The sequence below is a fragment of the Corvus hawaiiensis genome, chromosome 3 (assembly GCF_020740725.1).
Source record: "Corvus hawaiiensis isolate bCorHaw1 chromosome 3, bCorHaw1.pri.cur, whole genome shotgun sequence".
Lineage (NCBI taxonomy): Eukaryota > Metazoa > Chordata > Aves > Passeriformes > Corvidae > Corvus > Corvus hawaiiensis.
Genome location: NC_063215.1, coordinates 64,917,608 through 64,989,696, shown reverse-complemented (window position 1 = coordinate 64,989,696; position 72,089 = coordinate 64,917,608). Strand labels below are relative to the sequence as shown.

The 72,089-nt window shown below is 37.1% G+C and overlaps 1 long non-coding RNA gene across 1 annotated transcript; it reads left to right on the top strand.

The window, feature by feature from the left end:
• Positions 1 to 24,277: 24,277 nt before the first annotated feature.
• Positions 24,278 to 49,873, top strand: LOC125324104. The gene is made up of 4 exons (XR_007202811.1): positions 24,278 to 24,368; positions 30,493 to 34,495; positions 43,765 to 43,932; positions 46,725 to 49,873. It is a non-coding gene; the product is annotated as an uncharacterized LOC125324104 (long non-coding RNA).
• Positions 49,874 to 72,089: the final 22,216 nt, after the last annotated feature.

Here is a 72,089-nt window from a genome sequence, read left to right as displayed (position 1 = left end):
ATCTTTCTGAGTAGTGACAGGGGCATAGAAGGAGGGGCTGTTCTTTGTTTGTAGCCTTTAGATGTCTTTATTAGTAGGGCATTTTCTAAACATCTGCATACAGCAAAATTTCACTGTGTGATCAGGAGTCAAAGGCAACTTGCTAGAGTAAGCCCTGTCAGACTGCTGTTTCATGCCAGCAGATGTGAGACACTTCCATGGACTAATGGAGGCCATGGTTCTAACTCAAGATTCCACAATATCCAGAAGGAAAGAGGAGAAGGAAACTACTGCATCACTCGGCAAAAGGTCCTGTCTTTTAGCTGGTGAAACATCACTGACAGCCCTACAGGGATCTGTTTGTTACTTTTGCATGTGAAGGTGAGGTACCAGGAAGGTTGTTAATGATGGGAATGGGGCAGGGCAGGATTCTTCTTGTAGGTAAGACTAGTTGCAAAGGCTATCCTTGATATCTAGGGGGAGTTAAATTTAGCAGAGCTCAGTCCAGCCAATAAAACTGCAGAAAAAAAAAACAACAAACAAAAAAACCAGACTTTTGGATTCATACTGAATTATTTGAAAAAGGGGAAATCTAAGAATAAAAAGTTCATTTAAAAACCAGAAAACTGAAAAAAACTCCCAACCACTTTATTAGCCCATCTATTGGACCATCATACTATTTAATTTCTATACTTTCTGGCCTATGCACTAGTCTTTACAAAGCATGGAGAAAAGGGATCATAGCCCTGCTAGAGATGCATGGGGTCTTCTGGCAACAGAAGATCTAACATGATTTCAGTTGCAAGGGGGAAATTTACTTATAACTTGCCTCCATTCCCCCTTAGTCAGATAACACCAGCAAGTATTGAATATTAAAATAAATTTTCTAGATCTTTTGCAGTGTTCTGCTGACAGTTTTATTTTAGGATTTTTATCAAATGATAGTGTTTTGAAATCTTATTGAATTAAAGGGGACTTGCAGTGTTTCACACATGAAACAATAGTGAGAATTTTCAGTAACATGACAATTTCTGAAGGCAGTATTTTACAGTGTGTGTTACAGCTGTTCACTTCACTTATGAAGGCAGTAGCTTTCTGTTGCTCTGTCCTACATAAAATGAGGAAATACTTAATTAGATTTGCCACAGTGACTGGCTACAGTAGGAAGGTGATGAAATTATTCAGACCAGAAACCATATGCAGACTTCAGCACTAGAGAAAGAGAGAGACAGTTTTTGTTGCTATCAAAGCAACAAAAGACAACTGAGTATCTTAATTTAGACCTCCAGTATATCTCATTGACATTTTTCTTTCCTTCCTCTTCTGAAAATGAGATTCTTATGAAATGGAAACAAGCCACACCTGCAAAAGGAAATACCGAGTAAAGAACATGAAAACTTTAAAAAATTATGTTCAATCTATTTCCTGCCCATTTCTTCTTCCTAGTTTATTTTCATGAATAAAGATGGCACTGCTGGAATTCTCAGGTTTTGTCAGTTTTCAACATCTATTTACAGGTTTAGGAAAATAGTTTTTATAATATCTACTAATCAAGCAGTATAAATGCTAGAACCAAGCAAATATTGTTCATCAACAGATCCAATTTTGGTTGGAATCATTTAAGATCAGATAGTTCAACTGTAAATCTAGCACTGCCAAGTCCACCACTAAATTATGCCCCTAAGTGCCATATCTACACATCTTTTAAATACCTCCAGGGGTGGTTATTTCACCACTTCCTGGGGCAGCCTGTTCCAGTCCTTGACAACCTTTTAAATGAAGAAATTTTTCCTGATATCCAATCTAAATCTCCTCTGGCACAACTTGAAGCTGTTTTCTCTTGTCCTATCACTTGTTACTTGAGAAAAGAACTTGGAAGTTAGAGCTTGAAACTTAAACCATCTTTTGTATTTCCCTGCTCTTCACTATTTAAGCAGTTTCTGCACTGCACAGTCGTCAAGTACAAAGCTGGACAGAGCAGTCTGGAGAACAGTGAAAGGAGAAAATCCATTCTGTATAAAAAATGACCAGTCCCTGTTATGACATTTATTGTGTCTTCACTTATGAGATATTGGATAGTGCATATGTGTCATAACAGAAGGATTATCTATTACATATACTCCTCCATAAATAGCTGTGAAGTATTTAGGTGTGCATTTGCATATCCACATCCATGTAAAGACTCATGGAAGACTTGGCTCACAATGGATGTCTAAAGCTAAAAATTCTGTTCCCTACAAGGTAGCAAGACTACACTATCCCAAAACCTTGAGGACCAATATTGTCTATTTAACCTTGAAAACCTCCTGCAAAGGTGATCAAGCATCCTCTCTGTGACATATTCCCTAAAGCCTAGACCTTTCTTATAAAGATTTTATGTTTATCTAAAGCATAGTTTCCTTGTTGTGGCTTCCCAATAGACCTACTATTTGTCAGTCAAAGAAGACTATGCAAGAATTATTGCTCACTGTCCCTTTTGTTACATCCCCTAGCATATTTTCTCAGTTGCCATGTCTCCCCTCAGCATTTTTCTTTCCTAGATGGTGTCTTGTGGGACCTGTTTTCTAAATGTTTCATCATTTTTTATTTCTTCTCTGAACTCCCTAATTTGCCTGTCATTTTTCAAATGTGATGCTTAAAATTGAATCTAGGACTCCAACTGATGCTTAATAAACACCAAGTAGAACAGGGTAATTAACTTATTTGGGTTTAAATTTATTACTCTTAATACAACTTAATACCCTATAGCATTTGCTTCCCTTTCACCTTTTTTTTTGGTTGTGAAAGTGCTGTATGTTTGACTCATAAGTACTTTGTCACCCAGCACAAACTCCTGTCCTTCTCTCGTATCTGTCTCACTACTCTCCTTGCCTTCTCTGTTTGAACACATTGTTAATCTTTCATGTTTACTCCTCAGTTACTTGTTTCTGTTAGTGGAGAGGATTTTTTGTTCATGTTAGTCAAGTAATTAAGATTTTATTAATACTTGCTACAACCTATGATGATGTCTCTTTATGTACCTTCCAAAGAATTTATTGTCTTCCAGCTTCAAATTAAAAATTGGTTTAGTGTGTGTTCTGCCACATCCCACACAGGGACCAATCCAAATGTTGTGTGGGTGGACTCCATACAGACACTCACTTGGTATTCATGTCAATATGACATCAGATAGGTTAATAATTACTTTCAATATTTGACTTGCTTTGATCAACTGAGGAACATTTAATTCCTTCTACATTCCTGTTGACTTCAACTGAACTACTTGTAGAACACAGTTTAGTGCTACTAACTAGTGAGTTCCTTCTCTGCTGCTGCTAATCAGCTAAATAAATTAAACTATTTGGGCCTTAAGGTGGCTATTCTATCAAAGCATCCCTACTATTCATAGGAGTACATCTAAGTAGAATCAAAAGTCTGGGGGATTCTCTGGCTTGTCGAAGCAAGGCATGAGAGGGATTTCTGATTCCTTTGTCCATGTGTGTGACAGGGAGAAAGAGTGGCTGGGGGAAATGGAAATTTGGAGGAATGTGGAAAAAAAGCACATGCTGGCAAGTTTCCAACAGTCTGTGTTAAAACATGGCAGGTGTGTTATTTGGGAATTTCCATGTGGCCCAAAGGTAAACTCTGAACTGATTTCACTCCTTTGTGCTCACTTTCTTTTTATCAGAGTGCTTAAAAACTTTAATCCTTCTGAGTGATAGGTCATTTATCCCTTAGACAGACTTTTTTATTTCTTTTGCAAGAATGTTAGGAGGACAGTGGTTTTTTTCCTTGGCCAGCCAATAAGATAAATCATATTCTGCAATTGATAGTAAATATTTTAACTTCAAAAATAAAGTGAAGAAGAAAATATTTGACAGGCACTTTTAGAACTCGTCTAATCTTCAGCTGCCTCTGAAGTCTCCATGCTGTGATATCTAAAATTTTAGGCATATTATAAAGGCATTACAGACAAACTTTTGGGATTCCAATCTTCAATTCTCTCACTGTATGTAAGTCCTATCAGATAAAAATCTACAAAATGCAAGGAAAAGCATAGGCATAAAAAGGAACCAAGGGAACTTTACCCTATTCCTCTGACATATGTTTATATTAGATTATGTCAACTGCTGGAATCCATGAAAACTTAAAGTCATATTTGCAAACAGTAGAATGCTGTTTATACTTCCAGTGGCCATAGAAGACATTACTAGTGACCAGTGTACACTTTTGTTTGCATATAAAAATATTATTTCATGTTCATGTTTCAAACATATTTACCAAAGAAAAAAAATGCTCCCAGCATCTTTCATGAAAGAATTGTGAGAGAATTATTAGATTGTGAATTTAATCTTTCATTTCTTCAAGACCATAATTTAATGATTCTGGAGACAATTGATGTATGATGCCATTCTTTCAAGTATGAATAGGTACTTGCCACTTTCCTACTGCTAGTCTGCATTGTATTGACCTTCTGTACAAGTCTTAAGCAGTAAACAAGCTATAAAACATTCTTATAAAACTGATGGACTATATGCTGCCTTCTGTTGGAGGAAAAAACCCAACAAAAAACCAAAGGCTATTTTTTTAATCTTATTTTTCAATGAGGTTGTTTTCAAGGCACAGTATTTTAAGAGGCAGTAGGCTTATGTGTGCATTAATGCAACCAGAATCTTACACCGGTTTTTTATTTGTTTTGTTGTTGTTTTTAAAATAGATACTATATGATGTCAAAAGGTCAGAAGAGAAATGCTAACTTGTTCTCTCCCATTGTAGTATGTCTGATGTCAAACAGACTGTATTTTTCGATCTGCTTTGCATGTGGTATCTTATCCCCTGTCCTGCTGAGCCGAAGTTACTGATATTATACTGAAAAATGCAAGGGCAAGAGTATTTCTGTTGAAATTTAATGACCGGTTTCAAATTAGGGACTGGCATGGAGAATGAAGAAATGTCATAGAAAGGCAAGCATTTAACCATACCCAAAGATCTGGTCTTCCTTCTTCTAAGTCTTAGAAGTCTTAGTCAAAGAATTACTTCAATCCAGGCTCATTCTGCCACGTTTATTTAAGCTGTAAACTCAGACTCTGAAGCCTCACCTAACACTGAGAGCTATCTATCAGCTTTTTCTTATGACCTTTCAATGTGCTACTGTAATGTAAACAGCCACAGTATCTTATACTGCCACTATCAGTACTTTCAGATTTTAAGGAAGATAAAGGAAACTGTCACTGTTACAATAATTGTTTTTGTATTATAAAATTTTACCCCACTAAAATTAAAATTGATATCTGGTTCCTCCAAGATAACTTGAATTTCCAAGCTAGATCTTTGGACACTTTTGATGAACTCTTGACAACTTACCGAAGATATGCCTGGTTGCCTTATGCTGAGAATAATTATGTCATGAGTTGCATAAGGTTATCTGGTATTATGAGTGTCAATAACAAATGACAAAAAAAGTTAGCTTACCAAGAAAGGTCTAAATCAGCCTTTAGAAGAACAGAGCACTGGTGCTCACCATAAAAAACGAGAAGACAGGTGTTGAGGTCAGCAGACTCTAATCAGGCAAGCACTATTTCCCGAGTATGAAGACAGCTCAGAGGCACCAGGTTCACTTAAACAACAAAAAACCTCAGAAGAAATTTTGCTAAAGTTTTCATACCACATTTAGACATTTCAAAATTGAATTTTAGCTTGTAAATAAAAAATAAATTGCAAATAATACTCCTAGTTCTTAAAGTATTGAACCTAGCCATGATTTTAACTGTATACTAGATACACCCCAAAAGAAGTATCTAAGTGTTTTATTATACAAAGGGATCTTGGAAGTGTATTGCAGAGGCAATAGATGGACTTAGATATCCTTTAACTCATATTTTTTAACATAAACTGGCCTCCACTTTGCTAACCAGTTTTTTTTTTTTTTAAATTATAAAACACATATGTATACGAAACGTGGTTTTTGTTCTGTACTATTGACAGGATATTTGTGTTTCTAGTAAAAAGTCAAGGGCTCTAACCACAAAACCCTTATAGGCAGATATTTTTTAATGCTCAAACTGGATTATGTCACTTTTTACATAGTTTATAATGGTCTACAGTCTAGTTCCTAAGAATTCTTGAAGCTTGCAGCACAGTTTCCAAAGACTGAAGTATCATTAAAAAAAAATCAAGTACAAAAGTATCTGAAAGTTTTCTCTGAATAGAAAAAAAAATGCAAATGCCATTTCTTCCAAATGCTGTGAAGATCAACTTTTCTTTGAGCAACAGTTTCAAATTATTTACTAGTTTATCTATAATTTATGTAAAATACTGCCAATCATTCCTTCAGTGTCTTCTGGGTATGTCCAGGCAGACTTTGCTGTGACTAAGCAGTCTTTTTCCTGTCCTAAAAAGCCACTTCTTAAAATGTTAACAGTAAAACTAAAATAATTTTAAATTTTTTTTTACTTAAATGAAAGCTTTCCAAGTACTTCTTTTCACAACTTTTTTAGTAAGCTGCCATGTTATTTTTGTGGATATAATAGCTATATTCAGTGCTGAACATCACTGTTGTCAAATGTACTGATAATTCCTCTGATGCCAGTGACAGACTGTGTCTTGTCAGTAAGAAAAGCAGATGCCTTGGGCATGTTGAAACTGAGAAATTAAATTCCTCTAGGAGAGCAACCACGTGAGAGCTCTAAGCAGTTACCTCCCAAGAAGAAACTGGTGAACTGATTTATAAAAAATGAGAACTGACACCTTTGCTTTAAACTGGAGTCAAGCATGCAGTATAGTTTGCAGAAGTGTAGTTGCAGGTTTTTTCCAGTTGTGTTCTTCTGTTTATGTTCTGTTTTTCTCTAGACAGGTTTAGCATGGATGTGTATCAAGGAAGAGGGTATCAGTATGCAGCTCCAGATATAGATAGCCTTTAATAAAGGTGTAAGTGACCTTAAGTTCACTCCTGTGTTTCTCTACCAGGACATTTAACTAAACATGCTAGGGTTTACTGCTTTACCAACCCACCTAGCTTTCTTAGACATCTTTCAAACATTTTGCATTGTACACTTAATGTTTCAGCAGTTGCTTGAAGATGCTGGATATTCTACTTCTGACCCAGGAAAGTCCAGGAGGAGGATATACCTTTCAGCTGCCCTCTAGGATTATTTGTAAACCAGAGCTGAGTGTATGCCAGGGACCTTGACTGAAGCAGATGATGTCTTGGTAGAATGAGGCTGCCAGGCTTGTTCCATTTGTGCAAGAGGTAAAGGGCTCCTAGGGGTTGTGAGTCCTTCTTCACCTATTATTTTACCCAAAATCTGATTAAGGACACATTTCTCCTCTGTTGTCTACCCTTTGGACTTACACTTTTCCTGTTAAGCCTATCCTTCTCCAGCACTGCACAGATCTATTTGAATTTATTTAATTCAAACTTATTGACATACCTTATTTTCATAGTAGAGTGACTTAGCAGCATAAAAGATATGGGCATGTAGACTCTTTTCTGTAATTTCAGGATATGGTAGGCAGGACTGAGCCTTACAGATAGCAAACAAGGAATGGTTTTAATTAAAATAGAAACATTTTAATAAAAAGCACGGCTGTATTTACGGTGTATTAACTGCAGTGGATCAACCTTTTAAACACTTTCAGAAAAGTGAGGAGTCTTTGTTTAAAGGTAAAAGCCAAAAGAAGAAATAACAGTATATGCCAGATGTAGAGTGACGTTCCACAATTAGGTACAGATTAGGAAATATGTAAAGAATTAAGAAAGAAAAGTAAAAAAACCTGTAGAGAATGCAGAGGTTATCCTATAAGTACAATATCTTGTATATATGAGCAACAGGAAGCCTATTCAAAGAAGGAGAATGTAAGAAAGAATTTTCCCAAGAAAATAGTATATTTAGGAAATAGCACTGTGCTGGGAAAAGCATTGGCTAGAAATGCATCTGTTCTACTGATGAATATTAATTTACTCTTATTGAATGTTTTTTCTTGCATTCTGTTTTCAGATTTTGAAAATGAACACCAGAATAGTTTTTTGTGGCTTGATGTGTTTCAGTGTACCTGCATGGTACTCAATCCAAAGAACATCTATTTTATCAGCTTTAAAGCGGGATTATATGTTCTTGTGAAAAATGTGGCTTCCGAGGTGGCCCCATAATGTGGCTGAATTCAACTATGGATAGTATCTCTGTCATGGTTCAACTCTGGGAGGAATCTAAACCTTACCCAGCTGCTCACTCACATTCAGTGGGATGGGGAAGAGAATCTGAAGGGTGAAAGTGAGAAAACTCATGGGTTTAGATAAAGACAGTTTAATAGGTAAAGGAAAAGCTGCTTGTGCAAGGAAATCAAGGAAAGCAAAACAAGGAATTAATTCACCACTTCCCATGGGCAGGCAGGTGTTCAGCCATCTTCAGGAAACCAGGGCTCCATCATGCTTAACAGTTACATGGGAAGATAAATGTTATAACTCTGAATGCTTTTTCTTCCTTCTTCTTCCCCCAGCTTTATATGCTGAGGATGATGCCATATGGTCTGTGACAACTCTTTGGTCTATTGGGGTCAGCTGTCCCAGCTGTGTGCCCTCTCAGCTCCTTGTGCACCTCCAGCCTCCTCGCGGGTGGGAGAGCGAGAAGCAAAAAAGGACACAGTGCTGTGTAAACACTGTTCAGCAGTAATTAAAACATCTGTTACCAAAACTGTTTTCATTACAAATCCAAAGCATAGCCCCATGGAAGCTCTTAGATTTCAGTGGAAAGGAAACCATTTTGGTGAGGAACCATAATTTAACAATAGAAGGATGTTTAATTTCAGACATGAATAAAAATGATGATGAAAGAATCTCAAGCACTGAGCTTGGAAAAGGGAGGAATTAAAAGATTAATGCAGTATGAATCTCTTCTATCTTGACAAGCCTGGGATTCCTTCACATATTGTTGGGTACAGTCTCTGAGAGAAAGTATAATGTGAAGAGAAATATCATGTGCAATAAGGGCTAACTAATGTGGAAAAAAAAAAATAGCACTACAGCCATATCTGTAACTCATAGAAATAGATGGGATTATTTTATTGATCTGCAAAGGATACAGGATTTAGTCCTGTATCTACAAAGGGGAATGTTTTCAAATGTAGCCTGGGAAGGTACAGCTGGGAACATACAAGCTCACTGGCTCTTACCTCAGAAAGCAGAAACTCTGTTTAGAAAAAGCTTTAAAAATCTAAGACTTTAATCTTCATAAATCTAGTTATTTTTTGAAAAAATTTCTGGAAAAAATATTCTACTGCTTGTACAGAGTTTAGTTTCATATCTCTATAGCTTAGTTTCTTCACATTCTTTCCTTTCAATGCTTTACTTTTTCAGAGCAACTATTTTTCTTTTACATCTTGCATACTTTTACTACTCATACAGTGGCTAAAAATTATGCTATCTAGTCAAAGACCTTATTTGAGCAAGAATATTTAACATGTTTATGCCTTCCTTTAGGTTTTTAAAATATATAAAAAACCTGAAGATTGACTTAAAGAATGAAATATCAAAATATGATATATGGATCTGTGAGAAAATTTCAGATAGTACTGTTGAATTCTGAATGTAAGTGTCCATGTTTTAATGACTCAAGATATTTGTATTTTTTAGAAGTAATTCATACCATAAGAAGGTGAACCTTCAGGGTTGTTTGCATTTTGACATCAGAAAGGTTATTGTTCTAGGTAGATATTTGCATTTATCATTGTTTATGTTTGTGAAGGCTCAGAAAATGTGTCACAATAAAGTACAGTGGGTGTGTGTGGGTAAGTTTGTAGCTCTCTTCCTTAGATGTGCCTGGAATCCAGATGGATTTGTGATGGATACTGCTAAGCCGTGTTTGGTGCAATGGTTTTACAATGCAGGAATCTGGTTCATAAGAGATTCATAAGTTCATAAGAAGGCCAACCTTGTTACAGCAGCAGTGGCTCTTGGTCCTCTCTACGGAGCTCAGTCAGACTTTGCAAGTTTCCCCTTCCCAGGGCAGGCATGGCTCAGCTGCTCTGTTTGTGCAGGAGTACCTGGAGACCAGAAATTTATAATCACATTTATGAAGGCAAACCTGGCACCAAATTAATCTTTTCTTGTCTGCCAGGCTGTAGACCCCTGAGGTTAAGTGCCTACATCTTACTTAAGTGAGGAACAGACATATCTGAGGTGGGAATGGGGCAAGCACCTGCAGCATAAACCACAACCACACATGATTCAAAAATCTTCATTTTTTTCTCATTATGAAGTGTACATTCCTTGGTTTGATCCCGTTTTGGTTTTTGAAAGGTTTTTTTTATTATTTCTCTTTTCTTTGTTCTTTTTTCTTTTTTAAATGAATGACAAGAGGAGCATAAAATTCCATGAAACAGTGTGAGTGAGAGGTGAAATCAGAAGAAAGTGCGAACTGTAAAATGCATTTTAAAGAATTTAAGGATTGGCTTCAACTTGCATCGGCATTTCAAAAACCACAAAAATATGCATGTTCCTACCTATGATACCTACAAAACCCAGAGCTCTAGAGGAATAGGTAGAAACAGGCAATTAAACCAGCTGTTGGAAAGTCTGTAACAAACCATAAAAACTTCTGGTTGACACAAAGACAGCTTCATTGAAAACAAATATCTAAGCTTACCCAAATTCTTGCTTTGGAGTGGGAGTGTCATTTGGACTTTGCCTCCCAATGGATAAGAGAGCTGTAAAAAAAGGAATCACTACCAGTTCCAGCAAGATCTCACAGGACCACTCATGTCTGTGTAGCATTGAAGTATTAATAAAGGCAGCAATTATTTTATGATTTTTTAATCCCCCTTTCTATGTACTGAACTCCTGCATATATCTATGGAAAGCATAAGGTGTCTTAGCTACTTTGGCCCTCTCCAACTCCTTTTTATCTAGAATATATCTTTCCCTGAATGTTTTTCTGTTCTGTTTTTCCCATTCAGTAGAGCCTCTGGAGAAAAAAACCCTGAAGCCTTCAGCTTCTTGAAATTTGAAAGACATAATGGAATGATGTAAAAAGTGGTATAACATTGCCTGTAAAGAGTTGTCACACATCAGTTGGCTGAGGTTCTTGACTGGTGTAGTATGGAAATTTGTTCATAGGATAGAGCAGTTATTGCCTTTGTTGCTGCAGGAAATGAGTGCCCCTCTTGTGGTTTAACCTCTGCCAGCAACTAAGCACTACCCACTTGCTTGCTCAGTACCCATCCCCAACGCCTCCCAGTGTGATGGGGAGAGAATACAAAAGGTAAAAGGAATAAAACTTGGGGGTTGAGATGAGAACAGTTTAATAACTAAAATAAAATAAAATATAATATAATAATGACAATGATAAAATATCATACAGAAAACGAGAGTAACAAAATGAAAGAGAACTTGAAACCAAGAAAAACAAGTGATGCAAATGAAAAACAATTGCTCATCACCAACAAACCCATGCTCAGCCTCTTCCTGAGCAGCAGTGCCCAGCCAGCTTTCCCCCTACTTTATATGCTGATCATGATACTATACAGTATGGAATATCTCTTTGGCCAGTTAGGGTCAGCTGCCCTGACTGTGTGCCCTCCATGTTCTTGTGCACTCCCAGCCCCCTGGCTGGAAGGACACCATGAGGCAGGAGCTAAAGAGTCCTTTACTTAGTGTAAGCACTGCTCAGCAACACCTAAAACATCAGTGTGTTGTCAATATTCTTCTCATCTTAAATCCAAAGCACAGCACTGTACCAGCTACTAGGAAGAAAATTAACTCTATCCCAGCTGAAACCAGGACACTCCCTAAACTAATAATGGTTCCTGTGAACAGGACCAACAGTTTTTTCTCTGGATTTATGCTAATTTAGACTGGCTGTAAGAAGAAATCAATTTTCAGCAGCTCATTGTTCTACTGAGCCCTGCCAGCCTAAGTTGTGAATGAAAATAGGCAACTTCCCATATGTGACTTCAGTTGTTAATGAGAAGGCAAAATCCATCCTTGTTCCTTTCTTTCTTCAAGCCCTACTGGCTGAGAGATACAGGAGTTTTGGTTGAACCTCCTTTATATACCTCTCTGCAGTTCAACCCTTCCCTAATATATGGCCCATCCTCAAGCCTATTCCCTCTCTGCTGGGTCTTTTAACCAGGATTTCAGGATCTTATATGTGCTATGAAGCGGATGCTATTCTATTTTTCTTCACAGTCTCAGTAGTCCCCACTGAAGACAGACATGCTCAATTTCTGTTAGCTGCTGTAATTGGTCATCTAATGGTCAAAGCTAATATCACTGGGAAAACCCCCAGGCAAACAGAGCAACAGCCTGCCTCTGTTAACTCACTGCTTTTACTTTTACTTGCCATATTTGCCTCAGCCAGTTGGTCTGTGACAACCTGCTCCAGGAACAACATTGCTATCTGGCAACCCCATTATTAGCCCTGGAGATGTCAGAAGCCTACTCCAAGTGCACAGCAGCAGATATACACAGAAGCAAACTGAAGCGCAGAAAGGAATTAAACTTTCATATTTAGTAGCGTAGGAGAGCTGATTTTCACAGCCCCTCTTATAAAGCTTTCATCTTTTTCCTTTCTCCTGTTTTCAAGAGAAAAAACCCAACACTCCAAATCAAGTTGCTAAACTGGACACAGAGATGTTCAAAATGATCTAGTCATATTTTTTCTCCAAAGCAGCAGCTGAAGTATTTGTGTTTCATGAAAATTTTAAGGAATCTGTTTTGTACTGAAGATATAAGCCATTGCTTAGTAATGAATGCAATCAGTAAGGTATGTATTGACAGAAATACAAAGATGGATGTACCTGTGGTTCAGTTTGGAATGGATGTTTACAAGCTGGAGAGCTTTCCTTTCAAAGTTTCCTAGGGTCTTCCTCATAATAAATTAGGGCATGTGGATGAGAACAAAATATTTTTGAATTATTATCAGTTGGTATTTTTGGTTTTGTTTTTAAGTGCAGGTAATCATGTGTAGGAGCCTCTTAGCCATATAGATCCTCACAGATTTCACCGCTGGCTCAGCAATATTAAACTTTGCCAAATCACAAAAGACCTAACTATGACAGAATAAGGCAGGAGAATATTGATTTGCTTTAGGCATTTCATTTAAACTCCTGCAGAAGGCAGTACTTAGAGCATTTGAGGATTTCAAGCATTGTAATTCAAAATACAGTGTATTTTGCCTTTATCGTGAGAAAGAATTATTTTTTTGTGGGGTTTTTGGTTTTTTTGTTTGTTTGTTTGTTTTGTTTTTTGGTTTGGTTTGATTTGGTTTTTTGTTGTTGTTGGGTTTTTTTTGTGGGAGGGAAGGTATAGAGATGAGAGATCTGTATGCTGTACATTTTTTATTTTTTTTCAAAATTACTTTTGCAAGGAAATCTTGTTATGACCATAGTTTCTGTTTAACGATGATATACTCTCTGTGTCATTGGTCACCATTATTTTTCTGTTATTTAATATTGAGATCTTCTTTCCTGTCCTTCTTTTTTTCCCTAGCTCAGCAGACTAGAACTGGGAGCATTTTTTTTCTAATTATAGAAAACCACAAATCTTTCTCGTAAAGTGTTTCATCTGAGGATCACTTCTACAATCACTGCTCTCAAAAGTGACTAGCCCATCAAACATTTTAACAGGATATTTCCTAGCCTACTTTTTCTCTTAGTGTTAACAAAGCTTTTGAATCTACTAATTTTTGTTAATTGTGTCACTGTTTCTGAGTTAAATTTAACAAGATGTTTGAAATATTTAATATTTTTTCTTAACATTCAACATTTTTTACATAGTTTAGGGTATTTTTAAAAAAATATTTAAAGGTTATTTGGAATTGCATTGAAAGTGGAATCCTAGATTGTTTTTAGGAAGGAGGAAGGAAGCACTGAATTATTTCAGAATCTGAATGGCATCTTGAAATTATTAGCCTCCTAGATCTACATGCCAAAGTCATGTTCAGGTGTTAGTTTCCCTGCCAAAGTTTACCTTACAATTGGAAACGGTTATTATTTGTTGTATTTGATGCAGTGCCTGTTTTAAAGATGAGATCATGATCACTGTCTTTTGACTATTCAAGAAAATATAGGGGCATAGTGAATCAGTAGCTCTCTATGAAGAAATGTGCAGTAACTTCTTCACTATGTGTTGTAGAAGATGAGATTAAAACAAAGCTTTAACTGGAAGAAATCACAAAGTCTGTATACAGACAGAAAACCTGAGCCAAGATTTAAGCATCTACAGTTGTCATTTTTCAAAACACTGCCTTCTTTGCAATTACTGTTGCCTTTTTCGGCACTAATTTCAGACAATAATTGCTATTTCCTTTTTTGCTTTTGTGTGACGTAAAATTTAGATAAAAAAAAAAAAGAGCAGATATGTGCAAAGGTCAGAGCAAAATAGAGTACTTGGGAGAATAGGCTGAGTCCAACATGTATTATCATGACAGCATCAAGAAATATAAACCAGTTATTGATGAATAGGCATGCTGAACCAAATTCAAGGGTGACCAGTAGGAGCTTAAATATCAGAACCCTTTCTCTGTTGTAAATATTATTATTATTGTTATTATTATTACAGGAAAGTCAAGCACACTATTATTGTGCTATAGCCAAAATCTAAACCAAATTTATTAGGCAACTAATTTTTATAATTTTTAATACCATTTATTTTCTCTTTCAGTTGTACTAGGTATCAAACTTGTGTTTATTGACTATTTTGCAAAGACCTGGCAGTAAATGTACTGGTCAGTGGTGCCAGTGGTCAGACTGAAATTATTTTTTATTAAAAAGCGAAAAAAAAGAAAAAAATTATTGAAGTAAGCAAAAATTCATATGGAAGTGAAATCTAAAATTCCTAGGACTATTCACAGGAGTAAATATTTTATTTGGTAGAAAATGCAGGATCAAGTAGAAAAATATTGTTCTTGTTTCTATCTCTCTCAAAATACTTTAAAGAAGCACTTTAACTTCCCTGTGGAAATAAAATGTTATAGCCTCAATAGTGAGAAGTTTCTTAAAGACATGCTGCACTAGACACAGAAAAATAAGCTTGTTTCTTTTAAGAAAATGTAGAGGCTTTTCTCTTTAAGAGAAGTGGCTTCTTTCTATAGAAAACACGTTTCAGTTTAGACTATACTAACAGTATTTGAACTGGCCTTCAGGCATTTTAGACTTCAGTAGTGCCACAAAGGTTTGTCTAATTTAACAAACATGTTAACCATAATTTACCACTGCTTCTGATAATAAAGTGGAATTTTCTATTTACACTGGTTTGAGATTTACCTAAATTAGATGACATACTGGGGGGGGGAAGCAGGGAAGAGAGGATAAAATACCCAGTTCCTCTTTACAATATTGTTTCTTTGTCCTGCAGAACTTCAGTAGTGTCTGCCTCCTGAGCTTCTGTATGTGCTCCAACCTGAGCAATGCTGCAACAGTCTGCACTAGGAAATTAGGTAGGCTGGAAGTGCAGTGGGATCAATATTGGAGAATATGTATGTTCATGTTATTTCTAAACTACCGATTAAGCTCTAATAGGAGGAGCAAATGATATCTTGCTGCTGTTGCAAGTAGGTGGGGTGAGAAATATCTGTATTTATGAACTCTGAGTATATTTGTATTTGGTTCTTGCACAGCACCATGAAGACAGCTCATGCTTACATGAGTTTTCATGCTTTTATAACTTTCCTCCTGTCATGAATTAGAAGCAAATACGTGGTCACTCCACAGACTCAGCTGCTGGGGTTTCAATAGGACACAATGGCTCCGTCCTGTCTTTTCCCAAGCTGCAGACCTGGCAGACAAGGCAAATAAAGAGAGCACACAGCAAGACAGTGGCAAATTTAATATCATACCAGAGCTTCCTAACTCCTAAGAGATATTTCTAGATTATTTAAAACTGGAAATACTAGAATAGGCTGAGTCCTACATGTATTGTCATGACAGCATCAAGAAATATAAAACAGTTATTGATGAATAGACATGCTGAACCAAATTCGAGGGTGACCAGTAGGAACTTAAATATCAGAACCCTTTCCCTGTTGTAAATATTATTATTATTGGTAGTAGTAGTAGTAGTAGTAGTAGTAGTAGTAGTAGCACAGGAAAGTCAAGCACACTATTATTGTGCTATAGCCAAAATCTAAATCCTTTCCTTATGATTTAGATGGGGAGGGAGAGAGAGAGAGAACAAGAGAGAGCAAGCAAGCCAGTTGTAGCAGTTCTGGAAAGGCTCTCTGGCAAATTATGGATTTAGTGTTTGAGTAGAATAGAATGGGAAGTGGCCATTAGAAAATATGCTGAAATACATGGAATAAACAAGTGTACACAGTAAGTAATTATGTATTGAAATGCTGCTGACACAGGAAAGGGAAAAAGGGAAAGGGGATTAGGTGGGAATTACATTAATAAGAACCTGTAGAAGCTAATTGAGATGATACAGGAATAATAACTGAGGAGAAGCCAAGACAGAAGCACCACAGTGCCATGGTAGTTTATTAACATATGGGAGAGAATTTGCCTGAGCTATTAACTTCCACTTGTAGTAAATTCCAAGGGCAGTGAATCCTCAATTAATTTTTCCATAAAGCCTTAGAGATGCTTCAGGGCTTGTCCAGATCATTAGGATTGCTTTACAGGCCCATAACAAAAAGATTATGAAGACGACAATTTTCCAAGTAATCCAAGACAAATTCAGTGCCGGATCAGGTGAGAGCTGAATATTAATTGTTTCTAAGTACCAAAAGAATTTATTATTTTCCTTTTCTCAACTCAAAAGCAGGTCCAATATAATAAATGCTTTAAAAACCTCACTTTTCTGCTTTTCTGACCATTCAGTTTTCTGACCAGTAATTTCAACAGTGAGCCCTGAAGTGGACAGTGATCTTAATGGATGCTCAAATGGAAGCAAAGGATGCTTTCTCTCTCCATGTAGAATTTCACTTTGCACAGGCTAACAGACAACTGAATGTTTAAGTATCTTGTTATATGTGTAATAAGTCAAGCAAATGTTCACCACTGACTGTTCCTAGGCTGTATATGCCCCTGTTTTGTCTGCTATGTTGCAAAGTGACAGAACAATTATTGCTTAGAGTAGCCCTGGGACACCTAATGTGCCACAGCTAATGACAGAAACACATGATTGAGAGTTGTAGGAATACTTTGCTTAGGTTATGGTCTAGAGGAAAGGCTTCAGAAGAATTTAAGGCTTGTGTGAGATGACCTTTTAAAAGCAGCAACCTTTGATACATATGGAGAGTATTCTCAGTTTTATAATACCTTCTCTTCTATTTAAGGCAAAAGCATGACTTTCACACAGTTCTAGGGTACCCTACAAATCCTCCAGGCTCAATGGTTTCAATAGTTCTCTTGTCTATGGATAATCTTATTAGTTATAAATAACGTCCATATCATCTTGATCACTGTCTTGAGTGATCTCCTCACATTTTACAAGACTGTATTGTGAATGGATTTTCCCTTCCTCAACCCTTAGACAAGACTTAGTGAACTCTGTTGGTATTTTTCTGGTGAAGAAGATGGAAATGGACGCTGGTGTTAGCACAGTAAGATCTTGTATCGTATTCCTTTAACACAAGGAAACAGGCTTCTTTAAATTCAGGAAACTTTCCAAGCATTAACTGCTCACGGTATTTATGCAAATCTCTACGGACTGCAAAGTTCAAGTAGCCTACACCCAGCTTCTGGTTTCAAAGGCTGCTGAAATTTAGGACAATCTGCATCAGTCCCACACCTCCACTCCTTGTTCACTAGAGCTCTCTCCTATTTCAACAGCAGAGAAGCAGAGAAAAAAAAGTATATAACTTCTTTTAGCAGATATTGCTCCTAATAAGTGACATTGCTGCTTGCCTTGGGTTTTTTTGTACAATGGAGTAAAGCTGCTTTTGTTTTCTATCTACAGCATAAGTAAAGCAACCTCCCCAGAGCTGGGGTTCTCCTTCCCACTGGGCACTGGACCAGTGGTTATACAGGGCCTCCTACCCCTGCCTTCTCTCCTTCCCTTGGTATGCCTGGGGAAAAGTGGTCTGCAGCTCATATCAAAGTTACAACTGCAGCCTGGCTTGGGAAGATCTTCCCGTACCTCAGTCAGAAAATGCTAATAAGAGTTAAAGCTTGAGTAGATAAGGTAAGGTAATTCACCATATGATGGGCAGATGAGAAGTTAGAATTTTCCAAGAGAACAGACTTTCAGTTTTGGAAAGTTATAAGCTGATATAAAATCATCAGTGCCTTGTAATTTGTAGAATGAAGTTTCCAGTATCATATTCCAGTTGTATCTCACAGTTTGGTTTCCATACGGAATGATTATCTAAAAAAATCTCTTTAAATGAATGGTACTGTCAACAAATATTGCTCTTGGATATTCAAGAAAAAACCTTGAAGGCAAATATATATATATATATACACACACATAATTAATGATGGAAGTTGCTGGGGATTTTCCACTCATATTTACCAAAATGTTCATAACTACACTCCCTTTAACTTCTCTGTCATTGCAATATTTCATTACCAGCTGAACTTGGGCAAGGCTAAGTGATCCACTGGAGAAAACTGAAAAATTATTTTTAGGCTTTTTAAGCCAACAGAAAACAGATTGAAGGTCTGCATATTAATTTTTATTCTGAAAGTTGAGGGTTTTTTTGAAACTTAGTAAAATGTCAGAAAAAGCTCTTATTGAGTTGTTTTTTCCTAGCTTTTTTGTTGTTCAATCAAAATTAAAAGCACAATACTTATTGAAGTTGAAGCTTATTATGTTGTTTTATGGTAAACAGTTCCTGATATGGCAGAAAAAAATTAAATAATACATGTACTAAATTTTAATATATTTTCACTGTTTTTACTACTAATAAAAATTTTATTCACACATTTCTAATTGTGGTGTACCTAAATGAAATGTAATCTGCCTTTTTCTTCTCCACTGTACTTCTTAGAAAAAGGTAATTTTGAACTTCAAACTGTTTTCTGCAACCCAATGTAAGTATGTAGGGAATTAATTAATGAAAGCATCATTTTTGTTTTATGCATGAAAATAATCTATTATTTTCTTTTGTGCTCTACATCAATTCAAAGAGTCCTAGTTTTCTTTTTGATAGCTATGAAGCATGGATTTTATCACAATAATTTTTAATGCTACTCAATACTGGGTTTAGGTCCTGCTATCCTTATTTGCACCCAAGCTTTTATACAAATTTTTAGACTATGTGATTATACAATCTATGGAGAAAGCCACATGAGTTGGGAAGAAAAACATCGTTCCTTCTGCGATCCAGTTGCATGCAGCCCCTGCAGCTGCCATAGAAAATAGGCATTTATTCAGTGAAAATGTGGACTTTTCAGTCATGGTACTACTCTAAAAACAGGCTAACTTGTCTACTGGCTCTGCAGATCATAGGTTTAGAGGCCTCTTTAGTTTTGAAAGCAGAAGAGATTTTGACCAAAACCTCTCAGTAAGAAGAGTCAATATTTTGAGTGGAAAATGAGATGAATCACTTCTGTTTTATTGCTGGCAAAAGCAGCTCACGTAACTCTCTTCTTGGTGTCCCCTGTAAAAGAGAGGATACTGAATTGTCAGTGAGTCGTGACTTGTTCTGTGGCTTTGTAAACAACAGAGATTATAAACTCATGAATACAGTACTAGGGAAAAACAGAAACCCAAACTGTTGTCAGGCACTTAAGTTACAGTAAGTTTTATGGGTGGCCCTTTACAGATTGAAGGTTTTTTTGGTATATACTAACATACATCTTTGCCTGCCTTTGTTTATGTGTATTTATGCATATATAAACATACAGACGAGCATACCTACATCTGCAGTATTCAGCAAGCTGACCCACAAAATGCTATAAATAATAACAGCACTGTGTTGGACATGGACTACTGAAATTTTTATAGTCCTATTTTGCCCACACAGTTGAAGAACACTGAGAGAGTACATGTGATCTTAAGAAATGTTATTTATTATAACCACACTTTCATAGATACAATGTATCTATGTACATAGTACAATGCACTGTGGGTTGTTAAATGGTGGGCATTTTTGAGAAAGAGAAAAAAAATGAATGAAGAGAAAATACTGAATAAACGAAGTTGTACTTTGATTTCAAATCTCAGTTTACACTTAGGATATACTCTAATAGTCTAAACTTGTCATGCAGCCATGGAAGTGCTAAAAGCTTTCAAAAATAAACATATCCAGATGACAGAAGCCACTTTATCCTCAGGGTAATGGATCTCTGTATTAAATACAGTAACATATGTATAATAAAGCATATGGAATATGATATTTGCAAAACCATTTACAGAACACTGTGTACAGGTGTGCAAGGAAGATATAAATACCTCAGTCATGACAGATAAACTGTTACAGAATCAGGGCCACAGTTCTTGCCTCTGCTGTGTGTCTGTGACTGTAAACACACTGGGGAAGAAGGATATTCACATCAGAACTAATTGTAAGCTTGCCAAGATTGTTCTTTGGGAATTCAGATTTAATTGCTTTCTTGAACTCTCGTATAAGGAGTTGTTCTCACCTTGTTCCCTGTGTATTGTTGCCGTTAACTATTAATGGGAGTCCTGCACCTAGAGTGCAGGGAGAGTGTCAGTTCACCTGACTTTGGGCACCCTTTGCTCCTGCTGCCAGCACCATTCCACCGGATACAGATTCTTGGCTTGTTGCTGGATATGTGCTCACTTCTTACCCACACAAAATCCTCCTCAAAGAGTTCTGAGAGATTTTAATTGTTCACTCTTTGCATTGCTATGACCTCATCGTCTTTATATTTGAACTTCTATTCTTCTGTATAAAGTGGCTCTACAAAAATAGCACTGCCTAACTCAGCTGCGCTCCCTCTAGGTATTTGGAGCTGCTGACCAATATAAAGGTATTTTTAGTGTTACTCCTTTTAGCTCTGCAGAATCAACACAGGTATGACTGTGATCTTTCTGTAGATTCACTGAAAATGTTTCAGATGTTTTTCACTTAAGTATTTCCATCACAACTAAAACCAAAAAAAGTAAGTCTTCTTTGGTCAAGAATGGGTGATGGAACTAAGAGCGAGTGTGAGCAATATGCTGTACCAATGCTAAAATTGTACTTAGCTTCTCCTTGCTCCCCACTGCATGATTACTTACAGCTTGATGACTCAAATAATTTTTTATTACTTCTGGGTTTATTATTGGGTCTATTATTCTTTGGGGTGAGATCCTTGTTTCTACTGTCTGCAAATCAAAAGACCCACAAAAGAGTCTTCCAAATCTGCCAGTAATCCTGGCTGAATTACAAATGAGAGCCTTTGTCAGTCTTTTGGGCAACCTCTGTTTGGAAAGCATTCCCCTCTGAGCAGCTGGACACTCTCCATTTGGCATATCCATTTTGCAGTAATAATAATACTTTAGGATACTTGGTTATGTCATCAAAGTAAATTGAGAGTGCTGTCTTTATTTCACTGAAGAATCTGACCCAGAGATGCTGCACTTTGATACAGTTGTCATCGTGTCACTCAGATAATACTAAATAGTGTCTGGAGAGAAGCAACTTGCTAAGAGAAGTAAGTAGCAATGATCTGACTTGCTCAAATCAAGGGAAACTTCAGAAGTAGTTGATGGACAATGCGAAGTTTTCAGTTGCGGAATCCGCATTTATTCAGATTGTCTTAACTCTCACTGACCTTGGCAGTACTACAGGGGGTATATTTTTCTGTGATCTATTTTTGAATATCCAATCCAGTGAATTGAGGGCATGATTTTTAGTAGCAGACTTACTGCTATACTTGTCATTTCTCTTTTTTCAAAGGAGTCTTTTGAAAAAAACCAACCAGAGTTATCGTGGAAAATAGTATATGTAAGACCCAGGACACTCCTTTTTTCTTCTTTGCTTTGAGAGTAAACAAAATACATTTCAATTTTTCTTCGTATGCTGAAGCGCTGTGGTCATGGAGGCTGCAGCAATGTCAAGTTATCAAATATGGTGGAGGACCATGAACAAACTCAGTTAGCAATTTTCTGAACATTTGAGACTCCATTTCCTCTAGTATAATTAAAACAAAGGCTTTTTTTTTTTTTTGGAAAATAATGAAAAAATATTTTCCTCCCCATAGATCCGGATGAGGATCTTTTTCTTGTGTTTTGTAGTTGGATGGTTCACAGAACAACCTCCCAAGGCATATACTAAAAACCTTTTTGCACTGGAACCTTTAAAAGTGCCTACATGTTTCTAGGCATGTGCAGGATGTATGCTAAGAAAATCTACTGCAAAGGCAATGATTAGACGTATATTTACATACTAGTGTGAATTTTTAATTAATATCTTAGCACTTCTGTCAGATGCTTTATAGGATCCTCTCTGGAAATCCTTACTATTCAAGAACACTGCGTACCTTGAGATTTAAAGAGGAAGTGCACACAAAATCATACATTTGACATTGCCTTGGATCCTAACATTGCTGAAAATAACTCAAGTGTTGACAATCACAGTTGATAATACAGTAGAGCAGAAAAAATTATATATAGTATGAAAAGTAAGAGAAGTAGAGGAGCTAGAATAAATAGAATCAAGCTTTGAAAGAAGATGAAGAGTGCAAAAAACGTGAAAGAGATAAATTTAGAAACCTGACAGGCCATCAGCACAACAGTATGGGAAGGAAGAGTGAAAAATGACACTTCGAAGATATGACCGCAAAAGCCATAATAAAATGCACAAATGGGCATTCTTCCCATACAGTCTTTTTGCTTCCTATACTTTAGCTCTATATGTCAAGGCCATGTAATTATTGCAGTTAAAAAAAAAAACAACAAACCAAAGAAAGGCTAGTTAAACTAAAGCCTATTCAAAAATATGATATATCACTCTCAAATGGAGAATTAGACTGTGTAGCAATTTCATCTGAGTGAGTGAGAGTCAAAAGGGAAAAAATGAAACAAGAAGGAAATGAAGCTAAGTAATTGGAGGAAAAAGAGATGTCATGAATTGGAAATGAGTTTTGCTTTGAGGTGCTGACTCAGATGCATAGCTCTCTATAAAAGCTACAGTAAGAATAAAAATAGACCAGAATTTTAGTTATGAATAATAATAAAAGAGACTTTTATTTGCTTCATGTGCTTCAGAAATATCCAATTCTTCTGCTTATGAATAGCAAAATAGAAAATCTGCTCTATCCTTCTTTCAGACTTTGAGCCTTAGCCTCAAATCTGAAACCTGTAAATAGAAAATAAAATGTATAATACCAAACTTGTTTTATTTCATCTTTATTTACAACCATTCAGATGGATGACAAAAGAAATGAAATTCAGGTGGAAAAAGAGAGATCACTTATATGCATTTTTTATAGAGATGATCAAATAGATAAGCAACAGACCCTTTCTTCAGGCTTCATTTAATAAATTTGTCAAAAAGAAGCAGTTCAGATGGATGGTAAACAAAATAACCAAATGCAATGTCAAGGGAAACAGTTGGGCATGAATACTTAATACCTTTTGCTATTTTCTTCACTATATCAGGATTTTTAATATTGCCTTTAAATCTGAATCATGTTTTCAGACTTTGGTTTCTTTGTTTCTGGTTTCCAAATCTTCTCTTCTGAAAGTGCATTATTAGTCTTTCATTGTGTGATAATATTGTGTCTCCAGCTTTTTTTCCATTATTGTTCAAAATTCTTTCTAGTATCTTTCATCTACCATATTATATCTCTGCCACTTTTACAATCCTAATCACAGGTCTGATTGCACAAAAGATGTCAGGACAGATTTACCTGCAGACGGTTATATTACCAGGGCTAATAGCTGATGGCACACATGGATTGTTAATGGAGGAAGTTATAAAGGCAGGAGAGAGAGAGCTAGAGATGGAGGGGATGAGGGAAAAAGAAGAGGAGGGGAGAGGAGAGGAGAGGAGAGGAGAGGAGAGGAGAGGAGAGGAGAGGAGAGGAGAGGAGAGGAGAGGAGAGGAGAGGAGAGGAGAGGAGAGGAGAGGAGAGGAGAGGAGAGGAGAGGAGAGGAGAGGAGAGGAGAGGAGAGGAGAGGAGAGGAAGGAAGGAAGGAAGGAAGGAAGGAAGGAAGGAAGGAAGGAAGGAAGGAAGGAAGGAAGGAAGGAAGGAAGGAAGGAAGGAAGTCCTCTGGCACAGCAGAGATGAACAGTCTCATCTGAGGATCCTTTTCCAACAAAGCAGGTGATGATGGCTAAGGAAGCCAGGTACCTGAGGACCTGTGCAACAGTCCTTTACCACTCTTACAAAAATATCTAAGCCACTTCTTGTCAGGGACTTTGTTCTTCCTCACAACTGCTCAGCCAAAGAGCTAATTTTCCAAAAAATTATTCTTTCCTCTAGTTACCAGGAAGTCTTGACTTCAAGAGGCAGCAAAGCTCTATAACAGTCCTACTCATGAAGACCTCTAATGTCTGGTGGAGTGGAATATCTCCCAGGTATTGTTGTTGTTCCTTACTTTCTGATGCTTTCAGTTTCAAAGTCGCCTTTTTTCCCCATCAGATCCCATTGCATATTTTCCTTGTCCCAGAGATTATAGAATGAGGTCCACTGTAGCAACATGTCTCTCTTGCATGCACACAAATGCAATTTCCTTAACTTGTGTAGAATTATATTTGACATTAGTCAAAGTGCCAAAATATACACATCTTGGGCATTTACTTAAAACTATGTTTTTCAAACACTGCCTCAGACCTCTACAGAGAGCTTCAGAACAATTTCTTCCTTTGAAACAGAGTCAGCGTTGGATGTGATTAGAAGGACTTACTCTTTTATTCTACATGACGATTATTTAAAATACCATATAAAGGAGGAAAAAAAAAGAAAAAAGAAAACTGGAGTACTAATTGTTTAGACTGAGAAAAATTTTAGTATTATCAAGTTTTTATGATATTTGATAAGTAAGAATAACTTCTTCATTGGCTGATGCCTTTTCTTTTCAGTATATACGTTTTATTAAAGATACCCAGTATAGCTGGATATTACAATGTCAATAAATCAGTCCCTCACTGAGAAACACAGCTCAGAGACAAATTTTTATTGTCCCAAATAAGAGTGACGGAGCATTCTGAAATGTGAAGACAGCTTATAAGCATTTGGCATAAAATCCAGTTACACAAAGCCTCTTTTCCCCAAAAAATGAGGTGCTGGAACCCTTCAAATTCGCAGTTCTATTTTTGGATGACTCAGAGCAGGGATTTGAATTAATGTATCCTGCCCAGAAGAACACCTGAAAAAGCAGGCCATGAAGTCATTTTTATGCTATCCTCTTGTTCCATGAATATTTAAATAGTCTGTGCAGAATATCATGGCTCTGACAGAAAAGACTGAGCGAGAGCTACATCTACCAAAATATTTGAGACTGCTTTATGTACTGTGAATGGTCAGATCCTTACATCAAGAAAGGTCTTGACCCTGTGCATTTCATAACTTTATATTAATCCCCTGAGAACTGGGTTATTAGACAAAAATGAAAAATTAGGATACATTTTCTGTGTCTAAAATGTTGCTTCTTTTGTCTTTTATTTCAAATATGCCAAAATGAAATATTCTGTTTCAGACCGAACAAAATATTTTGCATGAGCCCCAAGTGATTAGGTTTTCTTTTCAACAAAAAGGAAAAAGAATTATACAAACCAGAACGAAAAAATGACCCAAAATGAAATATTTATATTTCAATCCAGCTTTCAGATAAAAGCATACATTTCTTGAATGGTTCTAATACTTAGGTCTGATTTGAAGACCTGCTGAATATCTCCTCTTTAATTGACTTTAACCCAGGTGCCTTGCTAAAAGCTGAAACACACTGCAGCTCTGAGAGTCACCTCTGGAACATTAACAAGCTGGGGACGCAAATGTCAGCAAGTTTAAGTAAACAAAGAGTTATGCTGATTTACGATAAAAGAAGCTCAGCATAGTGCTTGTTGCCAGGCTCAAGAAAGTATTCCAAGGTTTTGTTATCTCTTGGTTTAACTTTATACACTAAATGAGGAAGGTTAATAATTCCCAAGTGAATCCATGGCTGGTATCCCTATAGTAAAAGTGAAAAAGGCACTGTGGCTTTTGCATTTCTGAGTAATTACTCAATATTAATTCCACAGGTATCTGAGACAGGTGCTTTGCACAGAAAAAATGTGCCATAGTTATGACAGAGGAATTTGAATGTTAAATACATCTGTAAGATTAACTATACCTTCAGTTATACCTAAGTAAAAGTTTGATCCTACTGCTTTTATCCTATAATTGCACAGAAAGAGAAAATAAATTACTGTGAGCATGTCAATGAAGTTTATTACATATTTCTATATCTGCTTAGGGGGACAAAATTATCTACCCACGCGTAACTTACTGGACACCCTAAATTCACAACAATGTATAGATGGCACTGAAGAATCTGCTTAAAATTAGTAATTAATTGTGGGTAAATTAATGTAGCGGGAAAATTAATAACACTGACAGGAGGAGTTGCAAAGGTGATAAGGGAGCAGGCATAACTGCTGGGCATGATTTTAAAGTTTAGGCTGTATAAAGTAGATCTTTTACGTTTTAGGCAGGCTTATATACTTTACTGATAGAACATGCGTGTCTCTCTGTGTGACACTTTGGTTACCCACTGTAACAAAGGAAGAGTTACCTACTTAAGAGGCGATAAGTACCTAAGAGATATCTATCTATCTATTTAAATATGAAGAAGGGACTGAAGAGATGATAATGCTTAGGATCTAGTCCTGAATGTATGTGGGGGTCCCTCCCCTGCTGTGTAGCCCTGGGAGAGGGGCCCTGAGGGCACAGACACGGGGCTTCCCTGCCCCTGCTCAGCCTCGTTCCCATTGGTTGGTTTGTGTTCCCTGAGCGGGCAGAAGGACCCTTGGTCCCGTGACTGGAACAGTTCCTGGGCAGAGCCCCGGCCATGCGGCTGGAGAAATAAACATCTCTGAAACAGCTATCAGGAATCTGTCTGTCCGTATATATTTCCTTTCCACGGGACTCCTGGTTTGATATATGCGTGTTGCAGGATCCCCACTGCAACAAATGGTGGAGAATTGAGAGCAGAACGATCCCCGATCCCTAAGCGACTGATTTGTGTGAGTAAACCCTGGAAACTTTGGATTCCTCTTCTTGGTTTTGCTTTGCTATTCCATATCTAAACTATGGAGGAACCGTGGGAAGACTCTTGGCTCTCAGAGCCGCATATGGACATTTATCTTAAACTTAAAATGATTCTTGAACAACGATTTGTAAATTTTAGCTTGATTCAAGCTCAAAAAGAACTGAAACACTTCCTGGCATGGTTGTTTAAGAACTTTTTATATGTTTTTTGGGATTTAATTCTTACCAAGGGCTTTTGGAAAACCGTTTGGACACAGTTAATACTGGAGTCAAAATATATGCCGATGGAAGAATATTTTCGTGACTATTATTTAGTTACTGAGACTGTTGAGCAATGTCAGCTGTGTCCTGGCGAAGGGAAGCCTGGCGCAGGGACCGTGCGGCCCAGGCCACGTGCACCGAGTGCTCTGCGAGCAGCAGCGAGGCAGTTCCCGCGCGCGGGCGGAGCCACGCGAGCCGCAGTGTCGGTGGCGGAGCGAGGCGCGGCGGGAGCAGCGGGACCCGACGGTACTCGCACGGCGCAGCACAGCGCGTGGTGGAGCGAGCCCCGGGAACGCCCGACCGAGAGGGGCGGCGCGCGGGCAGCGGCTGGCGGCGATGGCGGTGGAACTGAGCCGCGCCCAGCCGAGACGCGCGCTGGAGCAGGGCGCAGGGGAGTCATCGCTCGGGGGCCCGGCCGAGACGTGGGTGCAGCGCCCGACAGCGGCAGCGAAGCTGCGACCAGAGGAGGCGACGCACGGAGAACTGAGCGGCACGGCCCGGCCCGGCCCGCACAGCCCCGAACGCGACCCCGGGAAGAGCGCGTAGGCACCAGCAGCCCCGACAATTCCAACACGGGAGCGACCGAAAGAGACAGCAAAGACGCAGCGAGACAGAAAACAGCAGCCACTCGGAAAAAGGAAAAGATCATAGCAACTAAGACCTTAGGGATAGTAAAATGGTATAATGTTAAGCAAAATTATGGTTTTATAACAAGGTGTGACAACCAGCAAGACATATTCGTGCATAGAACTGCTATTAAAAAGAATAACCCTGAAAAATGCATCCCAAGCTTGGGAGATGGAGAGGTGGTGGAATTTAATATTGTACTAGGGAGAAAAGGGTTACAAGCATCGCAGGTCACTGGGCCTGATGGTGTTCCTGTAAAAGGCAGTATATATGCAAAAAATCGTAGTCATGTTAGACAGTATCTCCATTGTAAGCCCCCCCTACAGTTTCCCTTTCCTAATCCCACCTTTCCCTTTTACCCTATGTCCTATTACCCCCAGTGTATTCCCAATCCATTTTTTCACCCATGGTTTCCCTCACAAAACCATGCTTTTGCCAATTGTTTCCCCAAAAATCCCTTTCCAATGCCGAGTGGGGGATGAAAAGGGGGAGGGAAGAAGTTAAACCCTCTCCTGCCTCAGTTTCCCCACAAAGCATGCTCAGAGTTCTGTCTCCCTTCTGTCAGCCCTAAGATGTTCCACAGAATCTGTTTGGACATTTAAAGACTCAGGAGGGTGGCTTGTTTTGTCTTGAAACTGTTCTTGTTATGTTTATCCAGTTGTTTTCATTCTCCTTTTATTAAAATAAAACGGGTGAGGTGTTGGGGTCCCTCCCCTGCCGTGTAGCCCTGGGAGAGGGGCCCTGAGGGCACAGACACGGGGCTTCCCTGCCCCTGCTCAGCCTCGTTCCCATTGGTTGGTTTGTGTTCCCTGCGCGGGCAGAAGGACCCTTGGTCCCGTGACTGGAACAGTTCCTGGGCAGAGCCCCGGCCATGCGGCTGGAGAAATAAACATCTCTGAAACAGCTATCAAGAATCTGTCTGTCCATATATATTTCCTTTCCACGGGACTCCTGGTTTGATATATGCGTGTTGCAGTATCCCCACTGCAACAAATGTACTAGTCTCTTTATCTAGTGAAAATTTACTCATCTGTGGAGAGCACTTGGAGGTGCAGATACTGCAGAGAAAGATTTTGGGATTCAGGAACACAAGAGAATTGATGCTAATGAAGATGACAGCTTGAATGTCTGGCTGCTGCATAAAAGCAAAGCACAACTGCTTAAATGTTCCAGGTTAAAGCCTTGTCTTATAAACTATGTTGGACAAATATGAGACAGACTCTGCATGTGATGTGATGTTAGCATCTCCAGAAAAAAAGTCTGAATAATTGAATCTAAAAGATCAGAAGAGAACTACTTTAAAGCACTCATGACTTTGCGGATGACTTTGAAATGCAATCTGTTAGGACATAAAGTTGCATAAATACTTCTAATCAAATAGAGCTTGTGTATCTCTTCCTTGATTTTTCTTAATTAACAAAGGAAAATTGAATGAGGATTTTAATAAACCCCAGACTGTCTCAGCTCTTTCCTTTATCCTAAAAAGGCAATCAAGATAGATGGAGAAAGTGAAGATACCCTCAGTTCCTTTGCTTTCCCAATAATATTTCCTTCATTGTACCTTATTTTGTTCCAAATGTTTGCATATGGATAATTTTTCTGGTGTCCTGTGTTAGAGTTTTGATTCTTTCTACCCTGCTACGTCTCTTATTACTATTCTTTCTAATTTTTCCCTTCATTTTACATTTTCCACTCCAAAGATATTTGTTGGCATTCCTGAATACAAGAGCTATTTGGTTGCTACCTGCAGTTTGCCATAGTGGTACCAGATAAGTTTGTCAGAATCTCTCTCCTGAAGCATAACATTACAGATGAGAGGCATTACCTGAGGCATTACTGGTCCTCAGACTCACTTGCTGGGAAACAAGCAAAGAAAACATGGCCTGAATCCTGAGACTGTCATGTGACATTTTGGGTGGAGAGGCCACTGGGAAGACTACATTGCTCCCTTTTGTTGCTTCTCAGTTAGGAGCAAAATACTTCCTGTCAGATCTCCCCTGATGTTCTCATTACATGGCCAAGGCAATGATGAAAATGATGTGCAGCTATTCTAGAAAAACAAAAGATGATATTCTTGATTACTAAATAGTAGATCTACTTTGAAAAAAACCCCCAAGCTAATCTTAAAATAAACCCCACAATCTTGGATACTGCTTCTGTGGGTGATCATATGAATCTCCTATAAGCTATGTTCCCTCATCTTTTTCAAGGGTAGGTAAGCCTTAGTGGGTTAATTTAAATTCTATTTTCTTGTCTATAATGAATATCTTTTTCCTTATCTCTTATGCCTTCTGTTGCCTACATATGCACAACTGAAGCATCATTTGACCTGGGGAGTCTTCTAACTGTCCATCTGCTTTTATTAAAGCTGCACCCTCTTGGGGTTCTCTTTCTTCTGGACCAAGGTGCAAATGGAATATCTCCTGGTTTCCCTCATATTTCTCATCACACCCCTTATTGCCATCTGTCTCTCTTCCTCTCTCTCCCTCTTATTTTAGGATTTTAATTTTAGTTTTTCATCCAAGAATGATTGTCATAATTCTTCCTTTCTCCCTTCACTTCTAGTAGCTGGATTGCCAATTCGAAGGAAGGAAGGAAGGAAGGAAGGAAGGAAGGAAGAGAGGGAGGAAAGAAGGAAATCAATCTCTGGAATTTACGTTCCTGTGACTGTTTTCACTTATCGCATTTTTTTTCTAGATCCATATTACTTAATATCACCATATTTTCAAGACTCTAGAAGAAGGAATCAATACCCTATTCTTTAGGAGTATTCATTTTACAGATACGTTTGAATATCCTGGAAAATCTGTATTTCTGTGTACTTCTCAAGGCTAACTCTAAAACTATAGAACTTGAAAATGTCTTTTAAAAATTGGAAATAATTTTGTGATCTAGGTTCACAGTCCAGATACATCTTGATTATACATAAGAATGATAGGTCAAGTTATAGAGCACCCTAATATGTTTTTTTCCTTTTCCACTCCACGTGTAATTTCTTCTGCAGCCCAAGTTTACTCATCTTACAGAGAGTTACAGCATTCTCTGCTGGGGATTTTTGAGAACATTTAGGCATAACCAGAGAAACCACATTCAATTTATTCATAGCAAAGATGACACTGTTACTGCTTTGTGCACTTTTTCTAGAATTCCTATCCTTATTTTCAGTTTTGGAGATCTATGTAAAATGGTTGTTTTAGTCCAGTGGTTCTTTTGCATTCCCACTAGCCTTACCCCTTCTCTTTTAGGGTCTCTAAAATAACCTGCTTTTTAACAATAAAATCACTGCACTGGTTTGTAGGACATGAGTTTTCAGCTGCCAACCAGGCATAACACTACTTTTGAGTATGTTGCTATTGCAGTACTGTTTATTTTGGATTTATGGCTGTTTCTTCACTGAAAACTTGAAAAGGTCAGCTTTGTCTCAGTAAGAAAAAGGGAAACTTTTGAAATTTGTCTGGAAAAAAATTTTCTTGCCCATTTCTATTTTTACATAAAATTTCTTCCACTCTTAAGGTTTTGGAGTCAACTAATCTGAAATCAAAAACTTAAATGGCCCATTGACACAGCTGCCTCTTCTTCTAAACCTACCAGATGTGAACCTGAAACCAGTAAGTGAAAACTCAAATTAAGCTCTAGATCCTAAATTAATATTAAGAAGCAAAAAATCCTATTGACAAATCTGCATTATCCACTTTTCACCTTGACTTTCTCTTCCTCAGAGGTCAGGTGATTAATCACAATCAATCCAGGAGCCCACCAGAACAAATGGAAAACCCCCACATCTTCGTTATAGTGGCTGAAAAAATTATACTTGAACAGCCAAAAGAAGAAATGTGAATGCAAAAGTGCATACACGGCAAATCATTTGGTATGACAACATATGTGTAACAAAATCATTTATGTTTTTGTGTAGATTACAAAGGTACAGAAAGAAATAAATTATTTTCTGTAGGATGTGTATATGTAACACCAAAAGTAAAATTCAAAGAAGCACTTAACAAGGACATTTCTCTTTAGGTTGAGAACTTATTTTACAGAAGTTCAGCAGTGACATTTTAAAAACAATTCAGAAATATTTATGTGGGAACCTGTGCTTCACCTTAATCCAGGTATAATTATGATTGTAACATTTTGTCATCATCTGAATATCTGAATAAGGGGAAAGCATATTGGCTACTTGGAACATTTCCTCTAATCTTTTGCCCTTGGAAGTCCCTGACTCCTCTAATTTCTGCTTAGGCTAACTAAAGCTAATATATCAAAGATACTTATATTGGTGACTCATAGACTAAACTGCTGCTCATATTCATTACTTATTCTATCTCTAATAGCTATCTTTTGTTATAGTAAGTGCTATACCCAGGCATATGGAGACTGCTGACCAAGAAAAACAAATATAGTCATCCATACAAAATGTGTGTCTGGACTTCTGAGGTATGAATTCACTACAGAATTAACTTACCCATAATTTCAGAGAAGAAAATCATCCCTTTCACTTGGGGGTGAGGAAGGGAGGATCAGATGGAAATTAGCAGTAGAAAAGTGGAACCTGTCTAGGTTCTGCATAAGAACTTCATATTTGTTCTAAAAGCACATGGAGAAGAGTGAATACCTTCACTCACTGTTCTTTACTGGTAAAACTTGCCTTGAACAGTTTCAGCCCCTTGAGTCAAGTGAGGAATCCCATTGCAAGAAAGACTTACCCTCAGTGGAGGAGGATCATGTCAGGGAACATTCAAACAAACTAAGCACACGTGAGGAGTGTGCTCATCCATAGGAGCTAATGGGATGCAATCATGAGACCTGAGGAAGGTGGTCACTGTCATTGCAAGATTATACTCAATCTTTAAAAGGTCTGCAGACTGGTCAGCATCAGCTGAGACTAGCACAGTTGGCCAGAGCATAGTGCTGATAACACCAAGGTTGTGGATTCAATCCCTATATGGGCCATTCACTTCGGAGTTGGACTTGATCTTTGTTGGTCCCTTCCAACTCAGAACATTTTGTGATTCTGTGATCTTAGTCCCTGGGAAGGTGAGAGAGGAAATCTTCCTGGAAGCCATTCCCAAACATATAAAAGTCAAAAAGGAAATTGGGATTAGTCTTCATGAATTTATTAAGTTATATGCTTAACCAATCCAACAGCTTCCTATGGTATACTGACCAGCTCTGTAGGCAAGGGCTGACAAGTAGCTGGCATTGTTTATCTTGATTTCATCAAGCCTTTCAGAATTGTCTCCCATAATATTCTTACAAACAAAATGACAAAGTACAGAAAGTCTAGAAAAGCTAGACAAAGTCTAGAAAAAATGGACAGAGATGGACTGAATCAGACAAGAAAAACAGAGCCAGATACCAAAGTACGTAAGACAGCAAACCAGGCCTTGAAACAAAGAAGCTATTACTAAACTGTCAGGCTCAAGGCTTTCAGTCAGCAAAACAAAGTCCAGTTGGAGACCAGTCACTAGAGATATAGCCCAGGGGGTAGTGCAGAAATTCTGTCTGAATGGACACTGCGCTGACCAAGAGACACCAATGTACCCTTGCATCAAAGGTCAACAGCCTCTGGCTTCATTAAGAGAAATCTTTCCAGTAGGATGAAGGAAATGATCATTCCCCTCCACTTAGCCCTGGTGAGATACATCTGCAGTGCTAGGCCCAGTTTTGAGCTCCCCAGAGACATAAAGAAAGACATGGTGTGAGTCTCGAAAAGGGTCACAAAAATTTAGATACTGGAGCTTCTCTCACAAAGCAAAACAGAAAGATGTCTCTGTTCAGCCTGAAGTTTAAAACACTCAGGGGGATTATGTCAATGTGTAAAAATACCAGACCAGAGGAGGTAAAGACGACAGAGCAAGATTCTTAGTGGTGTCCAGTGCCAAGACAAGGGGCAATAGGCTCAAATGGAAGTAAAGTTACTTCCCTTTAAACGTTAGAAAAAATATATTCTGTAAATCAAATTAGAATGTGTTTACTGAAAGCAAGGTCATATACAGGTCTCCCAGAGAGGTTTTAAAGCCTGCATCCTTAGAAATATTAAAACCTCAACTAAACATGGTCTTGATGAACATTTGAGAAGAGGATTGGCCTAGATAATCTCCAGAGATTCCTTCCTGTCACAGCTATTCTGTGATACAGCAATAATATCAATTTTAAACAGGACCCTGACTCTTGTTAAGTCTTGTATGGGCACATATATAAGGCTTTGATCCCAGCTAGAAAAACAATTAAAATCTATATTTTATTCAGTCTTAATCTAAAAAGGATATTTTCTCAGGAGATTTTTAGAATACAGTACAAATAGTTAGTAATATCTGGGAGCAGATTAGCAAAATCGTGCAGGAATTCCTTAAAAAAAATTGCAGCAGATAGTGGCCTAGGGTGTTTTTTCTGCTTCCTAACTTGGTGTTAGACACTGCCTTAGAACTTTATCACATGTTAAGAGACCTTTATCTTCTGTCTTCTTTAAGCCAACAATACCAGCTTTCAGAACTGTTGAAGCTAAGACGATCTTAATTTTCTAGTGTCCTTCACCACCTCCCAGATTTCAGTAAGCTCTACTTAACAAGTAAGTTCCACAGCATAGAAAGGTTTTTACCACTCATTTATGTGCCAAGAGTATTTCTCCCTGCCTTTTTTTCTGCTTTGCCTGTATGATTATATTTCCTTTATATATAAAGCATAATATATAATCCAGTCTGTTTCCCCTTTCCTTTCCTTTCCTTCACACACACAGACTCTTCCTTCCTTTTTTGTGTGTTTGAAAACCAAAAGTAATGTATTCATCCGAACAGCTGGGTAACTTTCATGCTACATGCAAATCAGTTTAAAAAGTAACAAACCTCGGGAAAATGTGGCAAAAACGTACAATAGCTCAAATTGTAATTCCGATACAAATCTCTCACTGTTCAGAAAATTGTGTTCATTGTGTTTTATTTTTAGAAAATTCATTACAAGAACTTAAAAAGGAGATGTATTCTTCTGCATTGTGGCATATTCAGGAATTCCATTTTTATCTTGTAACTCTATTCATTTGGGAACATGCAGTGAAACAGCAGGACAAGGCTCATTTCAGAAACAGGGCAAAGTAGGACAGTGTCCTACCAATGACAAAGAAAAAAATAAAAAATAAATAAACTTAAAGAGGCATGCTTCCAGTTTTCTATTGATTTATGTTCTTGTTTCTATAATACTGTAAAAGATATAATTTTGAAATGAACCCTGGCTAGCAAAATAAAACTGAACATACAGACGCTGCATTTGAATGTGGAAACTTTGTTTCTCATGTGGAAATACACATAGAGTATGGACTTTCTCCTTGCTGGAAAACAAACGATAGGGAATAAATATTACATATACAGCAGTTTGGAATGATGGATTTAAATTTTTTCTCATTACAGCATTGAAACTATTGCAATTTCCCTGAATTAATTCTGGTGTAATTTGAATATGGATTACAATCATGACAGGTCAAAAAACTGAAGCTAATCTGCCAGCGAGTCATTGTTACTGAGTAAAGATTTTACTGGGCCCAAGAAACAATTAATTACTCTCAAAAATATTTGTATTTTCTAAAAAAATCCAGACACTAAGGAATTCTAATCTTTCCATTTATTTGTTTCAAAAAAGACATGTTTGCCTCCTCCTCTGTTCTCAGAAAGTAGCATAAGAATTCTGAATGGGAAATCAAGATAATCTGGCCTAAGAGTTCACAGTCCAAACATATACCCAGGAGTGTAAATTACTTGGTGAGGTTTTTCTAGTTACTAACCCTTGCAAGTGTGACACTGCTCATAAGTGTAGCTCTTTTCTTCTAGCCAGACTTTAAAAAATCAGCACCTATTTTGGTCATTTCTGTAGCAGTCAGTTAATAGTGGTGACTTTCTAGTCAAGTCAAGGAATTGAACACCTTCAGAACTTTTGAAACATGGATAGTACTTGTTTAAATAAATGTGTGTCTTAATGTTTGATAAAGAAATGCATTTATCAATGTCATTAGGTTCTGCAGGGAGAGATTCTGCAGGCGTATAGAAATGAAGCAACCAGGTTCTTCCATCTAATTTAACTTGTTAAAGTGATCAGCTGTCACTTGTTCTGGACTATAACCTTTCAAAAATCTGAAACCTTACCTGGTGATCCAAATAAGGGGGCAGAGAAGAACTGGGAAATTGGTAGAAACCTATTTATTAAAATTAAAATAATTTTTCCAAAAAGTAAGTTAATCATTATCACTTTTGCTGACTCCTGTGTTTTATCCAATACAACTAGTGTAATAAATATTCACTGTGCTGACTTCATCTGTGAGCTTTGCATCACAATGGTAGAGCATTTGGGTTACAAAATTTAACAACTGGACTACTTTTTTTTTTATCAGAAGTCACAGAAGCTTCTGATTTATGTTATCTTTCTGCAAAAGTTTTTACTCAGTTTTGTTTTTATTAGTAGGCTAAATTTAATGATATTTAGTTTTAATAGATAGTTTAGATGTATTTTCAAGAATTATACCTGTGGTGGTCACATTTTGTTGTTTTATGGTTTTACAATCACATTTCCTGTAACCTCCGTGTGTCTGAAATGCTTTTGATTACATGGTACCACTCATTTCTCTGTAAGACTGCAATCTGACTTTCCCAGATGCCAAATACAGGTACAAGCTCTGACTCCATCAGTCTTATTCTCAAGCAGGTAGACTTAACATTGACCTCATCAGCACTGATATCAACACATCACATCTGCAGGCTCACACATCCCATGTATTTAGGAAGTTGTCTTGACTTAACACTGCTGATCACCCACTAAAGATTTTTTTTGTTAGAGTTCAGGTTCCAAAATGAGACTTGTCATAGATCCACATCCTCTGCGGAGTAGACAGAGTTCCATAACAGGAGCACAAATTCAGGCAAGCACAAATAGCAGTGGGCTTTTTTAAACAAAATTCAAGACTGAGACAGAAGCTTCAATTTTCATGACTTGCACTGCAGTTTAGGGATAGCACAAATTATAAAAGGCCTGGTTTATGGAAATCCTATTAACCACCTTACTATCATATATATTTTGGTAGCTGTGTTTGTTTTTCTTGTGATTCCTGAGGTGGACATTTGGCTGGAATCACTCCATCCATGTTCAGCATTACACAAAACCAAATTAAGGACCTACGTACCCCCAGCTTTCTCCCTCTTTCACCTTCTTCAGGAGACAATGAAAAGACATGGCATTTCTAGACAGTAATTCAAGTCTACAGAGGTATTATTTTATTACCTAAAATTAGGCTGGGAAGGATCAGACCTTGTTGATTAAGTTGCAAGAGAGGTGGTCCTTTAAAAATAAGTTGCTGGTGAGTGACTAACTGCATGCTTATACATTATATAATAACAACTCTGTAATTAGACTGAAGTAGAAACATGATGCAGTTCAGCAAAACATTTTGGGTTGGCAAATAATAGTATTTTGGCAAGAATCTCCTTAAAGTCAATGTAATTAAGTCCACTGTAATTATTGCAGTAGTGTTGCCCAAGTTCATGCCTAAGGACTTTTAAAGTAGTAGTATATGTTCAGTCATAGGGAAATTCATCTCACTGTTGAAAAATAAATACTCAAAGTTTAAGATATTCACCCTTCAGAGAAGTTCAGAGAGGACAAGGCGTATCACCATTCATATATATATTTGCATGGGACCAATTGCCCTTTGAAAAATTCAAGTTTCTCCCCAAGAAAGGCAAAAATTGCTAAAAAGATCCTCGGACAACTATCTTAGTTGCAGACTACCAACTTCAGATGCCTATAGAAAGTGAAATGAATTCAACAATAGCTGTTTGAACCCTAAGAGCTTATAACCTCAGGGGGAATTTAAAAGCATTTAGAAGTAAGATTTGGGCTCCTGATTCCCACAAGTTTATAGCTTCTATTCATCATTGTAGTTTGTGAATACATTCTAGTGGTCATAAAATGAATCACATTGGTCATGTGCTGAATGATCTTTCTCAGATCCCGAATTTTTATTTTTAAGTATTATTAAAATTTCACCTTTTGCATTGGTGCAGTAAATCTCAGGAGTAATGATGTTTATCATTAAGTAGATTTTTTTTACTTAATTAAAATTTGATGCATTAATGTTGGTGGTCTTTTTTTTTTTTAAGGAGACTAGGAAGACATAAAATTGTGGGATATAATTAATAATGTATTAATTACTTTATGAAGACCAGTGCTACACTCAAAATACAGGTCTTAGTCTGTTTAGATTTTTACCAGTGAGTTGCATAGGAAATGAAGACAATCAGAGAATCAGAGAATGGCTTGGTTTGGAGGGGATGTTAAAGATCATCTAGTTCCAAACCCCCTGACATGGGCAGGGACACTTTCCATTGAGGTTGCTCAAAATCCCACCCAACCTGCTCTTGAACAATTCTAGGGAAGGGGTATCCAGAACTTCTCTAGCAACCTGTTCCAGTGCCTTACTACCCTCACAGTAATCCAGTGAAACAATACCAGAAGGAATATTTTCAAATTATATTGTTCTTTTTATTTTAATTTGTTTTCCTCCAAGCCACCATGAAAAATTCAAAAGAATACATTAGGTTTATATTCCATGTTTCTGTACTTGCACTTCAAAGATATATTTTACAGAACAGATATTTAATTCATTTATTAAAACTAACTCTGCCACCTGCCCTTCACTATGAAGCAGATTGTAGTTAATTTATTGTTGAGGTGGATTTTGTTTGTATGTATTTTTAAGTGGCTGTCATATTTTTATATATCTAAATCATTCACAGTCCCTCCTAGTGAGAAGAGAGGAAGAAAAGTGTAGCCAGGTTCCCACTGCAAACTGCTGAGAAGGAGGTGTATTGGATTTGGATGGCAGGGTTTTGTCAGTGAGGGACTACAGTAGTGGCTTCTGTGAGAAGTTTCCCCTGTGTCCAATGAAACCATTGACATCTGGCTTCAAGACAGAACTGCCACTGGCCAAGGATGAGTCCAGCAGTAATGGTTTTAAGAAGGGGAAAAAGCTGCTGCAGAACAGCAGAGAGGAGTGAGAATTTGTGAGAGGAACAGACCTGCAGACACCAAGGTCAGTGAAGGAGGTGAAGGAGCTGGTCCAGGCACAGAACAGAGATTCCCCTGAAGCCTGTGGTGCAGACCATGGCTGTCTTCTTGCAGCTCGTGAAAGTCCATGGTGGATCAGATATCCACCTGCAGCCAGCGAGGGACCCTCCCATAGAGCAGGTACATGTCCAAAGGTGGCCATGAAAGGTTAGAAGTCTTTGCTGGAGCAGGCTCCTGGCAGGACACATGGCTTCATGGAGAGAGGAACCCACTGGAGCAGGTTTTCTGGCAGGACTTGTGACCCTGCAGAGGACCCACAATGGAGCTGTGTGTTCCTGAGGGACTGCATTCCCTGGAAGAGACCCACTCTGGGGAGGTTTATGAAGACCTGCAACCTGTGTGAAGGATTCATGTTGGAAATTCATGAAAGACTATCTCCTGTGGAAGGGACCTCACACTGGAACAGGGGAAGAATGTGAGGAGTCCTCCCATTGAGGAGGAAGAAGTGACAGATACAAGATGTGGTGAACCAACCACAACACCCATTCTCCATCTCGCTGTGCCACTGGGGGGGATGAGGGAGAGAAAATCAGAAATAAAGGTAAGACTGGGAAGAAGGGAGGCACAAATGGAAGGTGTTTTAAGATTTGATTTTATTTCTCTTTATCCTACTCTGACTTGCTTGGTGAAAAATTAAACTAATTTCCCCAAGTCAAGTCTGTCTTGCCCACGATTGGTGAGCGATCTCTCCCTGTCCTTATCATGACCCACAAGCCTTTCATTACGTTTTCTCTTCTCTGACCAGCTGAGGAGGGGAGTGACAGAGTGGCTTTGGTGAGCACCTGGTGTCCAGCTGAGAGACCCTATTGCTGAAGAAGAGACTGCTGTTGGTTGAGATGAGGTTTGAGGGTCTGTATGATGGGAAGAGTCTGGAGGCCATGATAGGAAAGTCCTCTTTATGATGAAAAAACCATCAAGACTGCCATTTACTTGGGGTTAAAATCACTCCTTGGGAATATCTGTTCCTGAGCAAGAAAGTCTTCTGGCTCAACTTGTGTTTTTTTGACTGCATTTGTTTATCAAAGGAATTTATTCAACAAGAGTCATTGTATCTTGTGACCTTTCAGACTGATGCTTAGTTTGTTTCCCATTTTGAACATAAAATACAACAGATGCATGCAATAATCTGCTTTATAGAAACAAAACTAACAAAAACTCTCCTGGATTTTCTGGTTCCAGACTAATCTGGGGATTTGGAGACAAATAATAAAGAAAAAAATTGGGTTTTTCCAGCAAAATGAATACCTATAAAAGATAGGAAAAAAAATCAAACCACCCCTAAACAACAGAATGTTGACCACGTATCAGAAGCTCCACTGAGAGCTGAAAATGAAGTGGCTTGTCAATAAATATTAGCAATATACTGATGGGAGTGATAATGAATTAATGTAGTAATTAATATGGAATTTGATTTACCAGATAGAGGCACATACAAATGAATGCGCAAGATAAGTAAAATGATAAATTGATTTTAATCAATATTCAGGAGTTTCATAAAGATTCAGGAAGCTGCTAGAGTTTTTGGCTGTCTGCTGGGTTCTGGCATGTTAATAAACAACCATAGGATCTTTCTGTTTCAAATATGAAGAGAAGAAATTCACATGAATATGGGCATTGAATCCCACTGATTCTTTTGACACTACAGCATTTAGAGTTAAGCCAACCTCCCTGCTGCTTTGCATTGCAAACTGAATGGGAAAATTAAGGGTAAATTACCACCAGCATGCATGATATTGTAGACAGTCTCAAAATCTGCTCCTGGATGCAAGATCAAAGCATTTTACTTTCAGCAGATGTAACAGGAGGCCATTATAAGCACTTGCCTAATGAACCGTGTCCAGCTCCATGAACCATATCCAATTGTGTGAGTTTTGAAAATACTGTGCAGAACACTCTACCACAAAGATATGCTGAAGATGGGATTTTTCTCCCAGTAATATTACTTTTTATCTCTGGAATCCTCACCAAAACTTGAATTACTCCAACAAACTGTGTAAAGAGTACCAGATCTGAGTGCGGGGATGCACTGTGACACATCCACTGCTACACTTGTGGAGGTCGCTCTCTGAAACGCTGCTTTCTGGTTTCCTACTCCTCCCCAGAGAATGGCACCTTCAGTTTATCAAAATCACAGTGAGGATGTGGGAGCCACTGTCTCATCCCTAACTCGCTTTTTGCTGAAGATTTTTCTAGTAATGCTATGGAATGGCCTCTGTTTCTACAGTAGGCAGCTGTTAGAACTTCCCTTCTCTACACAGCTGATAAAATAGTTTCGAAACATGAAGCTGTGCTTTCACGAGAAGCCTTTACACAGGAAACATGTGCAAGAATATGGCACAGACTGTGCCGCTCTCTGAGTCTGTTTTAGACATTTTTGGGTTTTTACCTCAGTGTGGGGGGGGGAGCTCTTAATCAGTTTTCCTTCCCTAAGAAATATGATCAAAGTTCAGAGTTAATTTCTCCAAGCAGTTGAATGGGCAAGACCAGTCGTTCTGAAAGGGGCCCACATTTGCTCTCCTTGTACCAGTTTCAGGTCACTGCACAGTGACAGGCTCACATCTGCATGAGAATGCGGCCTTGGCGGCTTGCCCTAGCCCATCAGGGCTACCTTGCCCTGGCATCATCTCAGCTTTGCAACCAAGACATTCTTCTGGACTGGAAAATCTCTCCCTCCTGCTGAGTAGAAGCTACACAACAGCCCATGAATATCATTTTACCAGTCAAGATCCCCCTGCAGATGTCATCCTGTACTACTGTGCTCTCCAAAGGTTTGCAATCCCTGAGAAGTGCATCTGTCTGCCCGTAGCAACTGCTTGAAAATTGCCAGTTTGGATAGAAGTCAACCTGCAAATGGGTCTCTGTTATAACACTTCACATTTAGCCACTTCTGTGCCATAGACAAGAGAAGATGCTCAGAAGATGCTGACTGTTGAATGCTGCTGTGCAATCCGTCATCTGCTCCTCTTTGATGGTAAAACTTTGGGTTTAGTCAAGTAATTGTTCATTTCTGCAATGAGGTTGGAGGCCCTACAAGTGCAGCCTCTTGAATTCTTGGCATACTTGAGCATAAAGAATCAGACAATTTCACCACAGTTTGATTTCAAGATAATGCTGCCATTGTTTAGAGATTTGTCATGTCATGGGTTTCATTTGAATAAAATTGAGCATTATTTCTCTATTTAATTGCAGTTTGATGTTAGTTTCACACTAAGCCTCTGATTTCTAGTTCAGACATACACCATTGTTTCGTCCTGCAAAAGGAAAGCAGAAAAACATGAAGCCTATGAATCCTACAGGACTGCGGAAGAAAAACCTTTATGAATTTTAAAGACAGATAAATGTTTCTGGTGGGGTGGGGTTTTTGTCTGTTTGCCTCCTTAAAACAATTACCAAAATTTTGAGAAATTGAAGTAAATTATACAGAATAAGCATATTTTAAAAATATTTGGGTGGGGTGTGAAGGATTAGAAAGATAATAAGGAGAGGAGATGGAAAAACTGATGAAGCTGTTTAAAGTCTTGGGTTCTTTGAGAACTGCTCTTTTATGTCACACAAATCTGTAATGCTAGATTATATATATATATGTACACATGTATTTGTGCATGACTATGTGTATATTTCGATGATCCTTCTGGGTCCCTTCCAGCTCAAGATATTCTGTGATTCTGTGGTATGTATAGATATGTAGATCTGTGTCAGTGTAGAATATTTAGTATGCTTTGTTTTCTTTTATCATCAAATATGGATGCTTAACATGAATGTATAATGCATTGTTATGATCCATGTTCATATGCATATAATGCATAATTCTTTCCTTGACAGTTTTCCTGATGAATTAAACTGGTTTTTTCCTTAAAAAAAAAAAAACAAAACCAAAACCAGAAATGAACAAACAACTGGAAGGAGGCATTTGATTTTATTTTAAATCTTATTTAATTCAGTTTTAAAAGAATGACAAATGCTCAGATATCAAATGACCTCAAATACAACTATATGGGAAATTGATTATTGATCAAGAATCACTTGCAGAAATAATAGGCTTTCATTTTGTAAAGTAATAAAATTCATCCCTCTTGCAAGATGAAGATTGAGCAGAACATAAAGGGTGAAATTGACATGAAAATTCTTTTGTCCAGTCTGACCTTTCTGTAGAAAAAAATTTTATGATCCCTTTGTAGTAAGTGCTTTCTTTTCCATATTTGCATTCAGAATTGGGAACATAGAATTGACTTTTTGCTAATTCTCAGGACACAATTTTAAAAAATGAAATGCTTAATTATTTGCATGGGAAAGATGGTTTTAGAGAATGTACAAAGTGATGAATATTTAGCAAATCATAGCTTTATAATGTCTTGGGTGCCATCCAGATATTTTTTAATGTTAACATCTTAAATTAAACAGTGCTCTATTAAATTTAAGTTAAGTCTGTGCCAGAACTTTTGACTTGAATGTCCTTCACATTTGGAGCTTCAGGAGGCTGAATTTAATTTTCGTACTCAAATGTGATATCACATAGTGAATCTGTCTGTGCAGAACTCTTTATTTCTGTTTGATACTGTAGATGCTCCATGAGTCTCTATGTTAAGACTGTAAAATGTATTTTGTATCTGGGACGTGTCTCTCTCTGTCGTCTTTTTAACTCCTTTTTTTGGAATGTTTTCCATGCTGCAGTTTCAAAGGAGGGTGATCCAAGGTGACACCATGGGTTGTTAAATATGATGATCCTCTTTTCAGGTGGAAGCCCCTCTGGACAAAATGTTGACTTCTGTTCAGGACAAAGCAGTTTGTCAAATCACAGCTCCAGGGAGTTGGTAACTAAGCAACAGATCAACTGTTGGAAAACTTTGATCTCCTAATGATGCTCATTTGGGAACCTTCTGACAGGGAATTCTCTGAGGGCTGGTGAGTTATAAGGAAGAATCTAGCATCAGAAATCTCAAAATAAAATCTGGCAGGAGAGACAAGGGGAAGGGAAGCTTTCTGAGGGTGTTTGGGATTGGTTTTTTATTTCGTCCTTTTGGTTATATGTGTTTTTGTTTGTTTGATTGATGTTTTTATTTGATTGGTTTTGGGTTTATTTTATATTAAAGGTAACCTTTTCAGTTGTAAGACCAGATAATGAAGAAACAAACTAGTTGGACACATTGTAGATAGACTCCATTTTTCAAAAGAAATCCATGTGTAGGATCATGAATCCCTTGGGAAACCTGACCTATGCCCTATTATTATAATTCTTGAAGACTTGGTATGGAATTATATAGTAAATATATATACAAATATTCTATAGTTTGAGAGATGAAGATAAATCCTTGTATTTTTTTATTTGTATCCTTGTATTTGTTTTACCGTCATGAATGTCCAAACTAAAATTTTATTATCTATTTCATTTATTATATATTTTGTAGACATTATTAGATTTTTTTTTCTTAAATATAACTCACGCTGTTCATTGCTTGACAGCAAGCAGTGAACAAAGCCGTTGCGTAAGACTTAAAATTATCTCAGACTTTTATAGAATTTTTTCCTAGGGATGACACATACTTAAAAAAAGAATGAGAAATAAAACCAAAAAACCCACAAAACCACAAAACACAAAAAACTTGAAAGAGGAAAATATAGTAGATGGGAATGGATTGACCTAGTAAAAAAAATATATTTTCAAGACACAGCTTTAATAGAATCTGAAGTATTTCAAGTTTCCATATAGAACAGAGAGATGAAAACTCTGAGTGTTGAAAATTCCAAGTGATAATATTTGTCCTCAAATTTTTTTTGTTGTTATTCTTTGGAAATGTTAGCGACCTAATGGACATATTGACTCTGGAAGAATTCCTTCTTACTTGTATCCTTGGACTTCCACAGCTGTACTATATTAATCATGTAAATTGAAGATATGTGGATCATTTCAATATGTTATGAAGAATATGAAAGCTAGAGAGAGAAATTTTGGAAATACAGGACTAAAGGACACTTTATGGCTGCAACACTACTTCCTTTATATTACCTAAATAGTCTTGAATCAGGAGAGTTTCTAGTCAGGTTCACTGAAGACTTTAGAAAACATGTTTAAAAATACATGGAAGGGATACATATTGTGGAAAATTAGAGATATGCCTCTATGTAAGGTAATTCAAATAGCCAATCTTTAAAACAGTAAGTTATATAGCATGACCTCTAGCTTACACAGGAAGGATTGTGTTACCACATATGAAATAGCTTATGAGACTGCTAGTACATTTCTAAATATAGACTAATCTTACTAAATTTGTCAATGAATAATTTGCTACAGGGATCTCATTAGAAGCCAATGTTTATAGATATAAAAGCCTGAAAAGTCCATTAAAGAAATGGATCTCATTTTTAGTACAATATGAGGTGGAGAACTTTACTGAATAAATTTTTGATTTGAGAATGGAATATTTTTATCAAGTTGTGCAGTCTTGATTTAAAATGATAGAGACTTCGTCACAACTTTTGATAGGTTATACTGGGATTTAATTATCTTCTAGGTGGAAAAATACAATTCTTTCCACTCAGTCTGATTTTGTGCAGTATGAAAATCTGATCTTATTGTGCCCTTTTATTTCACATGTGAACTCTCTCTTACCTTAGTGACTCTTTCGAAGTAAATCTTTTCGGAGAGGGCAAATAGAATAGAGTGATTTAAAAAAATGTTATGCTTTAAGTCACATTTTGAGTTCTATATTTTTGTCAAGTTTTGTTGGCTTTTATGTCATATTTGCTCTGAATTTATTCATAGTTTCTGCTTTTTGTTCTGGTTTCTCTCTTCTGAAATGAATTTTCAAGCCCACAGCAGCCAATTGAATGTTTCTAATAATAGTCTCACTAATTTCATTTACAGAAGTAAATGAAAGAATTTCACTATCTAACTATGGAAGGTTGCATTTGCTTTGTTGCAAAACCTTTGGTTTGAAAGTATCTTGTCTATAGGCAATGAATATCCTTTAAAGTAGGATTTCCTTTTCTGCTTCAGATATATACCCATGGCTGCAAAAGAGTCTATTGTTCACAAAGCCTAAGGAATTCAGTTTGACCTATCAAAATGATCCAAATTCATCATTACTTATCACTCTTTTCTCCTGTCATATATGTTGAGTAACAATACAGCCTATTATTCATCACTAGAGAGTAATGTGCAATTTGACAAGAGAAGGATAGCTGAAAAGTCACTTTCAGGAAGTGGTATTTCCAAAACCTTTGCGCTGATCTCTTGGAATTAAATATCTTTGCTGGATGATCAGATGAGCAGGTAATCAGAAAGGGTAGATTAAATAGAGAAAGATGGATTGTATTTCTTCTTAAATGTGTACAATTCAAGAAGGTCATATGGGATTGTTCTCTTTGCTCCTGAAGGAACAGAGGAATCATGTAGGAAGCAAAGAACACAGTGAGCCTAGGCTCTCTTGCATTATGTATTAATAAATGTCTCTGGGAAAAACAGAATAATCGTCAGTGAACAAAGGCTGCTCGTCTCTGTATGACTGAGTTCCTTTAGGAAATGTTTCTGTGTCTCAGCTCAGCCTCAGACAGCTCTAGCTGGTGCAGTGTAACCTTGTTAATTTATTAGGTTTTCTGTTCAGAATTGGCTAAACTGTAAAATACGGTAAAACATTGTAATCTCAGCTGTGGCATTCTGCTCTTCTATTGATGAAACAATGTGTGTTGAAAAATAGGAGAGGATCCTATTCCAGAAAATATAAGGGAGCAAGAAAGAAGGAGATGAGAAGTATCCAAGATGTGTTATTCTACAATCTCAAGACCTCAGCCTGAAAATCCTTCCTCAATCTGTTTTGACTCTTAAATTCTACAAACCGTATGTGAAAGAAGAGTGTTCATGGAAGAAAAGGGCCAAAAACGTGGTCTTCCACAAGGAAAATAGTTGTAAAAGATTCCTTTCTCTGTGGCTTTTAAAGATGGAATCTCTTTGTTCATATAAATTCCAAACAGATATGTTAGTTCTTGTTGATGTTACTGCTGTGAGATGCTTACCTCTGAAATGCCCCCACTAACCAGGGGAGGTCACCAGTAGGAGACAGATTTAGGTGACTGAATAGTAATAAAGCCACATCTGAACCCCAACTTGCTGCAGAGGGTTTCAGCTTTATGTCTCTGATGTATAAATACCATCAGTGTTGGCTCAATGGCTCATTCAACACCAGGCCACTAGTGGGATCAGAAGAGGCAGAGGACACAGGACAAAAAGTAGTCCTGCAAAGACACATTAATCCTCTCAGCAAGGCAGCCCAATGCATCCATGGCTTTCCAGCTGTGACACAAGAGGACTGTCCAAGTGTCTGTTGTACAGCTGTTTCACTCTTTCATTGTGAGTAACATAACTAAAATTTATATGGATGTCTAGCAAAATGCCCTGTGGGATTTTTAATGGTTTGTTTCCCAATAGTTCTCCAGCTGTGACAGTGACTAACAGAATCTTGCAGGGGTCCAGAATATGCTTGAAATACCTTTTACTTTTGCCTTAGAAAAGACACTACATTTCTTTATGAATTCAGAGTTCACAACTGAACCATATTCTCAGCTAAATTTTGGTTACAGAAGATGCCCTTGCTTTCATGTTGAATTTGGACTAGATACTGCTTACATCCTCAGTGGCACCCTGCTTTTTCATTGTTTTCTTTGTTTATTTTACTCTTAAATTTGCTTGTTTTGCTGAAGAACTGCTCTGAATTTCTGTTTTATACCATAATTCTTCCTTATTTTATTGCTAACCCCAGCACTACACGTACAGGAATACTGCATGATGAATAATGACAAATTTAGCCTCTTCAGAAAGATTTCTGTTAATGCCTTTGTTTCATAGAAGTATTTTTGGAATGTGGCTGAATTTTGCTCTGTATTAATCATGCACCTATGTGACAATTTACTATTTGTAATCAGGACGTGGGTTGCTTGTGAGAGCCTGGCTTAGTTATGTGTTATTGCTTCTATCCTGCATTTGGCTGTACACACAAAACCTGGTGTACAACTGCTTGTATGTACGTGTATAGAGCCAAATTTCTGTACTGGCAAAATTCCATGGTTGCACCACCAGAGAATTAGGCCCTTTACATTAAATTTCTGTGACTCTTTGAAAAGACTTTAACATTTACTCTCCAGTAACATTTATGCCAGATCAGCAGGAGTGGAAAGAGATACAAGCAGAGCCAAAAACATTTGTCTAAAAATTTGGTTAAGTAGTCATGGACAATTGCTTGAAATAATAACCCTGAGTACTATTTGTCATCATTGATCATTAGTAGTTTTATTATTAGATTTGTTACTGTTTCGTGTGTCCAGGATTTATTATGTAGTGAAGCCTCTTAACTTTTATTGAAACACTAATGTGTAAAATGGTGTTTAAACCTGTACTTTTCACTTTTTCTGGCATTCTCTTAAAGATAATGACTGGCTGTGGATATGTACTTGAGTTCAACAATAACTACTAAAGCTTTCAGCTGTAATGATTTTCTTTTAATAATAACACATACCATTTTACTTTTTCTTTTTTTCATATTCAGCAGTCCTTTTAAATACTAATTACTGCATAAAAAAACAATCTTACCAGATGGATCAATCATTGTCCCCACCTTTCAGGCAAGAATAGATAGGAATCTTCAGCCTAAGCTTCTAATTTTGGCTGCCTCATATTGAGGATTGTTTCATAAAACCTGGGTGACATTATGGGGTGCAAACCATTTGTTTATCCCCTAATGGAATCCCTGCATACATACAGTGTCCTCTGTGTTCTGTGACTCTGAAGTGATGAATGCGAGTCAGTTCAAAAAGATTATTTGAGACACTTTCCCTAAGGATCAGAGAAAGACAACAAAACTTAGATATTTATAATTCTCACTTCTGGGCTGAGTTTTTGGCTTTAATATACCTGCCCCATAATGCTGTCTATTTTATGTAATGATTATTCTGTTCAGTATACAAAAAATTATATAATGCATGTACATATCAAAGGAATTTCAAGCATTGTATTGTATGGCATTTCCAAATTACACATGACATGGCAGGAGGTTATTCTGTTTGTCCATTACATTGCTCTGCTTAAAGCACACAGCTTCTTATAAATTAAGTGACTATTTATACTCAACTATTTTGACAATGACAAATGACATAGGTGATAATATGTACGGAAAAGAATAAAAAATTGGCTAAGATTTAAGAAGAGACTAGGGGTTTCAGACATGTAGTTAGAGGAGCTTGGTTCTCACTGTATGAAAGCCTAACATTTCCTAAAAATCTCCAGAAGTTTCTTTAACAGAATGCCCAGAATAAAACCAGTTCTCTTAAACACAACTGCTAGTAATTTTAGAAATATATGGCATTGAGCTACACTATTTATTTACTTTACCTACCTGCCTGAATGGGATATACAGATACCATCCCATCCACTATAGTTTGTCTAGCTACTCTGACACAGCCACAGTAAGGACCTGTCAATATGAAGGACTGGAAAATACATATTTAATATGCTGTAACTGTGCAAGACTTTATATTATTTGAATTGCTTGATATGGAATGCTGTTCTTAAGGCAAGCTACTCACATTTTCTGAGGTCTCCTCTCATTTCTGTAGAAAATAAGTCCACCCTGGTGATGCCATGATGATTTTTTGCTTTTTCTTTTATACCCCTGTTATATCTTTTTACAACTTCTGTATTCTTAGTGCTTTTTGCCTACATTCTTGGACTTGTTTGTTCATCTAAGAGACCAAACATTTTAGTAGCTTTGTAGGTAGGGATCATTGTGTCCCAGACCCCAAGGTCCTCTCCAGAACACATTCTGTAAACTAAGATAGAACTATCCAGGGGAAGGCTCCTTGGGGAGGGGGAGGCTCACTCGAGCCTCTCATAGGGGAATCTTTGATAGATATGCTAACTAGTAAGACCTATAATGTTATGCTCAATCTATTGTGTGTGTGCATTGCAGTGTGCATTTCGGTGCGTTCCACCTGGACGTGTGCACCTAAGGATCTTTAAAATAAATACCAGGTAAAGTCCCTTTTCCCATTCTAACTGTGTTTGACTCTTGATTTTAAGACCAGGAAAAGGCATCACTGGAACTCAGGGTAGGGAATGAAGGGTCTGGCGCTAGTTGGGTATCTCTGAGGTAACCTGAGCAGCTGGAAGCACTGACTTGCATTCATGCAAGCAGGAGTCCCAGCTGCAGTACTTTTAGGCCAGGTATTAGAATGATTTATGTTAATATTCTTGGTAAAAATGTGCAGATGATTTGGTAAATTCTGATATAAGAAATGAGTGCCTATTGCAAATGTAGAGTATCTATATTTTTTTCATATAAAATTTGGGGTTTTCAGTTTTCATTAACCTAATTGTAAGTTTCAACAGCATTCTTTGTTTATTGCTTAACAGAATTAATTTTTATTATTGAACATTTATTAGTATAAATAATAGTTATTAATAATATCAATTATTTTTTCACTGTGGTAGCAATAATCTCATAATCGGTATTCACCCCAGGGACTGTAACTGCATATAGAGTTGTATTATGGCAGAAATGCAAGAATAGGGAAATTGGCTAACATCATACATGTTTATCTCAAGAGAAGTGCACGGACAGCTGATCTTCACCAACACTAGACCTGGAAGCAGCAGGAGCAAGTTAATGTGGTCATATGTGCACTCATTAGACTCATGTGCCAAAAAGTCAGGTCTATCTTGCCTTGTGGACTAAGTATCCTGTCATGGCTGTCCCATGCCATGTGCACTCTTCCTGATTCTGCCCTGAATCTGTGGAAGGGAACAGTGCAACTCTGCTCTTGCAGTACAACTTCAGGACAATGGTCCATTTCACGGCACTGACATACCCCCAAAAAATTATGTCTCCATGAAGTTATGGTTGTAACCTTTCCTTGCTTCCTATTACAAGCTTCCAGAGGAATTTTGTCTGAAGTTCTCTCGGTAAAATGATGATCAGAACAATTATCACTAAGGCAGCCAACAAACAAGCACAAAATATGAAGACTACAGGAAAACTATCCTCATAAGCACTGAAAGGGAAGGTGAATGACTGGAATCAGCTGTCTTGGAATGGCAGATAAATAGGGGTTACCACACCTTTTGAACTGTCAGAGTGCTTGCTTCTTTGATGACTTTGAATTGAGAAATCAGCAGAAAAATCCTGACCATGACTCTGCTGATACAAGTGTATCAATATTTTATACCTAACTGTCCTCTATTTTCTCTGTTCTAAAATCTAACATAACCTCCTAATGCTTAAATGGGAATTGAACCACGCTCAAAGATGTGCAACAGAGAAAAGCTGTATTTTAAGCAATAACTACTTATTTACGTGTGAAGCCTCTCCATTTTTTGCTAACACTCGCAAATAACCCAGTTACCTACACAACTCGTAGGTATGCTCAAAACCTAGCAGGTCTTTCTGCCTTTAAAACATTTTATCCTCCCTGCATTCCTCAGCACACAGTAGCAATTTTTGGCGTCATTTACGTTATATTATGGGAAAACTTGCAGTATAAATAAAAAATATTCCCCCAAACTGAATACAGTCTTACACATAAAGTTTTTGTTGATTGGTTAGATAGTTGGTGGTTTGTTTGTTAGGCTTCTTTTGTAGTTAAGGTAAAAACTATTCATGTCTCTAGCTCAGAATGCTATTTGGTAACATCATTACATATTTATGCTAAGAGAAGTCTTGTCCTTTTGGTCAGCCTTTTCCCTCAAACTCAGAGTTCAGTATTGGTAGCAGAAATACTCGCCAGTTCCTATAAGTGTTGTCTTTGAAGTGGCTAGTTACTTGTTTTGAGATATTTTATATGTTCGGAGACAAGATATCATTTGTTGTCTCACAGCCAATATGCTCTTTTAGTGGGACAGCAATAGATAGAACAAAAATTTGACCCAGATTGTCCTCAAGGCACTCACTAATCTTGTATGAACAGATAAATCATGACCACTATAACAATAAATACTGTGGTTGCATCCTGCTGTATCTGAGGTGCAATCCCTATCTGAAGCTTCCAAGCAGTTGGGATTTCCACTGCTTCTCTTTCCATCATGGAGTATGAGAGCCTGTCCTTTCCCCTCTCTACTGCTACATTAATCAAGTCTTTATCTTCCTTGGCAGCCTAAGAACAGAATAACTTTGAGAACCCTACATGGCTGGTTAGATTTTTTTTCTCCTAAGATACTTGGGGACACTCACATGCACAAACCCATGTATATTATGTGGGTATAATCCTCATATCCTTAGGATATCAAGTTAGAAAGCACCTGTCCATGGGAATTTAACACAGGCAAAGTTTTCATTAGCTTGGACAATTAAGGACATTAAGAAGCTCTCTACTGAAATTAAAGTCTTCAAAACATAATCATAAAAGAAAATCATCCGTGTCTTTTCATACACCACACAGAAAGTTAACATTGTTTATGAGGATTTTAATACGAACTCACATGAACTACAGAAAATTTGTATATAGTTTCCTGTTTTATATATATATATTCCTTCTCTTCTGTTGGCAGAAGACACAGATACTAAGTCAAGTAATACCAGTAATCACAGTAATTGAACAGTTCAGTGGTCTGATAGACCAGTCTGCAGGTGGCTTGAGAGGCTGCTAAGGTTTTAAAGCATGTGACTAGTTTCATGAAATTGTTTAAACACTACAGATTTGTGCTTTTGCAGATAAATATCAATTTATTATGGAGGATGATGCTGACAAGAATTAGAAGTTCCATAGAAGTGACAAAAAGCACAGAACATTTTCTTCTCTGACTCCTGATCTGTATGTTTTAAAGGTCCAAATAGTTGGGAGTAGATATTCAGTTGTTGAATTAAAATTATGTATTTTCTGGTATAAAACATTGAAATTGTTAATTGGACTAATTTAAAGACACATTAACAAATGCCTGAGTCTTCTTACCAAAGAGGTCCTATTATTTATAGGAATGTGCTATGCTGCATACATTATTAAAACTCAGCTCTGGAACTTCAGAAAAGGTAATTGCAGATTGGCACTGGTTTGGTTTCCTAATTAGCAGAATAAGGTCAGGAACATGTCTTTTTGAGACTGTAACAGGATGCAATATTTAGTTATTACTTTCGGTTCTTCACAGTCACAAAAAATGTTCTTCCTGCAAATTAACATTCATTTTCAGTTTTAGGGTTGCTATGCTGGAATTGGTCTGTGCATTCTGTGCTACTTATTCAAATATGAAATTATAGATGCCGCTTAATTTAAAATATCCCATGGTGACTTGTAAAAAAAAATCAACATTCTTTTTTAAACAATAAGTTAGGAGAAAATTATAGGAATTTTGCCCAGTGAATAAGGTGTATGGGTAGTCAAAAAAGTGATCAGATTCTCATTTTTCATTTTTGCTTCCTACACAGCAGTACAATGCCAATTTGAAGCTAATAATTTCAAGGTCTTTTTGGAGTTGGATCATAGAAATATTACACCTCTGAGGACTTGTACACTGGTAGTCAAAGCATGTTGAAAGGCTTCAGACTTCAGGAATGTTGCCAAGGATTTTTCATATCAAATGTTGTGCAAGCTGCAACACTGCAAGACACTGCAAGGAAGATTCTCAATAGTTTATAAATAAAGGTACTGATTTATTTATTTTAATTGCTTTTTTTGACTGGTTACTAGCCTGCTGCAAATCCATATATAGGATGCATATGACAGAGCATGGCACCTTTTATTTTCCCTTTTTTTGGGATGCTCTTCTGACTGACATTCATGCACTCTATGACTTCCCAAAAATGGGAGGAGAGAATTGAGTATTTTCTTCATCCTGCATGTCTGCTTATTATTTTTACCGCATGTAAGAAGGGGCAGAAATACACCGCAGCCTACTTTCCCCCCTCATCTGAAATTCCTTGGTTTCTATGGAAACAATGAGTTCTATTGTTGTAGTTGCAACTTGGGGGATGGTAGTGCTCCAGCATTTCACTAAAAGCAGTAGCACAAGTTTTCTGTGACAAGTTAGAAAAGTTGGTTTGATCCATTATGCTTCTATATGGAAATGTATTCTGTACCAAAATCAGAAGTCATCTACTGACTTGATATTTAACACCAAGATACACATTTTCTTAAAATGTTTTTTTTTTCCTCTACTCAGGATTACCTAACACATGAAATCTTCAAATATGTATTTGCACTATATACACAGTATATACAGCATGTGTTTGCTGTATATGCCAGCATTTAATAACCCAAAAATTCATGTCCATGATTCATCAAATCCACAGATCTGTATGTGTCTGTTGCATTATTCCTCCAGTATATAGTTGATTTGCAGGAGTGTAATTAGCATTTCTCAAGGCTTTTTTGATTTTTGGCCTGGACTTTCAGATATCCTCAAAGCTGGAGGCTAATATTAAAAGTAGTATGGTTATAAATCAGCACTAAATTGATAGCTCTGACTGAATGCATGCAAAATAACATATCAGTTTATTCATTATGCTGTAAGTTAGGATTATTTAAATTTCTTAATGATTTCTCTATATTATTTCTCTCTGAAAAAAAAAAAAACCCAGAAAGAGAGATAGATCTAATGAGAAATATCTCTCTTTTCCAGTTGTCAAAGGTTTTATTCAGAATTTCTGGAAATAATTTCTGAACTATTTTTTAAAATCTCTTTTAGAAATCTTAAAAAGGAAAAAAAATCAAGAAGTCATAGGACATGAAACTTCGGATCATGTATTATTTCCATTTTTGCAACAACCTTACCTTCTTCATTTAAAAAATGGAAATACAAAATTCATTTCTATTTCCTGGACAAATAGTGCAAAGATGCCATCATTGTCCAACCGACAGTTAGATTGGCTACCACATTACTATAAGGAGTTTGGTGTAAAAATCATAAGACACTTTGAGAAGCTAGCACATTCCAGTGTCTTTCTAGATAAAATTATGGTTTTATCTTCTTTATATTTTAACTTTCTTTTTCAATACAACATGGATGACTAATTCAAAATTAACTTTAAAAAAAATTGGCATTAGTGAACAAATTGATTAAAAATAAAGTATAGTTATAAGCAAAGAGCTATAATCAAGAGATACATGACACTGTGCTCTAACTTTTACTTAGAGAAGGTAAGAAAAGGATATTGAATTAAGGTCAATACAGGTGCAACCAATACAATCATGGGAGAAGTTGTCCGTAGTTGTGATATAGATCAATTTGTTCAACCCATAAATTTTATTAATGTTTAAGAAGCTACATTTGTAACAAAAGATGAAATACATGCTTCTTCAAGAAAAAGAACTTTATTCTGGAAAACGATATCTGAAAATATGATGGTACTGTAATGGAACCAAAAAGACTAATATAATCCTGATGTATATAAAAGATGACAGTAGGACAAGACAGACTATATTCCTTCCGACCTTGATAATAGCACAAATACTCCTGGATTTCTGTGTTTCTGCTTTATATTTATATGGGAATCATAGTGAAATATTGGTTAAAATTTAAGAAAGCACCATGAAATGTACCTAAGCAGAAAGCCAGAAAACCTTTTTTGTAAAAAGAAATAATAATTATTTTATGAAGAAAAAAAATCCAAAGAATAATTTTGGCAAAATAAATAATGATCCTAGTTTAGACATATCTATAATGAAAAACAACAATATAACAATATCCTGGGTGCTGGAAACAGAGGCTCGGTGTGTTCAGTACCAAGATGCAAGGAAAATATTTTCTGAAGTAAAAATATTTAACCACCAGAACAAGTTGACATGGCCTGATACAGATTATTCCCATCACTGAAAATATTTATATGAAGGCCGAGAGTAATACTAACTTTTTCTAAAAAACAATATAGGCTGCAGGTCAATTTAAAAGAGAAATTAATTCAGGAAATATCTTTATGAGGAAGAAATTAGAAAGTTGTTCAACTTAGAGACTTTCAACTTAGAGACTGTTCAACAGTCTCTTTTCAGCTCTTAAATGAATCTTGATTGTCTTCAAAGTCATTCCTTTTGCTTTTTCCTCTTTCATTTGCAGTATTATCAGTGGGTATGTGTATGAGCATATGTATGTATATATGTCATGAGTGCAGGTTTTGGAGCTGGCACTGTCCAGTAGTCTCTTACATATGGGAGTTTTCTGTTTGAAGAGCAGTATTTTTAGTCCTCAGTTTCTGAAGGAAGTCCTTGAAGAATATGAAGGTCGGTCAGGAAGAAAAAATACTTCAGAATATTCAACAGTTAAACAAAAACTTTCCTCTGAAAAGCCCTTACAAGGAAAGCGCTATGTCACGTGGAGAGATTCAGAGGAGTGAAGAAAGTTGTGGTAAATGGCTTCTTAATTTAGCTCTGATTTTATATCTGTACATTTGTTTTAAGTACTTTTATCTTAATCAGATGTAAATCACAGTGAATTTGTGATGGACCATGCAGGCCTCTACAGCATTCATGACTGGGCCCTGTCCCACGAGCATCGGTGGAAAGCTCGAGCTGCCAGTGACCCACACGGTAGTGTGCCTAAATGCACTGAATTCTTATTGTGTCACATGGAATGTGACACTTTACTCCATAACATCATGCACAATAACAACATCCGGTCTTATTCATGGTTATCCACTGGGCCTGTTGAAAGTGCCTTATCAGTTTGGGGAAAACAGCTTCTTCCTAACTGCATCTAGTTAATCTGAACTAGATATGTATGCCACTGTTTTGGTGACCTGGATATTTCCTCCTCTTTCCTCTGAATAAAAAGCCAACTTCTCTGCAGAAATCCTTAAATATTTATAAAGGTATTAGATTTTTTTGGTGTTCTGTAGTCTGCCTCAGAATATTTTTTTGAGGTTACTACCATGTTCACTATTTCATGGAATCCTCTGCAAATAATCTATGGGGTTCCTGTTACTGCCATGTTTCTGTATTATCTCAAAAGATAATCTTGCTGTTTCAATCCTAACCCTTCTCCTGCTGTCCTTTTCATCTTAGGGTTTTTAAATAGAAAAATCAAAACTTCATGGTGTGTAACTACTCAGAAATAGGCCCCATTAGATTAAATTTAAAGGAGTTCTCATTTTCCAAGCTGGTGCTTTTATCTCTCCAATAGCTGTCGTTTACCAACAGTCCAAACACATTCATATAACACTGTGGTCAGAAATCATCTTTAAGCTTTTGACAGATGAGCTGAATTTGAGATATACTCTTCTGATTTCCTTCTGCAGGCAATTTATATGTCATGGTTATCAGAAAGGTTGTGTATTATAGGAACCTTGGCTATGATGGAGGGCTTACTTGAAATTTTAGCAGAGTCATTAAAAGTGGCATTTGTGTAGTGGTTACAAGATTTCTTTAAGAGAGGACAGCTAGAAAAACACTGGTATTTGAACAGTAGTCTGCAAAGTTTGAACATCAAGACCATCCTGGTGCCCTTTCCTAGGATTTCATGCATTTTAGAATAGAACTGTTCTATTAGACAGGTAATTGTATGAGCTATCCTTTACCCGCTCATCAGAAATATTCATGGAAGGTACTTTTTTAATATCATTACCAACATTAGTGCTAATAATATTGTGAGGGGAAAAGAAAGCATTTTACTTATTTTTTAATATAACCAAAACATAAATCCAGTGTGAACAATGACAACTGAGTGTCATAGGTTAGCAAGCACAGTCCCGGAAGGGATGTCCTTGCTAAGGGGTGCTTACAGTTTCCTCTGGGACCTGATAGAACCTATCAGCTGGCCAGTTTGAATATGGACAATTCTCTAAGCCACTTAAAGTTGTGACCACCTCTGTGATCCACATTTAAGAATAGGCAAACTCCCCCTCCAAGCTCTCTCTCGTTTCCGGCGCTGGGACAGGTGGCTGCGGGGCCCGAGCAGGGCCCAGTGGGCCCGGCCAGGCCCTGCTTGGGCCAGGCCAGGCCGGGCCACGGCCATCCTGGAGCCGATGGACCTGTTCCAGCCGTGAAACCCCCCCCACTGCCTTGCCGTGGGCAGCCGGAGCGGCTCGGCTCTCCCCCCTCTCCACTTCAATAAGAAAAATTCAACATTCCAGCTGCAAAGCTGCAAGGCCGAGGTGAGATTAACCCTTTTATTGCTGTGAAGAGCTGAAACCCTGAGGGAAGAGAGAGAGGAGATGCTTAAAGCTGAAATTCTGTTGGGAAGCTGTGATATATCAGAGTATCCCATTGTAATTCCATGAAGATCTGGGGGGTGGAGTGTTCAGCTCGTAAGCAAAAGCACCTGTGCTGAGATAGGCAGATGCTGACGCTGCTGTAATTTCATGAGAAGTTTGGACAGGGAGAGATGGAAATGATGAGGACTTTTGCTCCAAACAGGAAAGGAGAAACCTCAGTTCCTAGAGATGCTCCCAGAGATAGTCCTAACAATGAAGATGATGAAGACCCTTTGCTCCCACAGAAGGAGAAGGGCCTCTGTTTTTGTTTCTGGACAGCTCAACCTTAAAATTGTACCCCAAAAAACTTCAAGAGTGGACCCTCGAACGCGGGAAAACCAATTGCTATCTGTGTGTGACCTTGAACAAGCTGCAAGTCGGGGAAAGGGACTCACATGCAGGCAGAGAGACTCCTCTTCCTAAATGGACTGAACAATATTTGGAAGTGGGTGGCTGTCTCGTTGTGATACTGTTTTCATAGCATGAGCAAGAAGAGACTTCTCTTTCTAAATGGACTAAACAAGGTTATTATGGCAGTGGTAAACAGACTGAACATCTCAAGGGTTGTCTTTTCACATTGGCAGTGGGAGAAGGGAGGAAGGTGGGGGGAGGAGGAGAGTTCTGAAGGTGGTATAATGTTTTTTTTTTTTTCCCTTCTTTTAGGTCTGTTAATAAACTTCTTTATATTCTTTCAAGTTTGGTGCCTGCTTTGCATTTCTCCTAATTCTTATCTCACAGAAGATAAACAGTAATGAGTATTTTAGACCAAACCACTACACTAAATTGGTGTTTCTGCCCAGTTACAAACCCAACCCGCGACACTGAGGAAAGTAAAAAAAGAACACACTGCTCTTCAATCTTTTGTCAGTATCCTGCAGTGTTGGTGTCAAGAACACCAACAGTATCTATCCCGTGTTACGTATTTAATGTCAGAAATCTAACATTTAACATAATCTGAGTGCAACATATTCAGCTGGACTCCTCAGCTTGGAATTCCTATTAAAATCACTTTTCAGCTCAGCCATAGCATTCTGTAGTGTGAGAGGCAAGGATAAGCTTTTTAAATAAATATTTAAGTGCAGTTATATTATTCTTCTAATTTACTTTCTCTTTGTGGGGTGTTATGAACTTTACTGTTAGAAATCCACTTGATGCAGGCAAGAATGCACTGAAACAAGAAGAAGATATGCATCAGGACTCCAAATTACATATTAATAATGACAGTTCCTCTTTTCCTTACAGTGCAGACTGTAAGGAAAAGAAAGCAAAAATAAAAACAAAAGCAAAGAAAGACCCTATCGAGAATCTTGCTTTAAGAATTTTCTTCAGCATCTGAATCTTGCTGTGCTGGTGTATCCTTTTCTTGGGAGGAACAAGGACATAAGAGATTTCTGAAATGACCACTTGCATAAGCCAGGCACTCACTTCTCCTGTCAAGTCAGGGCTGCTCATAACGGTTTTCTTTCTCAGACTTTTTCTGTTGAACTTAGTTCTATAAAAGCAATTTCTTAGGAAAATAACGCATAATCAATTTTTTGCCTTGTAAGTTTCTTTCTTTCAGTACAGCTCATATACTTCATGCTCTCTTACTAGTTTCAGAAACTAATGTGTAATGTTGCTTCTTTGATGTGTATTTTCAGCCAGGTTAGAGATGATATGTTCCATTGTGCTTTGTCCATAAAATAAATATGAACTGTGCTGAGCTTTACAAATTTTATCAGCCTCATGGAACTTAAAGCAAAAAGTCAAATACAAGCATATCTGGGTTTAGTAGTAAATGTTTGTCAGTTATCTGAAATTCATCATTTCATCCTCCAATTGTTCTTCTTTATTTAAAGCTCTGGTAGTTTGAAATCACACATAATATGTCGATATATATTAACCAGAGATCAAGATGACCCATGTCATCCAGTAACAGGATCTCTTCTAAATAGCCTTTGCTTTGTACTAATCTGATATAATTAAGTTTACTTTCTGCTATAATCCATACATGCTCTATTGTTTCAAAATTAGGAAGACAATCTCTCAGATAATACAACAGCCTTAAATCATAAGCTGGAAAAGCTGCTTTAATGGTATCTACAGGAAAAGGGGTTGTGTAGGACACCTACACTACCCCTACCCCATTTGTGTGCAAAGAATAGGTCTTGGAACACCATCTGAAGACAGATGACATTTGTTAGTCTCAGTCTGGAACAGAGTGGAACCAACAATATTTATCACTTTCCAAAATGAAATTCTGCGATGTGGCTACTCAGGGAAAAATGTGTTCCATATAAGTGACAAATTCACCACTTCCAAATCCTTAAAAATGACAAGATTTCAATGGAAAAAAGCCTTAAGGCTTGTTTGATCTGCAGTTCTTTAGAATTTACAGTCAAGCTAAGGTACAAATATATCTGTGGATTTCCAATCTAAGAGAAGTACAGTAACTTCTCAGGATGACTATTTTTTCTTGATTTGCATATAGCCTGAGTTGGAAATAATAGACAATTAAAAACTATCCAATAAAACTTCTAAACGATAGAAATGTTGCTGTATACCAGAATACACTTCATTTATGTATAAAGTGTTCATACTTCAACTGGAAAAAATGGAAATAGTGCTGGAGAATATTTTAATTTGTTGCAATATTGCATTACATTCTTAAAAGAAAGTGGATTTGGTTTCAGAGCAAAAATATTCAAAATCACATATTTCTTTGTGACCTCGTGAGAAAAAATATAGCTTTTGCAGATACTTTCTGCAGCTCAAAATAATTAAAACTCAACTTCAAAAAATTCAGATAAATATTCAGAGGAATCTTACACCTGTACTTGCCATTTCATAGTCTTCTGCTTTATAGCCCATTGCTTTATAGCCCACAGTGCTATCCTGTTTCATTCACACAGAGTCCAAGCCTCTAGTTCTGCAAAGATTAATGGATGTGTACACTCATTGTACTCTCCGAGGCGTTTCATTGATGCCAATGGAGCTGGTTGCAGCACAGAAAGTTAAGACAGGCATTAGTCTTTTCAGGATCAGCCTCTAAGCCTATTATATCAGAGAACAAAATTAGGTTAGATTTCACTCTTAGTCAGGTTAGTGAAGCCCTGTTGCCTAAACCATTGTGCTACAGTTGAAAAAAATTGTGGAATTCAACACAAAGGATAAAATACTTTAAAGGGAAGAATGCACAGAGGCTCACAATGTTATTATGTAGCTTAGGCAATTAAATCATCTAATTTTTGGAGAAAGTCATTACTCTTTTGAATGATCATGTGCCAGAACTAAATTTTAATGGCTTATACTGTTGTCTTGAAAATGGTCTGACTTGTTTCAGCCAAGAACATTCAGTTTATTTTCTTAGTTCTAAGATTATCTGATACTGAAAAAATGACCTTTAAGTGGTCCCCACTGCACTCATACACTTTGTTCTAGGAACCAAGGGAATCTTGAGTATTGTCAGCTGAAACAGTTTTTTATATAATTTATTTTTAGCAACAGCTAAAGTTCATACTGCTCTGACTGAGACTATCGAGATTATAGGAAGATCAAAAGCTGAGGCAGAGAAGAACTCAGGAGCAAATCAAAATTTGAAGTCTAACTTCATACATAAATTAAGCTGCCATTCAAGCTGCATTTATTTATACTGTGGTTTGTGGAAGTGATTATTACGAAAAGAATTTGCAAAATACTTCATAGTGCATCTTATCTCTGTGAAGTCTGAAGATGAGAGAGGGGGTAAGTTAATCTTTAAAATTTTTTTTAAAATGAAAGTGTCAGGTTGAGTTTGGAGAAGGAAAGTTTTCCCCCAAATGTACTGTTCAAAGTAAAACTAGGAATACACTTGCTTGAGTAAGTTTCTCTGTAAACTCTGACTTGATGTCTTCTCTAAAAACTCTCAGTGTTGCCCGGTGGTAAGGATGGTCCAAGCTGCTGTGGGCCTGGCTGGATCCCTGACCTTGCAGCTGCCTTGAGTATGTGCTCACTCTTGTCCAAGGTCAAGTTTTCCCAAAGAAAATGGTGAAAATGTGGGGGTTTGTTTTTTGAATGTTTCATAAAAACTGGTGCAATATTTAATACAGGCCTTGTATACTTTAAGACTCACCCAATGTCTTTGCAACACTCCTCAGAACAGAATTTTTCTTATTTCATGGAAACTGATTTAGTTCAGCCAATTCTTTCATTGCATTTTAGAGATATATCTCTTGTTAAGACAAACCTGGGAGAATTTTTAATTTATTTCAAAGGGAATGTAGATAACTGAATCTAAAAGAAATATCTACACAGTCTATCACTAGGTAGACCATCTATTGGTAGACATTATTTGTGCTGTTTTCCAAACTGGGACTTGGCAAATTAAGAAGTGCACAACTGGAGTACACATGGGAAAAAAACAGTTCCCATCATTTATTTGTCACCATGGGGGAAATCTAAAGGAGATAAAGGATGCAGCTTTTCAGGCCTTTCTCAAACCTCACAAACCCATCCTTCCTCAGTCTCCAGTTCCTTCTGTTTAGCTACCGAATAAAACCTTGTGTCAGTATGGTCTATTTTGGTTTTATTTCACAAAACAGATTTGATTTTTCTGTGCTTAAGCAAAGGTTTGCCCTCTCATGTGGACACCCACAGACAGATCAGACACCACACTGTTTGACCCATGCCATGGGCTGTCCCTGTTTTGTTCAATACTTGGATTTACAGTGAAATTCACAACAAGATTTTAACTTCCACCACACAACTCTGAAGCAGCTATTAGCGATGAAGAGGTATCTTGGGGCTGATCAACCCCTGCCTAAGAGGTAGCTCCTAGGCAGGAAAGATCTGATTAATTCTAACAGGCTGTTTTAAATATAATAAATTTGTTTTACGTTAACTGAATTTAACCTTTCAGCTCAATAGAACTCAATCCTAACTTTCTCTTTGCGTGTTCCATGAAGTATTATATTTTTATCTATTACCGGTGGAAAAACTATTAAATAATACTTACAATGTCTTTACACTTATGAGTTGAAAAGAACGGATTTCTGCATTTGTCTTTTATCTCACCCTAACTGCCTAGCTTTAAGATTTCTGTAAATTAGATTTTTTTCTGTCTTACAGATGGAAGAATAAGATGAAGAGCCATGGTTAATAGATAATTTTTCTTTATTGCTGTGTATATCCACTGCCTTTTAACCAACTAAGTTTTCATATAACAAAAAAGTAAAATGTTACAGACAACACTTGTAAAAAAATAAACACTAAATATTTAAGTCTTTAATACCTTGCTGTTAGTAGAGATTTCACTGAACTTTACTGCTATAGTGGGGATTCTGTAACACGACGTATCAAACAAGGAGGCTGTGGAAAAGAAATATCTATGGACCGATTCTTGGTAGATGTTTCAGAGATGTTTATTTCTCCAGCCGCATGGCCGGGGCACTGCCGAGGAACTGCTCAATCACGGGACCTAAGGGTCCTTGCCCGTGCAGGGGAACACAACCAATGGGGAACGAGGCTGACCCGGGGCCAGGGAAACCCCCCAGGGCCCCTCTCCCAGGGCTACATGGCGGGGGAAAGGGACCCTGACACTTTACTATTGAAGCTTATGTTTCTGTTGGTATGTTGCCCATATTTACCCATTATCAGATATTTAAAAGAATAACTTATTATGCTCTAAAGAGCATTAAATTCAAGTAAAGAGGCTAATAATATTGTTAAGGTGATAGAAGGTGTCAAAATTTATTGAATGAAAAACTACAACGAATATTAGAGGTGTATTAGACAGATGCAAACACGTTTTTATAGTAATTTAAAGTATTTAAGACACAAAATATTTCTGTTCCTTTATCCAAACTCTAAAGTGAATGTGTTGTGACTCATGTAATAGGGTAACAAATACCGGCACACATATCAGATATTTGTATTGTCAAAGTTGGAATATTTTCAGTGCATAATTTATGAAGTATGTGTACTGGGTTAAAATCGCTCATGTTTTTTCTCTATAAGAAAAGCACTTCTCCTCAATGCTAGGCAAACTTTTATACATCTGTAACTATTTTGAGCTGTAATCAATCAGTAAAACTGCAGATTTTATTCAGTAACAACTAAAAGTAACCCCTCTCTTTGCATTTGAGATTTCCCACTTTCTTCTCCCCTTTCTCTCAGAGTGTCTGTTGAAAATTATTAGTCTGTAGTTGGGATATGTGGACCTACTCTATGCACATTCTATGAAAATGTCTTTCTCAACTTTACCTTCTGATTAAAAAAAAAATTCTTTAAAATGCAAGAAACATGGATGTCAGATGCACAGGTGGCAGATTGCTGTTTGATAGGAGGTAAATGGCTGGGGGGAAATTCTATTTCTTCTGACAACATTCAACATATAGCAGTAGCAGAGGTACACAACTGCTGCATGTTATGGAAGCTGCTCTTTTCAAAGGGTAGTCAGAAAAGAATAACTTGAAGGCAGAAGAGCTGACAGTAACAGTAATGGTGTGTGGCTGGAGCACTCACCAAATCTAAATGGACTGAAACCCACACCCCACTCCACACTTGAGTGCATCAGTAGCAAAGGCAATATTTAAATGCTGATGCAGCACTTAAATTAGTCTACCTTATTTAAGGTCACTTAGGCCTGGTTATTCAGCCTCAGACTTGATTGATTTTAGTAGATTTTTATATTTGACTGGTTAAGCAACCATAAAATATAGATATATGTCAGACATACATAAAATGGATCAAAGATTTGGCCTACCAAGACTGATTTTTACCTGTAAAATGATAGAGATCCCAGAGTTAAAAAGCAATATTTTCATATTTATTCTTACTTGCTGTTGAAAGAATTGGCTGCTTTCAAACCTAGAGCAATAATGAAAAATAGCTCTTTATAGGACAATTCCCTGTTGCTGATTTTAATCTTTAAATACATCGTATACATGAGCAAATAGATAATAAGGGCATTTGATATTGAGACATAGTGTGGAGAGTGATTGTTTCCTAATACTGATAATTCTTAATCCCATAGTACTGTAGAAGTGTGTGAAAGTTTGTAGATGGCACACTGTGGGAATTTTGATAGCAAAGTTAGTTTTATTTGCTTGATTTTGCATCTGTAAAATTAGTTATTATCTTATACAAAAATTAAGGTTTTAAATCTATTATAATGTTTACTATTTCAGAGTTTATTAAGAGACACTGCTGGAAGTAATGGCATTTCAGTTTATTGTTAGCCATATTTTTAAATATGAGCATTACAACAGTTTGCTGAACAATGATTTGCCCTGACAATACCAGAGATAGCGAAAAATCCTAACAATTTTCAGTCAGCATTCCACCTAATGCCTGCTAAGTGCTTGTTGGATTTTCTATTTCAATCTCATAACAGTTATTAGTCAGTTTTTGATGCCTATTTTGTCAACTTTTCTAATTTTGTATACACTTACAGAAACACCCAAAGTGATTTGTCAGTTAATACATATCACACTTTTATTGTTTTACTAAGCTTAAATTACCTGCAAAAGTGAAATGTACAATTAGATTAAAAGTTATTCAATTTATTTTCCCCATTATATAATTAGTATATTCTTCTGAAATAAGAAATTTTACTTAATGGCTAAGTGAAATTATGTTTGCCTATCCTGTAATCACAGTTCATGTATGTGAAGAGCATAACTACACTACATTATTTTAACATACTCAAAGAACAACAAAAGTACTTTGCTTTCAAAGTAGTTCCATGCTTACTGAGTCAAAGGAAAAATCTGCTATGTTCACTAAGCTTGAGGCTTATTTTTTATATGACTGAAAATAATTGATGTATTACATAGAGTGAACCTTGCTCTTATTTCTCACCATGATTGGGGTTCTTTGTTTTTCTGTTTTTTCCTTCATATAATGCAATTTCCAGCACTGACATGAGATCATCACTATTGATTGCTTAAAGAATAATACTTCCTGTTAGGTTGTTAAAAATATCAAAAGTTGTCTTTTATTTTTGCTTTTGCATATATACAAGCATTCGTAGAACAATAACTAGTTATCATTCTTAAGAAGAAAGCAAGAAAAAAGGAAAAAACCCTGCAGCTTATATGATTTAGTCCCTAAACCATCACTTCTGGTTTTCAAGTCAGCGTAGCTTTCATTGAAACAGAAAACCTCCTTACAGCCAGCATTTATTTATTTTACTATTAATTGCCATTCATTTGAAGCCCCATGGGTTAAAACACTATGAAAATTGATTTGGGACTTGGAAATACAGTAGGTTTAGTCCTATTCTAGTAAAAATGACATATTGTTTCACTATGTGATGGCAGAACAGAAACATAATTTTTTAGAAATTATGTCACTGTTTGTAGCTGTCATTGTAGCTTTAGTTATGCCACTTTTCTCCTCTTTAAAAACATCTGCATCTGATGTCTCCAATGTCAATGTGCTTAGAAACACAGTGTAAATATTAACAAATGACGGTTTGAAAAACTGCAATAAAAGATATTTTATTCATTAAAAAAAATTTCTCAAGCATTCTAGGAATTTTTTTTTTAGATTTTCTGTAGGATGTTCATTAAATGTCTTCTAACTTTAAATTATGTCAATTTCTAATGCAATTTCTAGATAAGTAGTTTTGTTTCTATAACAGCTCTGTCCCCCTGTTTTGTCCTTATTAAGCTTTACAAGGTCTTCAAGAGCATCATTTAACATGAGCACAATATTGCAGAAGTAAACATGTACCAAGACAGATGTTTTGCATATGACTTTTAATTAAGAAAATATTTGAGTGATTTTATGACCTCCTCAATGTCAAAAAAGAAAATTTTGCCTGAGGATTAATTAACATCCTGCAGCCTTTATGACATTGCAGCTATTCGTTGCTGGATTCTTTCTAACAGTAGGAGCTATTTCATGTTTAGGTTTAAATTCACATTTTTTTTATTAAATTAAAAAATCTTATGTATTGTTCTGTACTGAGGTAATGTATACATATCATGGAAGGCACAAAAATACACTGAAGTTAGGGTTACATAATGACCTTCACTCTATATTTTAGTAACTCATGATAGCCAGAGAATTCTTTTATTTTTTCTGAAATAAATTTGTGGACATGGTGTATGTATGTTCTTTTGCATTTAAAGTTAAGAAATTTTTCTCAGTTACACACTCATGCATTATTCCTCACACAACATTTTCTAAAGATAATTTTGTAAAAGAGTGTGCTTTTATGCATAGGACAGAAAAAAATATATAATTTAAATGAAATTATTTATATATACATAAAAACCAGCAGTATGTGTAAAAGAGAATAATATATACATTCAGAGACAGCATTAATATTAGTAAATTTTTTTATTATATATATTTGTTATAAATAGTTTAAAAGCTGCTTTATGATAATTCAAACAGATGCACATTGTTCATTCAACACTGAATATTATGCATGTGGAAACAGACAAAATAAGGTATATTAGTTACTCGAAAGTTTTATAATCTACTGTAACTTAAACTTTTGGTTATTTATTTTCCATTTAAATCTCCTTTTTTCCCAGTTCTTTAGACAGTGGTTGCATCAAGATGGTTTGCACCTGTTCATGTAAAGGGGGAACCACAGATACCTGAATTGGGATTCAGATCCAGTCAAAGGGGTTCACACAAAAGGTAAGTGACTACCTGTCTTCTCATGTATGCATCTCAGGTAGATGTCTGTCTATGCAAGCGTGTTTTAATTCTTCTCCTAGTCAGGGGAGAGCTGAACAGCTCAGAGCACACAGTGAGCCAGTCAATCCCAAACTAAATGAACAGCTACGATTGCCTCCTTTGCATGGAGACAGCAACACTGGGATGTTCTGATCTCGAACTAAGTCTTTTTTCAGCTACCTAAGAATAGGGTCTGTCTTTAGAAGCCCTACATTAGGCTGTGGAGCCTCCACCTGCTGCTTCAGAGGGTGAGGATCCTCCCCCAGACCTGTGTTGTGCCCTCTAGCTCTGTGTAGGCACTCTACGAGTGTTTCAAATGGTGCTCGATCCTGAGCAGGAGTAAGGAGGCCCTGCTCTTTTTCCAAACTGCCAAATGACCTGCTTGGTGGTTTGAGCAAGTCCTTTAATTCTGAAATCTGCAATAAGACATTTATAAAATCAAGATTCAGTAAGAAAAAGCATTAGATAAATGTCCTTAATTCTTTTATGTAAGCCTCACAGTATTGCTGCGTGGTAAGATGCTTTTAACAATCTAGCCTTGCTTAGGAGACTGGGTTAGATGTCCATAAAACAACAGAATATTGTTATGTGAAAAATACCAAATATATATTATTTTATATTTTAGAATTATTAGCTGTATTATATCTATATACATATTAAGAAATAGATTACTCAAAAGTTTTTGAGTCCCAAGATAGGGAACAACCTCAGTAAACCAGCTTGAAAAAGAGATGATTTTAATTGACAAAAGTTGGGAGTGTTGTCTTGCATAGGTATCCAGGCAGTGAGGGGTAAATTGAAATGACTTGAGAGGCTTCAGGTTTTCTTTAAAAATTAGCATTTCTGTAACTGTTCATAAAAAAGCTTAGTCAAAAAAACCACGGTATGTGAACACTCTCACAACAAAAAGCATTTGCATTTCATCTGACTCTTGAATCAGAATATTTGCTGCCTGTGGGGCTGGAGATGGGTCAGCATTTCATGCCATCATTTGGCCTCAGTATTGAGGCTGATATCAGACTGAACATTCCCTAGAAATGTTTATTGGGGTATTGATGCTCTCTAATGAAAAAGGGCTATAAGGTCAATTTATTTTATGTGGACCAGAACACAGCTACTAAAGATAACTACTTTTGATCATGTACTCCAGATTTTATAGCTACCTACTAGCAGTCAATGATTCTGTATTCACGGCTCATAAAAAATAACATCATCCTTAACATAGCTGGAGAGGTCAGGTGAACCATACTTAAGAATGTTTCTCACACATATCTTCAAGAATGCTAATCACTCAACTCTGATTAAAATCAGAGAAGCTGCCCACTTTGGAAAAATTATATATCCTGAGAAGCTTTAAATATGCATGCAAAATACTTGCACAAAGATGAACCATTGATAACTGGAGGTGACACAAAAACACTGTCCACACAGTTTTGACTTCTTGCCATGCCTGTCATACAAATTTTACTTTAATTTTTTTATAAATCTTTCAGGTTGTAGGACTCAACACTGAAAAATTAGAAAAGGTCAAAGCAAAAGATACAAATTATGCTTCTATTTAAGCATTTATTATCTCATAATGCACTATTTTCTTAAAAGTAAATTTTGCCTTCATACACTTTGTATTTTATTTCAGTGAGGTGATGAGAAGACCACAATTCTGGTGTGGGACACTGTTCTATAAATGCTCATCATCCTCAACTTTTTAAATGTTTCTTTCCATGACTGCTTTTCAACTGAATGACATATTTCAGGATGGCTCTTCGTCTGAGCCCTGAGAGCACAAATAGGACTGAATGTCCCTGACCAGCCCCACTGGGTTTCTCAAGGGCCCAGAAGGCCCATTTCAGCTCAGCTGAGGACCTCTAACCCCTGTCTGAGCTATGTTGAAAGAGTCTCCAGCTCTGCCTCCAGCTCTGTCTCCATCTCCTGGATGGATCTGGAGTGTACAATGTGGTCATGTCTCCAGCTGTGTCTACTGCTTCTCTTCACCAGGTTCCCTGGCCCTGGTTCATGGCTTACAGTTGATGGACTCTGTTCCCAGCACCTGGCTCTGCCTGCCATGGTCAGATCTTGTGGGATGGTGCCCCACTGCTAAGGTTGCAATCTATGCTGGGGTCACCCTCAGTTCCCCTTCCTTTAATAAGCAGACAAGAAAATGTTTTCTGGTTTCAACTTTTTCCTTGTAAAATATTACTTTTGAAATCACTAAGGGACCTAGGCCTATGTATATCATGAAGGGTTTAGCAAAGCATTTTCTGAATACTTAAACAGTCATTTTTGACTCACATTTCAGTGGCAGTTCTTTTATTTCCAGGAGGCTGGAAATCACTACTGCTTCATATGTACTAATAATCAAATGAGGGTAGAGGAACAGAAAATATACACAGTTTTCAAAATAAGAGGGAGAAAGCCAGTAATTTTCTAAATGTACAGTGTCTTCTAGTGTGAACTTCTGTAGCACTTCAGCAGCCTTTTTTACAAAGACCATCTAAAGGAAGAGTCTAGGCTTTTAAATTCCTGGCATTCACTCTACTGTAAAGAACACACACATTAAATCATAAGCCTGCCTAATGTTTTTTTTCTACCTGAGATGAACTAGAACAGCAGACTTGCTGACACCAGTTTTCATGTTGCTCTACCGTTCTGACAAGCAGATGTGAAAATTCAAGTGTATCATGATTTACAAAGCCAGCCTCTGACTTGGCCTTAGCAATGCAAAGGGGAAGCCTGCCTCACAGATGCATCCTTTTCCTGCATATCCAATGTCTCTGCACTCAGCTGTTTAAATGTAGTGCAAAAAGAAGAATCACCCACTACACCCTGCAGTACAAGGTTCCCTTCCATCACCTGTAGACTAAACTCAAGAGCCAGCAAAACATAACTTGAAAGTGGAATTAAAGGCTTGTATCTCCTCTTCTTAGAGATAAATGTTACCCGACTATGGGTTTTATTTCCTTTCAAAAGTCAAGCTGAAATTCAGCTGCTGCAACTGTATTCATCTCTTTGCTGTCTCAGCAAGTTTGTCCTATGTAAATAGTGTGATCTTAATAAATAAGTACTGAAGCACAGCTGGTGTTGGCAAGATATCACTGTTAGGTTGCTGCAGCATGCTATCACTACTGAGTGTTGCTAATTATTCTCAGAACTGGGAAGTATAGGGGAAAGGAATGCAGAGGAGAGTCAACAGAGCCTGGAAAAAAACCAAAAGGATGTTTGCCTCAGTCCACAGCAAGGACATCTGAGCACCATGAAGGCAAGTGTTTCACCAAACTTGGTTCTGAATTATTCATTTATCAAAACAAGATTTGATAGCCACAGTGGTATAAAGCTGTAGCTACAAATTTGCTGCTTAAAATTCATACCATTTTTTTGAGAGGAAAGCAATGGAAATTGGGGTACTTAAATAATCTAAAAAACAATCCAAAACCAAAACCAAAGAAACACGAGCCTAAAAGAGTCCTGACTAAATTAGTGAGCTGGAAGATATTTTTCTTTTCTCCTCTGCTTTGCTGGCAGTATGTAATAACCTATCTTTGAACATAGAAGTCCAAACTTTGGGTTAGATGCCACAAAGAAGCAGATAGCTTTCAAAATTTAGTCACATAAGAGAGAAGAAGTATGAGTTGACATTTTTCTAGCTAAAATGAATTCTTGTATCTTAATATTTATAAAAAGAAGGCAGATGAAGAGAGTGACCAATACACTTTGTATAGATTTTATTTTGTTTACAGACTGCTGCCTGTCAATACTGATGCTTTTTTGCAGGTGTGCTAGTGCCTAACTGAGCTGAGCACCAAGTAGCTGAGGCAGAGTACAGCCCAAGTTTCCTCATCTACTTTTGAATAAAAATTTGTTCCAAAATTAGTGGGTAAAATGACTCAAGTATTAAAACTATTGAGTGTATTTAGCAGACATGGTCTTAACTGTGTGACTGGCAGTTTTAGAAAGGGTGAATTAAAATTGGATGTCTGATGGCAGCCTCCGAACACAACTTGCATATCAAAGTAACTACAGCTTCAGATACTGTAGAAGGAAAATCTCCACACATTTTCTGGCTATACCATTTTCTTATCATTTCAAAAGCATTTGAAACAAAATATAAAGAGATGCTGAACTTGAAGTTTCAATTACTTGAATTAACTTTCCTAGCTGTTCATAGTTTACTAACTTACAGGTGATCAGAACGCAAATTCCAGAGACAATAGAGGAAAACATGGGGCAATACTGAGAATATTAAATAGAAAAATG